Genomic DNA, 72,089 nt, shown 5'->3' with positions numbered 1-72,089 from the left:
AATACTCCCAACAGTCAGTGCTTGCTCTAGTTATCAGTGGTTATAGCTGCTGGCTGTCAGATGAACCGCAGCACTCTGACCAACGGTAATAATCATGCAGATGACAGCAAGAGAAACACCTGGTGCCGAACCCGAAGAGTAACACAAATTTCCTGTAAAATTCCATGTAGGTGTTCGGTATGGACCCCGATCTAAACTGTTCGGGTTCACCCATCTCTACTTAGCAACATCACTTGTTGGCAACTGTGTCTCATCATCATCATCTACCTCTTGAGTCACTAATTGCCACTTCCCACCCGTGTTTTCTTCTGGCCATAGATGCTCAAATATTTGGGCATCACTGCACACGAGATCCTCATGTCCCTCTTGAAACATCCAGGGTGAGAGGCCAGAATAAATGAATGGAAATGTAAAGAGCTCCTCAGAGTGTCCGAGGGTGGGATCATTTGTCTCCTGGGACTCGTCATGGTGGGAGGAAGGAGGATCAGGGTGAGGATTATGTGGTCCAGATTCTTGGCTAGTGAGGATGGACCATGTGGAAGGCAGAATGGTGCTGGGAAACAGACTGTAAGCATTATCTGCCATCTAACCGACCACCTATTTGCACTGTTCGAGCTTCAAGAGTGGTGTCCTGCTCCCCCCTGCAAAGTAAGATAGGAAGCTAGGTCTCGTGGATGAGCTTATGGTGCTCTCGCAGTAGGCACAGTTTCATCTGGCCATTGGCCTCTGCGTGCAGCACGGCCATTTCCCCTCCCCTTACCACACGCCTTGCACATTGTAAGGTAGGTATATAATGTATGCCTGCAATCGGTCTGGTATTAATAGGGAAAAGAAAATATGTAGCCCTGAAAATGACTTTTCCTTTAATGATGCAGCAGTGGTATACAAGTACTGCCATAAAAATATTATACTTTGTGTATATGCCTGCTGTTAATTAAGCTCTCCCACCTATAATAACTGTCCCTTAACTGCTTTCAGGGGATAGTGTGCCATGTATCTTGTCATCGGGCTGTCTATTATTATTGGCTGTCTAACAGGTGTGACGCATGTGGGGAGGGGACTTCAGCATGGAGCACGAGCACCCGCAATACTCGATCGAGTAACGAGCGTACCCGAGCACTCCAATGCTATTAAACAAGCATGTGCCCCACTTCTGATCAATATGCCCCACTGTGTACTACTAACAGAAATATTTAACACCACCTTCATAAAATTGGGAAGCCGGGTTACTTTATTGACATTCTTGCCCCTGTCATTACTTTACATTGTGTCTTATACATATTATACATATGAAGTTGTTGCTCATTTTTAAACTTTTCTTTAATAAATTTTCAAGTTTTTTACCATTTCAGAGAAAGAAAGAAAATGTATGACACAAACAAGACACAAATACAGATGTTTGTTTTTTCGGGATTGACTGAAGATTCAAAACTTGTCCTGTTCCTTTTTGTTTTCTTCATCCTGGTTTACATAATAACTGTGATAGGTAATGCTGGGTTGTTCATCATTGCACGTAAGACGTCCACCCTCCGCAATCCCATGTATTACTTCCTCAGTTACCTCTCAGTGGTGGACCTCTTTTGCTCTTCATCTGTGACTCCTAAGATGATTGCTGACCTTATCTCTACATGGAAGGTCATTACGTTCAAAGGATGCCCATCCAATTCTTTGTCTTTGCAGCTCTTGCTGGAACAGAGGTTCTTCTCCTCTCGGATATGTCTTATGACCGATATGCTGCAATTTGCCACCCTCTTCATTATGTGTCCATAATGACCAAGAAGAAATGCTTCGGAATGGTTCTTGGGGCTTTCTGTTGTGGCTTCTTTCAGTCACTGATACAGACTTGTTGTATATTTAGTCTTCGATATTGTGGGTCAAACATTATCAACCACTTCTACTGTGACGTTCCCCCACTGCTCAGACTTTCCTGCTCCGATACCTTCACCTGTGATATAGTAAATATTTTTCTGATAGGATCTTATGGGTTTTGCTCTTTGTCCATGATTCTATTCTCCTACCTTTTCATCATTACTTCCATCTTAAAGATAAGATCTGGTAAGGGTAGGCAGCAAGCGTTCAGCACTTGCTCCTCACACGTCATCTGTTCTTCCATCTTCTATGTCTCCGTGTTTCTTACTTACTTTCACTCTCCTTCCAATGTCTTTGAGGAACAAGACAAGATGGCTGCCATCTTTTATTCAGTTATTACGCCAATGCTAAATCCACTTATTTACAGCTTGAGAAATCAAGAGGTTAAAAAGGTTATAAAACAAGCCATTCATAGCTTGGTCGTCTCCAATTGTAACCATTGAAGATTTGGTTTCTGTATTTTGACGGCCAAATTCAAAAGAAGCTTTATTAGAAACCAAGATTGGGATTCTAAATATTGTTATAAGTTTAGGCAGGTTTTAGGCTGGAGAAGAACATGGCTTTGATTAAGGAAAATCTTCTAAATGATTTTCTCTTCAGTTAGATATTTTATTTATGCAAATTTATAAAACTGAGGCCTCTGTTGGACCACCTCTCTGTGCTGGACTTAGAATTTTTGGATTTGTGAGAACTACTCCTTCTCTAAGATTACCCTACAGTGAAGACAATGATACCAGGAGAAGGGGCCATGAAATGACAAGTTGTCACTTTTGTATCAAAAAGGATCATCTGTATTATATCAATTTTTTGAACAGAAAAATCCATAAAACTGTAAAACAGCAAGAAACAAAGTGACACTTTGAAAACAGAGAAGACAAAAGAACCATAAAAACACCGTGCATTAAAACAAGAAGAAAAACAAAAAATGAGGGACAACTTTTGTTTTGGAGAAATCCACCCAAGATTGCCAAACCCTGAAGAACAAGTCTTCCTGTAAGGACTCGCCATATAAAATGGACAAGTGCTATCCGATGTTTTAATGATAGGACTCGGCCTAATGTTCTATTATGGGTCAGTGCAGATCATCGATTATTTTCTCATGCCATTCGGTAGCATGCTGTGGGTGAATCCAAGAATTATACAAGTCTATGGGTGTGATTGAAACATCGGACTTGACTTGGTTGTCACTCGAATCCGATTACCGCGGATGCCGTCAATGGAGGAGATTGAGAAATTACGTTCTCCGTCTCCCCCACACGTGTGTTGCTATTCTTTCATGCTAGAGAATCGGAACTCAAAACACTGACTCTCCAACAGAGTTTGAGCCGAGTGTCATTTGGGTAATTGGCCTGATTCTCTTCCTCGAGAGAATCAATGGCATTGTAGCCCCGGCTTTCAAGAGGTTGTCCAAAATTAAAAAAATATGGCTGCTTTCTCCAGAAGCAGAGACACAACTTCCCACATTTGTGTGGTACTACAACTCTGTCATGTCAATGAAACTAGCCTGTAATTTAGACAAATCTTGTGGACAGATGTGACCCTGTCCTGGAAAATAGCAGCCATTTGTTTTCTAAATTCCCTTTGCAACCTCAAATCTCAAAATTTGAAGAAACAAGAATGCAATGATTTGGTAATCTCTTATTGCCATTCAAGAATGGATCAGATGCCTAATGTTGGACATTTTTCAATTTCATTTGAAAAAATTATGTCTTTTTGAAATTGATGACAGTGACACGTCTCAGAGAAGTTGGGACGGGGCTAACATAATGTGGGAAAAGTACGTATTACTATTGAAAAACACCTGGAGGTAGTGATGAGCGAACCCGTGGACTTTAAAAAGTACGATTCTGGACCCGAACTTGACTCCAGACCCCAAACCCTATATAAGTCAATGGGGACCTGAACTTCAGTGCTGTAAAATGGCTGTAAAATGGTCATAGTAAGGGCTAGGGGGGTTGCAAAAGGAAGAAAAATGTGGGTAAGAGCAGGACAATTGCCCTGCAAACACATGTGGATAGGGAAGTGACTTAAAGGGCTTCTGTCACCATAAGAATCATGGTAAAAGAGGAAGTAAATGAATAACATAAAAATGTTACCAGGGACCTCACAGAGACTGAGGCTAGCTACTGACAGTGCAGTTACAAATTTCACCCAAATAGCATAGGATACAGTATCCCCACAGAAGCAACTTACAAATTTCACCCACAGAACATGGGACACAGTACTCCCACAGATGCAAATAGCAAATGTCACCCACAGAGCATGGGGCACAGTACCCCCATAGAGCGTAGGGCACAGTACCCCCACAGGCAGGGTTGTAGAGTACACACAGTGACATAAAGACACAGTACTGCCATAGATATGGGTTAAAGAATACACATAGTGGCTTTTGGCACAGTACTATCACAGACACAGGTGCAGAGCGTAAATAGAGAATGTTTTTGGAAAACTAAAAACATGAAAAACCTAATATTGTCCCTCCCTGCAGCTGCATACTGTCCCTACACTGTTGTGAGTTCATTTTCCCCTCCGTCACTGAGGCCTGGTGAACTCCCTATTCTAGTGAAGGAAGGTAGTGAGCCTGATTATCAGGCACCTGGGACTAATGAAGATGATTGGCTGAGTGGAGTCACTGACTGGATTTAAGGCAGCCTACGCCCTTTCTGCCCTGCGGGTGATTTCTCTGTGGACTCTTGGACACCAGTCTGATTCCTGCTCTCCTAAAGCTAAGTTTTCTGTTTTGCCTTTTTGCATCTAAGATTTGTTTTTGTTTTTCTTGCTTTTTGGATTCTGCCACTCCCTGCTGGAGTGTGCAGTGTTCATTGAGCTCTGTCTTCTGAAAGTACCTGAGTGCTCATTTAGTTTTTGAAGCTTAGTTGCTTCAGGGCCATTTTTTATCAGCTTGTTGGCTTTTGTCTCTGATAGGGTTTTGGCAGATTGCAGACAGCAGCCTTCCTATCCGTTCCTATCTAGGTAGTTTTTGGGCCCCGTCTTTGCTCAGCCTGTCTTTCTGTCTGTGTAAGTGTTTTCATCTTGCTTCACCGTCATTATATGTGGGGGGCTGCCTATTGCTTTGGGTTCTGCTCTGGGGCAGTTAGATTTCCCCTTTCCTTCTTTAGGCCTATGTATCTCTCCGGCTGTGATCGAGGGGTCTAGGTCATCGTAGGAACCCCCCACGGCTACTGCTAGTTGTGTTGATAGGTTCAGGGGTCTGCAATCTGATAGTTGCCAACTTCTCTGGTTTTCAGGACATAGCTAGCATTTCTGTTTTTGCCTCCTACGGTGACTCAATCATAACAGAATCACCCGCCCAAACCGCAGATCCTGGGGTACTCAATAGCAGGAAAGAATTGTGTTTAAAAAAAAAAAAAAAATGGTGTGTGTATATTCTTTCCTCTATATCTCTGAGGCCGTAGGGGGAATTTTTTTTTTCTCTCAATGGAGATAAAGCAAGGGTCTGATCGTGTGGAGCAGCTCGCTGCTGAAGTGCGAGGAATTTCCGCCTATCTTGCTCGTTCACATGCTGTTGAACCAAAGATCCCCACACCTGATGTATTTTTTGGGGATCGATCTAAATTTTTGAGTTTCAAAAATAATTGTAAATTATTTTTTGCTTTGAAGCCTAACTGGTCAGGGAGCCCCGCGCAGCAGGTTAAAATTGTCATCTCTTTGCTGTGCGGCGATCCCCAGGATTGGGCATTTTCTTTGAAACCAGATGACCCTATTCTGACTAATGTGAACGCATTTTTTCAAGCCTTGGGGTTGCTGTATGACGAACCTAATGCTATTGATCAGGCTGAAAAGACCCTGTTAGCATTGAACCAGGGTCGAGAATTTGCAGAGTTGTACTGTCAAAAGTTCCGAAAGTGGGCGGTCCTTACTACCTGGAATGATAGTGCCTTGGCTGCTCTCTTTCGGAAGGGTTTGTCAGAAGCCGTAAAAGATACTATGGTGGGATTTCCTGTTCCCTCTGGTCTGGACGATTCTATGTCTTTAGCCATTCAGGTTGATCGGCGTTTACGTGAACGCAGGATTACACGAGAGGTGTTGCCACTGGTTGAACAGACGTCTGAACCTATGCAATGTGATAGAGTTTTGTCTAAGGCGCAACGTCAGGAATTCAGAAGGCGTAATAAGCTGTGTTTTTTCTGTGGAGATGCCTCACATGTTATTTCTGTTTGTCCTAAACGTGAGAAACGCTTTGCACACACGTTTTCTGTTGGTGGGGTTCAGCCTAAGTTTCTTTTGGCGATTACTCTGATCTGTTCCCTGTCCACATTTTCCGCCAAGGCTTTTGTGGATTCGGGAGCAGCGCTAAACCTAATGGACTTGGATTTTGCTAAACGTTGTGGATTTCCATTGACACCTCTGCAGACGCCTATCCCTTTGAGGGGGATTGATGCTACCCCTCTGGCTAAAAATAAACCTCAGTTTTGGACCCAGTTGGTCATGCGGGTCGCCCCAGACCACCAAGAAAATTGCAAGTTTTTGGTGTTGCATGGTCTGCATGATGCCATTGTTCTGGGGTTTCCCTGGTTGCAGATTCATAATCCAGTTTTGGATTGGAAGTCTGTGTCTGTGGTGAGTTGGGGTTGCCGGTGTACCTTTAGCGAGGCTCCGGTTTTTTTCCACCTCTCCTCAGTCGCATGAGGTTCCTGACTATTTGGCGGACTACTATGATGTATTTAGTGAGAATGAGTCTGCGTCCTTGCCTCCTCATAGGAGTTATGACTGCACAATTGAACTAAACCCGGGGTGTAAATTTCCTAAGGGTCGGCTCTTCAATTTATCTGTACCCGAGCACGAGGCTATGCGGTCCTATATTAAGGAGGCGTTGGAGAAGGGTCATATTAGACCATCCTCTTCACCCTTAGGTGCCGTTTTTTTTTTTGTGGCCAAGAAGGATGGTTCTTTAAGGCCTTGTATAATAATAATAATAATAATAATTTTTATTTATATAGCGCCAACATATTCCGCAGCACTTTACAATTAAGCGGGGACATGTACAGACAATAAATTCAATACAAGTTAAGACAATTCAAACAGTGACATTAGGAGTGAGGTCCCTGCTCGCAAGCTTACAATCTACAAGGAAATGGGGGGACACAGTAGGTGAAAAATGCTTGTTAATTCAGGTCTGGCAATTATAATAGGGATTTTCATATAAAGCTGCATGATCCGGTCATCAGCCCGTGTGTTTAAGTGCAATAGACAAGTATCAAGTGCAGTTATCCTGTGCATGAAGGGTGTGGAGACAGATGAATAGTAGGGTGCAGATTCAGAATAATATTTGGAAGGAGGGAACAGGGCAAAGTTAGCTTGCTGGGTAGATGATGTGGTAGGCTTGTTTGAAGAGATGGGTTTTCAAAGCGCGCTTGAATAGGTCAGGGCTAGGTATCAGTCTGATCGCCTGGGGAAGTGCATTCCAGAGAGCTGGAGCAGCACGAGAGAAGTCTTGGAGGCGGAGGTGCGAGGTTCGGATTACGGGGGATGTTAGTCTTAGGTCATTTGTAGAACGGAGGGCACGTGTAGGGCGATAGACAGAGATGAGAGAGGAGATATAAGGCGGTGCAGAACAGTGGAGAGCTTTGTGGGTGAGAGAGATGAGTTTATACTGGACCCTGTAGCGAATAGGTAGCCAGTGTAATGACTGGCACAAGATGGAGGCATCGGTGAAGCGGCTGGACAGAAATATGACCCTGGCTGCCGCATTCAAGATGGATTGGAGAGGAGAAAGTTTGGTAAGAGGGAGACCGATCAGAAGAGAGTTGCAGTAGTCCAGGCGAGAATGAATAAGAGCGACAGTAAGAGTCTTAGCAGTTTCAAAGGTGAGAAAAGGTCGGATTCTGGAGATGTTTTTAAGATGCAGGTGACAAGAGCGACTGAGTGATCGGATGTACGGAGTAAAGGAAAGTTCAGTGTCGAATATGACCCCAAGACAGCGTGCATGCTGCTTGGGAGTTATGGTTGAACCCTCCAGGGTTATTTCGATGTTAGGTAGAGTGAGGTTAGTAGAGGGGAGAAACACAAGAAGTTCGGTTTTAGAGAGATTTAGTTTCAGATAGAGGGAGGACATGATGCTAGAGACAGCAGACAGACAATCCTTGGTATTTTGAATTAGGGTAGGGGTGATGTCAGGGGAAGAAGTGTATAATTGGGTGTCATCAGCATAGAGATGATACTGGAACCCAAATCTGCTGATTGTTTGTCCAATAGGGGCAGTGTATAAAGAGAAGAGGAGGGGGCCTAGGACTGAGCCCTGCGGGACCCCGATAGTAAGGGGACGAGAAGAGGAAGAGGAGCCGGAAAAAGATACAGTGAAGGAGCGGTCAGAGAGGTAGGAGGAGAACCAGGAGAGGGCCGTGTCCTTGAGGCCTATAGAGCGGAGCATAGTGAGGAGGAGCTGGTGATCCACAGTGTCAAATGCGGCAGAGAGATCCAGGAGAATTAGCAGGGAGCAATGACCTTTCGATTTAGCTGTTATTAAATCATTAGAGACTTTAGTGAGGGCAGTTTCAGTAGAGTGTAAAGAGCGGAAACCAGATTGTAAGGGGTCGAGAAGAGAGTTATCCGAGAGATAGCGGATTAGACGGGAGTGGACCAGGCGTTCCAGGAGTTTAGAGATGAAGGGAAGGTTAGAGACAGGTCTGTAGTTAGCAGTGCAGTTCTGGTCCAGGGATGGCTTTTTAAGTAAAGGGGTTATGATGGCATGTTTAAATGAGGAGGGAAATACAGTATACCTGAAGAAAGAGAGAGGTTAAATATTTTAGTCAGGTGAGTGGTGACCACTGGTGAGAGAGACTGCAGGAGCTGTGAAGGAATAGGGTCACTGTTGCAGGTTGTAGGCCGAGCAGAAGCGAGGAGCTTGGAAACTTCTTCTTCTGAAACAGGCTCAAAGATGTCTAGTGAGCTTGAGGTGCGGCAGGGAAGGGGATCCAGGCACTGAGGAGATAGGGCTGAGATATCCTGATGGATGTGGTTGATTTTTTCTAGGAAATAAGTGGCCAGATCCTCACCGCTGAGGTTGGTGATGGGGGCCTGTACTTTAGGTTTCAGGAGGGAGTTTAAGGTTTCAAAAAGTCATCTTGGGTTGTTGGATAGTGAGGTGATGAGGGTGGTGAAGTAGGATTGTTTGGCCAGATGAAGGGCAGAGTTATAGGTTTTGAGCATGAACTTATAGTGGATGAAGTCTTCTGCTAAGAGAGATTTTCTCCACTGCCGCTCTGCACACCTCGAGCAGCGCTGAAGAAAGCGTGTTTGCGTTGTGTGCCAGGGCTGCCGTTGTCTGTGTCGGGTCTTTCTGCGTATAGAAGGTGCTGCTTCATCTAGGGCATTCTTCAGTGTATTATTGAAGTGTGACAATGCTATGTCTGGACAGGAGAGGGTGGAGATGGGGGCTAAAGATGTGTGGAGATTGTCCCTAAGCTGTTGGGTATTAATGGTACGTGTATTCCGATAAGTGTGGTAAGTGGGGGTGTTCCAGGTGAGGAGACAATTTTTGACAGAGAAGGAAAGAAGGTTGTGGTCCGAGAGCGGGAGGGGTGAATTAGTAAAGTCGTGCAGCGAGCCGGGACGGGAGAAAACCAGGTCCAGAGTATTCCCGTCCTCATGTGTAGGAGAATTAGTAAACTGTGAGAGGCCGAATGAAGAAGTTAGAGAAAGAAGATGAGAGGCAGACTGGGAGAGCGGATCATTGATGGGGATGTTAAAGTCTCCCATGATGAGGGTGGGGATGTCACAGGATAGAAAGTGAGTAAGCCAGGTGGTGAATTGGTCTAGAAACTGGCAGGAGGAGCCTGGAGGGCGATAAACGACCACCAGTTTTGATTATCGTGTATTGATATTGTATTGATTATCGTGCCCTCAATAAAATTACTATTAAATATCAGTATCCGTTACCCCTGATTTCGGATCTATTCTCTAGAGTCAGAGGTGCTTGCTGGTTTACCAAGCTTGACCTCAGGGGGGCGCATAATCTTATCCGCATTAAGCCGGGGGATGAATGGAAGACGGCGTTTAATACTCCGGAGGGACATTTTGAGTACCTGGTGATGCCTTTTGGGCTCACTAATGCCCCTTCTGTCTTCCAGTGCTTCATGAATGATATTTTCCGAGACTTTGTCGATAAATTTTTGATTATCTATCTGGATGATCCAAGGATTGTGATTCTCATGTTGAACATATTCGGACTGTGTTCCGGATCTTGAGAGAGAATTCTCTGTATGTCAAAGGATCAAAATGCCTTTTTGGAGTACAAAGAATTTCTTTTTTGGGATTTATTTTGTCTCCGTCAACTATTGAAATGGACCCGGCCAAGGTACAGGCCATTTATGATTGGGTTCAGCCCACTTCTTTGAAGGCCCTCCAGAAGTTTTTGGGTTTTGCTAATTTTTATCGTAAATTTATAGCAAAATTTTCTAGTATTGCCAAACCATTGACTGACCTGACCAGGAAGGGTGCGGATGTGTTGAATTGGTTTCCGGAGGCGGTTGCTTCCTTTCAGGAGCTGAAGCGTAGATTTACCTCCGCCCCGGTTCTGCGGCAACCTGATGTCTCACTCCCGTTCCAGGTAGAGGTGGATGCTTCTGAGATTGGTGCAGGAGCAGTGTTGTCCCAAAAGGATCCGGTAACATCTAAAATGAATCCCTGTGCTTTCTTTTCCTGTAAGTTCTCTTCATCTGAACGTAACTATGATGTGGGGAATCGGGAACTGTTGGCCATGAAATGGGCATTTGAGGAGTGGAGACATTGGTTGGAGGGAGCCAAACATCAAGTTGTGGTCCTCACTGACCACAAAAATTTGATTTACCTAGAGTCGGCTAAACGCTTGAACCCTAGACAGGCTAGGTGGGCCTTGTTTTTTACACGTTTTGATTTTGTGGTCTCTTTCCTTCCTGGAACTAAGAATGTCAAGGCAGACGCCCTCTCTAGGAGTTTCTTTGCTGATTCTCCTGTGGTGACCAAGCCTGCCACCATCTTAGGCGAAGGGGTAGTTCTTTCTGCCATCTCGCCCGATTTGAGACTTGCTCTGCAAGAGTTCCAGGAGGACAAACCTGAGCATTTCCCCAGTGGAAAGTTGTATGTTCCTGACCAGTGGAAGAAGAGAGTGATGTCTGAAGTTCATTGCTCTGCATTTGCTGGTCATCCAGGTATTTTTGGTACTAGAGATCTGGTGAGTCGCTCTTTTTGGTGGCCCACCTTGTCTCATGATGTCAGGAATTTTGTGCAGTCCTGTGGGACTTGCTCCCGGTCTAAATCTTGTTCTCGCTCTAGTGGGTTGTTGATGCCTTTGCCGGTCCCCAGGAGGCCATGGACCCATATTTCAATGGATTTCATCTCTGATATGCCAGTCTCTCAAAGAATGACAGTTATTTGGGTGATTTGTGATAGGTTCTCTAAGATGGTTCATCTTGTACCACTCCCTAAGTTGCCATCTTCCTCTGAGTTGGTGCCTCTGTTTTTGCAACAGGTGGTTCGCTTGCACGGGATTCCTGAGAACATTGTATCTGACAGAGGAGTTCAATTTGTGTCTAAATTTTGGAGGACGTTCTGTTCCAAGTTGGGAATTCAGTTGTCCTTCTCCTCTGCTTTTCACCCTCAGACCAATGGGCAGACAGAGAGAACAAACCAGACCTTGGAGTCGTATTTGAGATGTTTTATTTCCGCTGATCAGGATGATTGGGTTTCATTTTTGCCCTTGGCCGAATTTGCTTTAAATAATAGAGCTAGTTCTGCCACTTTGATGTCACCTTTTTTTTGTAACTTTGGTTTTCACCCTCGATTTTCTTCAGTGCAGGTGGAGCCTTCTGCCTGCCCAGGTGTTGACACTGTGGTGGAGAGAATGCACCAGATCTGGGACCAAGTGGTGGATAAGTTATCTCTCTCCCAGGAAAAGGCCCAGCGGTTTTCCAATCGACATAGGGCCATTGGTCCCCAGTTTAAGATTGGTGATATGGTGTGGTTATCATCAAAAAATATTGCTATGAAGGTGGCTTCTCCTAAGTTTAAGCCTAGATTTATTGGACCTTACAAGATTTTGGAGATTATTAATCCGGTCTCTTTTCGTTTGGCTCTTCCTGTCACATTTAAGATCCATAATGTGCTCCATAAGTCCTTGTTGAAGAGGTTTGTTGAGCCAGTTGTGCCTGAGGTGGCACCTCCGGACCCTGTATTGGTTGAAGGTAACTTGGAATATGAGGTAGAGAAAATTCTGGATTCCCGTCTGGCTAGACGGAGACTCCAGTATTTGGTTAAGTGGAAGGGTTATGGTCAGGAGGATAATTCCTGGGTCTCTGCCTCTGATATTCATGCCAAAAGATTGGTGCGTGCCTTTCATCGGGCTCACCCTGATCGCCCTGGTAGCGTTGTTGAGGGTTCGGTGACCCCTCCTCAAGGGGGGGTACTGTTGTGAGTTCATTTTCCCCTCCGTCACTGAGGCCTGGTGAACTCCCTATTCTAGTGAAGGAAGGTAGTGCGCCTGATTATCAGGCACCTGGGACTAATGAAGACGATTGGCTGAGTGGAGTCACTGACTGGATTTAAGGCAGCCTACGCCCTTTCTGCCCTGCGGGTGATTTCTCTGTGGACTCTTGGACACCAGTCTGATTCCTGCTCTCCTAAAGCTGTTTTCTGTTTTGCCTTTTTGCATCTAAGATTTGTTTTTGTTTTTCTTGCTTTTTGGATTCTGCCACTCCCTGCTGGAGTGTGCAGGGTTCCTTGAGCTCTGTCTTCTGAAAGTACCTGAGTGCTCATTTAGTTTTTGAAGCTTAGTTGCTTCAGGGCCATTTTTTATCAGCTTGTTGGCTTTTGTCTCTGATAGGGTTTTGGCAGATTGCAGACAGCAGCCTTCCTATCCGTTCCTATCTAGGTAGTTTTTGGGCCCCGTCTTTGCTCAGCCTGTCTTTCTGTCTGTGTAAGTGTTTTCATCTTGCTTCACCGTCATTATATGTGGGGGGCTGCCTATTGCTTTGGGTTCTGCTCTGGGGCAGTTAGATTTCCCCTTTCCTTCTTTAGGCCTATGTATCTCTCCGGCTGTGATCGAGGGGTCTAGGTCATCGTAGGAACCCCCCACGGCTACTGCTAGTTGTGTTGATAGGTTCAGGGGTCTGCAATCTGATAGTTGCCAACTTCTCTGGTTTTCAGGACTTAGCTAGCATTTCTGTTTTTGCCTCCTACGGTGACTCAATCATAACACTACACTAAGGAGAGCAGAAATTAAAAATAATAATATTGAGCCAAGGAGAAACAGGTCCAAGAGGAGGAGAAGGTGGATGTGGAGATATAGGTGGAAGAGGCAGGGCATCACGGTGGCTCAGTGGTTAGTACTGCAGCGCTGGGGTCCTGGGTTCAAATTCAACCAAGTACAACATCTGCAAGGAGTTTGTATGTTCTCCTCGTGTTTGCGTGGGTTTCCTCCGGGTTCTACGGTTTTCTCCCGCATTCTAAAGACATATTGATAGGGAATTTAGATTGTGAGTCCCATCGGGGACAGCGATGATAATGTAAGTAATTCGATGTGGAATTAATGGCGCTATATACTGTGAGTAAAATAAATAAACAGACAAAGTATGTGTAATCCAACACTGTTTATTGTTTTTGCTTTACATTATTTTTTTATTTTTGTCATGAAACTGACTTAAAACAACGTAAAATTTACAAAATTAAAAGTAAGTATCTAGAACCAAGAGGCGTAGATCCAATTGGAGGAAGAGATGAAGGTTTGTCATCTGGGTAAACCGTATCCCCCCAGTAACGCTCCAGTGATGCCTGTGAACTGATCTGAGTGCCAACCTGGTCTTACCACGGTTGTTCCTCCTTCTCAACATCCAACTGTCCCCTGACTGTACAGTTGGGTACCTGGCCACTGTTGGGATGGTAATCCACCCTCTGAGCCATGTGTGGATGACAGACCCAATAAAAGTGCGAACTGGCCTTGAACCTCTTACTATGGTGCATCCGCCTCATCCATCTTTGCATGAATTTGATTTGGATTGATCTATCAGGCACATAAGTGGTATAGTAATGCTGATGATGGTGTCATCAGTGCTGAACACATTGGTGGAACATTCACAATATGGCACACACGTACCGCATGGAGGCCCACTCATTGGTGGTGAAGTGGTGTTGTTCAACAGAGGAACTTAGCGGTGCGTACTGCAGCTGAAACTCCATTATTGCCTGCTGCTACTTACAGTCTCTCCAGCACATGTGTAAATGGGTGGAATAAGACTACTCCCTTGCTCTGTCTCCCTTTGTAGTTCTTAATGTTTTACTGTGTATGTATAGTAATCCGATGGTACTGCTACATGTCACCATGCAATACCACCCAGAATCAATGGTATTGCCACACTTTTATATGTGTTAACATTTCTTGTAAATGTGTTTCATTGTGCAATACTATATTTTAGAAAAGGGAAAGTGTAGGGCACTCTTTGGACACTAGAGTGGGGCACTTTAGTACATAGAGATCTTAGCAAGATAGGGTTACGTGTAGGAGGTGCTGCCGAGAGTTAAGGCTAGGTGAGAAGGAAGTTAGTTCATACGGGGCCAGGGTGCCCGAAGTATCCACATGGGCACCCTGGCCATGCAACGTTGATTAGCAAAAGTCCCAGTTATCCACAGCTATTGGACATTAGTACAGTGAGCCAGAACAACGGATGAGATGTGGCGACTCATTGCCTGGGAGGGCGCTCTTAGGGCCAGAGTCAGACAGAATGAGGAACAGAAGGATGCTGGAGCTTCACAGGGAGCAGTACAGATGGGTCGGATAATTTTCAGGAGGCGACTAAACCAGGTGACTGATGATCTCGAGTCTGGGGCGAAACAGGCAGAAAGAATTGTCATCATGGCAAGGTTAGGCCAGGAAGAAGCTGGGAAGCAGTCTAAGATGGTCTGGTCCAGGTACATGCCATGTGGAGGTGTCAGCAAAGCAGGGAAAGCTGAGGAAGCAAGTAAAGAAGGATGTGTAATAGATGATGTGTCAACTGTGGATATGCTGTGTGAAGTTGTCAGTAAAGAAACCGTTCAAGTTACCGTGGACTGTGTCTCAGTTACTGGGAGTCACCTCAGAGAGGGGCCTTTGTCGCTTGGGAGGTGCCCAGAGGGACCTGCAGATGCAGGTATGCCGAATAGTGGACTTTACTTTTCAGTGAGGGAAGGCCTGGATGCTGATGCTCTAGTGTCCCTGGCCACAACTACAGTCCTGGCCGACCCTTACACATGCAGGGTGGAGTCTCACCTTGTTGGTACATCAAATATCAGTGGGATGGCAGAAGTGATGCTGCAGCTCATACTGGCTACCAGCAGGAGGGTGAGAGCGCCAAAAGTGCACACACACCTCCCGCACTTTCATCAGCAGCAGCTCTGACATGTGTACATACAGGTGCTTCTCACAAAATTAGAATATCATCAAAAAGTGAATTTATAACAGTTCTTCAATACAAAAAGTGACTCTCCTATATTGTATGGAGTCATTACACACAGAGGGATCTATTTCACGTGTTTATTTCTGTTACTCTATGGGGGTTAAGGTCAGGTGAGTTTTCTTCCCAATCAAGCCCAGTGATACTGCTGTGTGTAAACCAGGTATTGGTACTTTGGCAGTGTGGACAGGGGCCAAGTCCTGCTGGAGAATGACATTTCCATCTCCAAAAAGCTTGTCGGCAGAGGGAAGCATGAAGAGCTCTAACATGTCCTGGTAGACGACTGTGCTGACTTTGGCCTTGGTAACACACAGTGGACCTACGCCAGCAGATGACATGGCTTCCCAAACCATCACTGACTGTGGAGACTTCACTAAGCACTTATGCAGCTCTATATATACAGTATATCTGTTATTTGGTCCATTTAAGTATCATCATAATATTCTGTATATATACAGTATATATATATATATATATATATATATATATATATTCTATTCTAACCTGCCAGTGTGAATTTACTGTACACGCATATCAATTACCAGCTTTTCTTCTATCTATCTATGTAATATAAATACATATATACAGTATGTGTGTGTCACTGCCATCTATATATATATATATATATATGTATTCTATGTGTATATATTGTAAAGCAGTGGTGTCCACGCTGTGCAGTGATGAGGCAGTGACCCAAGCAAGTTAAAAAACAAAACGTGCTTAATGTCCAATAAAACTCACACAGTGCACAGCACGCTGTATCCTCCAGATCGCAGCCGGGAAAACAAAAGACAGTCCAGGGTTAGTTGCCGTGAGTGACCGCACTGCCATGTATGCAGGGGGTGCCAGATATTTTGGCTCCGCTTGGCCCTGTGTTGCCTCACACAGGGAGTGCTCTGCAGACCACCTGCTCTGTATGCTTGTGGGATGCCCTCAGACCCAGGGCTGTGGGGTACTCGGTACCGGGCCCGATGAACCTCGATGGGAGATGTCACGGTAGCTGGGACCCGGCCCGTGGCCCTGGGCGCCCATTGTAAATGTTCAGTGTGAATGAATAAGTCGTGACGCCACCTGTGGTGTTCAGCAATGAAGATTTTAAGCCGACACTGCAGACAGATCCTCTAGGACAGATGGTGTGGTGCAGCAATGATGTTATAGCCCTCCACAGGATGGGCTGTACAGTCATGGCCAAAAGTTTAGAGAATGACACAAATATTAATTTTTACAAAGTCTACTGCTTCATTTTTTCTAATGGCAATTTGCATATACTCCAGAATGTTATAAAGAGTGATCAGCTTAACAGCAATTACTTGCAAAGTCAATATTTGCCTAGAAAATTAACTTTATCCCCCAAAACACATTTCAACATCATTGCAGCCCTGCCTTAAAAGGACCAGCTAACATCGTTTCAGTGATTGCTCCATTAACACAGGTGTGGGTGTTGATGAGGACAGGGCTGGAGATCAATCTGTCATGATTAAGTAAGAATGACACCACTGGACACTTTAAAAGGAGGCTGGTGCTTGGCATCATTGTTTCTCTTCTGTTAACCATGGTTATCTCTAAAGAAACACGTGCAGTCATCATTGCACTGCACAAAAATGGCCTAACAGGGAAGAGTATCGCAGCTAGAAAGATTGCACCTCAGTCAACAATCTATCGCATCATCAAGAACTTCAAGGAGATAGGTTCCCTTGTTGCCAAAAAGGCTCCAGGGCGCCCAAGAAAGAACAGCAAGCGCCAGGACCGTCTCTTAAAAGTGTTTCTGCTGCGGGATCGGGCTACTAGCAGTGCAGAACTTGCTCAGGAATGGCAGCAGGCAGGTGTGAGTGCATCTGCATGCACTGTGAGGCGGAGACTCTTGGAGCAAGGCCTGGTCTCAAGGAGGGCAGCAAAGAAGCCACTTCTCTCCAGAGAAAACATCATGGACAGACTGATATTCTGCAAGAGGTATAGGGAGTGGACTGCTGAGGACTGGGGTAAAGTCATTTTCTCTGATGAATCCCCTTTTCGATTGTTTGGGACATCTGGAAAACGGCTTATTCGGAGAAGACCAGGTGAGCGCTACCACCAGTCTTGTCTCATGCCAAATGTCAAGCATCCTGAAACCATTCATGTGTGGGGTGGCTTCTCAGCCAAGGGAATGGGCTCTCTCTCAGTCTTGCCTAAAAACACAGCCATGAATAAAGAATGGTACCAGAATGTCCTCCAAGAGCAACTTCTCCCAACCATCCAAGAGCAGTTTGGCGATCAACAATGCCTTTTTCAACATGATGGAGCACCTTGCCATAAAGCAAAGGTGATAACTAAATGGCTCAGGGAACAAACCATAGAGATTTTGGGACCATGGCCTGGAAACTCCCCAGATCTTAATCCCATTGAGAACTTGTGGTCAATCATCAAGAGACGGGTGGACAAACAAAAACCTTCAAATTCAGACAAAATAAAAGCATTGATTTTGCAAGAATGGACTGCTATCAGTCAGGATTTGATCCAGAGGTTGATTGAGAGCATGCCAGGGAGAATTGCTGAGGTCCTGAAGAAGAAGGGTCAACACTGCAAATATTGACTTGCTGTATTAACTCATTCTAACTGTCAATATAACCTTTTGATACTCATAATATGATTGCAATTATATTTCTGTATGTGATAAAAACATCTGACAAACACACATAAAAACCAGAGGGCAGCAGATCATGTGAAAATATAATATTTGTGACATTCTCTAAACTTTTGACCATGACTGTAGTCCCAGGGCAGAGTAGGTGAAGTGACACTTAGATGGTGTAGTGTCGGGCGCAGGGAATGTAGCTGTGCTGGGCAGGTTGACGCAGGAATCAATGGAGGACACCAGGGCATGTGGTTCCAAAGCTTTACTCCCAGTTTGTTGTGGCACAAGAGCACGCATCCGTGCCGTGTCCTCCGGGTCAGGAGCTCAGCCAACTTCCAGGCAAGATGAAGTACTCCTTTCCAACACTTCGCCAACATATGTGCCTTTTCTGAACGTCTCCCTTTGCGCCTAATGTGAAGTACTCTCAGTACTGAGTTACACTGTAGTTCCTCCTGTCAGATGTTCCTATGAACTCTACTTGTACGGCAGACAGCTGTAGCCTGCTTTGGGGACTCCTTGCTACCTAGTCCCGGCTCACTATCATTGCTGTTGTTCCCCCAAGTCTTGTGTGGGAATAAAGTGGTCTCTACTTCTATTCCTCAGGTGTCTGCTGCAGGGCCATTAGCATCCATACAACCTCGGGGACCAGACCCTGGCCTTGCGCTGTGAACTTCAGAAGGGTTCTCCTCCAACCCTAATCCTTAGTCCTCCTCTCCTTACTTTCCGTGCTAATCCTTCTTTCTGATGTAATCCTTCTTTCTGATGGAGAGAGCTAGGTTTTCCATCAATGTCTCTTTCCTGCGCCAGCGGACCCAGGTCACTGAGGTCGGCTGCAGCACTTCCTTCATCCATCCCACTCAGGGGATCTTCCTTCACAGACTCTCCTCGTCAGAGTCCTGTGTCTAACTGTCTAACTCCTATCCTCTTCCCGCTCTATTGATGCAATCTAAACTCCACCCACCTCCCAGCACTCTTCGTGTTCCAAGCAGGGAGCCACCAAAGGGTGCATTGCTACACTACTCTGTTGTGTGGGATGCAGGTGTTGGAGTGTGGTCAGGTGTCTCCACCTTACCTGGATGGTGTGGTACCACACCTCAGGAGGAGGTGCAGTACCTCTGTGGTGACTGAACCCTCAGGGCACCACACTTGCAAGACCAAAACTGACCCACCCAAACTCTTCCTGCAGGGTTTTTTTTCCTTCACTCCAATCTGTGGCCATAGGCCACTTATAAGATCTGGGCTGGAGGAATCAGACCGGCCCCACTACCTTCATGCAGTCCGTTTCAAAAATAAAAGCCCATGCTGGATTTTCCTGAACAAGCTCCTTAGTCAAAATAACTTGACCAGGTTCAAATTTACTTTTATTCTACTGTAGGAGGAGGAGTCCCCGCTGTGTGTCTGGGACGGAACCAGGGGGGCCGTCACTAAGGTTCCTAGGGGGACTGTTTCCGGGGGATATAATTAGGGGACGGACTGCAGAGACTTCTAGAAAGGTTGGGGGAGGAGCTAGTATAAAAGGGGCTGGGGACGCCAGCAGCAGTCAGTCGACGGAGCAGGAGAGAAGAGGCACGGGAGCTAGAGGGCGCCAGGGAGCCAGAGTAAGAGCTTTCGTCAGAGACCAGAGAGGAGAGCAGTGACAGGAGAGACGGAATGGAGACTCACCATGGGCAGAAGCGGGATGGCACCGAGCCATCCAGCAGAGGAACACCAACCATTCGCCCACATTCCTAGCGGCCTCTCCACTCCTGCCCGCGGTTGGGACCTGCCCACTACCACCCGCGGCGATCGCGGCCTCACTCCAGCCCACGGCTGCGGCCTGTCCGTCGGGCTCGACGTGCAATATATAGGCATCTATATATATAGAAGTTACACAAGTTCAAACAGTCTCGCGTCTCGTCACTGCATCCCGCGTACCTGCGAGTGGCACATTTTGCGTAGTCGGCAGGATGCAGTCTCCAAGTATGGACGGAGGTGCTGCAGACCAAAGCGGGGCTGTGGACTCGACAGGCAATGAAGGCCCCCGGTCTAGTATATCCTTGGGGCTATACTAAGCAACCTGCCCAGGTTCTCCGGCACCAACACCATGCTGTGGAGCTGGATGGAGCGGATGCGAGGGCTCTTTTGAATGCATCCGATGAACCCCAACTTAGAAGCAGGTGGCCCTTACTGCATTGGACTGGGAGGCTCGGGATTCAGTAATGTTGAGACCCCCCGAGCATCGCAATACCTTCATTAGGGTCTCACAGATATTGGAGGAGACCCATGGGGATATGACAAATGTGGGGGAGTTGAGAACCCAGCTGTTCAGTCGTATAGGCATCTGTATATATAGAAGTTACACTTTGAAGTTCAAACCGTCTCGCGTCTCTTCACTACATCCCGCGTACCTGCGAGTACTACACAATGTGGTGGGAGCCCAAATTGGGGGGTTGTCCACTGCTTACCGCGACCAGACGACACAGACACCAGATGGAGGCAGATTTTGGTTGCAACAGGTCCGAGTTTATTTGCCATCCTCCTGACGACCGTAGCAATACACTGCAGCACCTTTACAGCTCTCGGTATTCAGGCCCGGGTACCTTCACCTTCCTTCAGTAGTAGTGACGTTCCTCGCGGATCTTTCGCTGGGGCTGCCCTAGTCCTATCTACCGCCAGCACTTCACCAGTCCGAGGTCGTCGTCCAATCGGTATCCCCGGGGCCTCGTCTGTCCTGCGGTTCTTTGTGTCAGGGCCACCCCCCTGACTGTCTCTTCCTATCAGTCCCCTGGTCGAGCTCTCCACCGTTGTCAGTCCTCCGTACTGAGTCTTCTCCTCCTGAGCTCCTTCTGGGACTAGCCTGCCTGGAACCCTGTCCTGTCCTATTTATCCCCTTCCTCAGGAATTTCCCTCCTGGGTTCCTATCTCCCCGCCCCCATGACTAAGCGGTTTCGTAGCCCTAAGCTGCTGACAAGTCCTGTTCTCACGCTCCCCCTTGCCATCTTGTGGTCAAATCTAGGTACTGCACTCCTATTCCACTTTCCCGCAGCTGTTTCTCTTCTATTATTATAAACGTCCATCTAGAGTGCACAAACCATCCCTTCTCCCTTCAGTCAAGTCTGTCCATTAAGTCACCTTCCCCACAACTACCTTGTGAGTCACAGGCACGCTGCTGTGACCACAAGGCACTCCAGCGGATCTAATACACTTCTGAGTGCATTCTGGGGGACACATAGCGACCCTCACATATGACTCCGGTCACTGGCTCACAACATTTATTCTATTTATTCTTTTCTAATCTGTCAGTGTGATTTTACAGTAGCCGAACATGTGTTGCCGGCTTTTCAAAAGACACCGGTGCGTACATGCATGGTGCGAGTGCTGTGCGATTTTTTTCTTGCATCCATTGACTTGCATGGGCGAGTTTCGTCCGAGATACGCTGCAAATCGCAGCATGCTGTGATTTTTTTCTCAGTCCGATTTCAGCTGAGAATAAAATTTGCAGATGAGATATAACACATTTAATAACATAATGACATTGGGCAGAGTGCGATCCAATTTTTTATCTGATTGCACTCATCTGTTTCTCTCACAAATGAGTATGTACCCATACTGTGAGAAGGCGGCGGAGAAAGCAGAGTAGAAGAAGGAGGCAACCTGGACAGGTAATCCTAGGTGGTGGTAGGACATGAGCTAGGACGCCTTCTGCCTCTGTCCCTGCCACCACAATGGGTAGTTTGGGAGATGTAACATCCCTGGACATGCTTCCTGGTCCACATATCAGTAGTGCACACTTGGCTTGGTCCGCAACATGTTTGTGCTGGGCAGGAATTGCCCACCAGGAAAAGGAGTGGCGGCTGGAAGCAACGTACTGTGGGAAAGCCACCACCATCATTTTTTAAAACTGTTTGACGCGGGTACCGGGCCAGTCGTCACAGTGGATGTGTCACAGTGGCAAGGACCCGGTCAGTGGCACCAGGCAGTCATGTAAAATGGGTGCAATTAGATGAGAATAGAGTTTATATGTAGGAATTCATGACGCCACCTGTGGTTTCTGGTCAGAGTGACCAGCGCTGCAGTGTTGCTCCTCTGGGACAGATGTTGTGATGCAGCAGAGTTGTAAAAGCTCTCCACAGGTAGAGCAGTAGTCCCAGGGCAGTAGAGATGAGTTTGTAGTTGGTGAGGTAGTGTGGAGTGGAGCATGTAGCAGTGCTGGGTGAGAGGCGCAGAAAGAAGGTAGATGACACAATTGCATGTAGTTCCAAGGGCTTTACTCACGGTCTGGTGCACACAGATGCCTGCTTCAATGCTGCGTTCTCCAGGTGAGGGGTCCAGACAACTTCCAGATAAGATGAAGTACACCCTTCCAGTTCTCCCTGTCAGTATGTACCTTTCTTGGCCGTCTCCACACAATATGCTGCTTTTACTCCTTCCTTCCAGCACTTCACAGTTATCGTTCTGGGCCAGCAGCTGCGAATCCTGTCAGACAATGAGTACCCTTCCATTTCTGTGATCCTATATACATGCCTTTCCAGTCGGACTAACCGTGGTAGGGGTGATGGTCCATAAAGTAACCAAAGCTATGGGCTTGCTAGTAGCGCCCTGAGGTATGCTAGCTAGGCAAGGGCCGTGACCCTTTGCGACCAGTTTCTCCCTCCACCTGACCTGTAGTCAGCGTGGAGAAGGGACCCATGGGGATTATGCTCCAGCAGTGTCCCAGAAGAACCTGCTTTCCATTAGGGAGCTTTCTTTATAGTCCAATCCATCCAGCAGCCTCTAGTCTGTAGAGCTGCTGCAGACCCATCCTTCTCCTTCCCTCCCTCAGAGGGATCCTCTTCACTTCCTATAATTCTCCCGCACTCAAACTATGCTCCGCCCACCTCCCAGCACTCTTCATGTTCCAAGCAGGGGCCATAAAGGGTGCTCTGCTACACTACTGGTGTGTGTGGGATGTGGGTGTTGGAGTCTGGTCAGGTGTCTCCACCTTACCTGGCCGTGGGTTACCACACCTCTGGGTGAGGTGCAGTACCTCTGTGGCGACTGGACCCTCAGGGGTACTACATTCCCCCCGTTGAACCCAGCACGTCTGCGGGCTGAAAATAAAACACAAGATGTTACAGTGGAACATACAAAAATTTCATATTTTTTTCAAACAATACTGCCAGCAGTTAACAATATATATTTCACTATAAAACTTCTTCTCCTGAGAGAGGTACCTTTACATTAAACGTTACTAACTATTTTTATTATTTAGCAAGCTAACTGCTTCCTGGTGACAACCACCAACTATAGTTCATCACCTGGTTTCAATTTTTATTCATTAACCTTACATTTTTATTAAATATTACCACTGTAATCTATTCTGTAGAAAAGTGCTTCTGTTGCTATCGCTATATAAGACTCTCAACATTTTTATTAGACATTACTATAATATTATAAAGTGCTTTATTAAACTAACTGCAATTATTCTTGTTAAGTGATAGATACTGTCCCAGCCGGGGCATCTTCAAGTGTCCTTTTGCTGGTGAAGGACCCGCTCCAAACCTCCAACGGTGGTCCTGGGTGGGCTGCAGGACATAACTGATCTCTCCCTTTAGTCCCTGTCTTCGGCCACACCCAACGGGTTTTTGTTCAGGTCTGAGGTAGTCGTGCGATGATGATATGTCCTTATTTTTCAAGGGTTTAAGTAAAACCAAGAGGGAGCACCTTAAGAGGTGCAGAACTTATTTACAACAAGGTCTTTGGATCACACCTAGTTCTTGATCTCTGCAGTTCTTGGTATTTAAGGCACTGGGGAACTTGTGCCAAAACTTGGGCAAACTGTGCACAAACAAGGCAGAAACGATGTCAATACCCTCCCAGGTAACTGTCCATTAACTGGTTAACAAAACTTTACTGGGGTTTACCTCCTGGGGTGATGGAAGCATAATATCCTTTCTGTTTCCAGGACAGGTGCTTTGGATGGCTACTTTCTGATGGCATAACAAATTGGAGGTACTCCTCCTGGTGAGCTCCTCCTGATAGAGCTGGACTGACTGCTGCCTGTGGTGGTATTCCCGCAGCTTGTCGGTGGGGTGCAGCTGATGTCACTGCTGCTGTGGACATGGAGACTGCTGCTACTGTTGGTAGAGCTGCTGTGGTGGCTTTAGGGGCTGCTGATGTTCCGGGTGCCCACTGGTGTTCATATGCTGCCACAAATTCCTCCAGTATGCAGCGCACATTTAAGGCATACCAGCAGCAAATCCTGTCAGACACCGCCTCGCCGTTTCTGTGATCCTATATAGCTGCCTTTCCAGTCAGACTAACTGTGGTAGGGGCAATGGTCCATAAAGTAAACAAAGCTATGGGCTTGCTAGTAGCATCCTGAGGTACGCTAGCTAGGCTAGGGGCCGTAACCCTATGCGACCAGTTTCTCCCTCCACCTGACCTGTAGTCAGCGTGGAGAAGGGACCCATGGGGAGTATGCTCCAGCCCTGTTCCGGAAGAACCTTCTTTCCCTTAGGGAGCTTTCTTTATAGTCCAATCCATCCAGCAGCCTCTAGTCTGTAGAGCTGCTGCAGACCCATCCTTCTCCTTCCTATAGAGACGAGGCTACATAATGAAATTGTTTACAGAAAGATGCAAATAAAAATATTCTGGGGTCACTAATCTATCAGAACCCTCTCTCTTCATCAATTTATAAAACCCTAAAATCTTGTCTCACGATTCCTATATCAATGAGTCTTGTAGGATGGTGGGGAGCTCAGTTCTGGGCTTTCCAAAAAGGATTGGGTTTTGGTTCTGTCTGAAGGGGAGGAAAAAAAGATTAAGAAGAAATCCCAACATTTTCCTTTATGCCTAGATCTGATGTCTGAAAGTTACAGGCCAAAACCTAAAGCGAACTATAAATTCATTAGACATAACCATGGAAGTCACTGTAATATGGGTAAAATGTGGACTGTTCACCTTTTGGACCCACAACCTGAGAAGTTTGAGGGGGTCACTGACTCAGGTACCCACATAACTCCAATACACATCAGAGGAGAAAGCCGCACATCTGTCCTATACGTGGTGGCGAGAAGAGGCAGTGGTCCAAGTTCTGGAGATGGGACACGGATCACCAGTAAGGTGGTTACATGTCATGAGAACCTCTAAGAAGTGAAATCTCAGGCCTGGGAATTGTAAAACCTTGAACGCAGATCACTGGAGCCGTGTACATTTTATGGCAATGGTGGAGGTTGTACGGCATCCTAATGGATAAATCACCTCATCAAACTTAATAACATTGTTCATAGTTTTAATTTTGAAAGAAGGCCTAAGTCCATCTGTAGGCAGAATAGTCATGCTCAAGTCCCACATGTAGTCCCACCTAGAAACTCACAATACGTCTGCCAGGAACACCTGACACTAAGATGGATTGTGTTGACCCCGAACAGCCATAAATGTTTTGAATTCAAAAACTTGAAATGGTCCCGATAAATTGTGGACTATCGATAGCTACTGTATCTTCATTTTTTCCATTACTTTGCCAACTTAGTAATATATTACATGAGACTAAATGGCTAAATATCATTCTCGGAGCTTGTTCTCTCCCTCACGGGGACATTATTACTAATTACTTTGTTTTCTAAATTATAATAATTTCTATTCGGAATTTTGGTCCACAAGAGATTTGTCCTCATGGGTCAGTAGGTTTCACATAAAAGCAAGTACTCAAAGTGCAAAAATAAGACATTACACGGATCCCATATAGCAGACGGCTATGTGTCTGACCAGTAAGTGATCAATGTCAACCTTCTACCAAAATTTTCATCCTTATTGAAGAGAGTGCTAAAAGTGCTTATATCAACAATGTCTGTACAGTCCATGGGGCTTTACCTTTCCTTGATGGCTATAAAACTATGCATTTTGGGATTATGAGCCTCATGGAACCAATGGGCCCCACAGCAGATGAGCATTTCCAAATCCGCAAGGACTACCATGAGCATTGAGTGTGCTCAAGACAAAGTTATATTTTTTCTTACTACTTTGCCCAGTTATCCCCTATATCCAAAGTTACTGACAGTCCTGGTTATGCCTGAACAGGTTCCATGAAACGGACTTCAAAAGTGGTAGTGCTTTGCAAAATCAGGCCCAAAAGTTAGTGCTATAGGGGCAATCCCAGCTTAAATGTCACAAAATTGTCATCCTAAATATAAGTAAATAGGTATTTCTCCCAGCCAATGTTTTGCCCACCAGGTTTTTCCATTTCCTTCTTCTCCTACTCAGATATCTGCATAACATATGTGTTCCATTGTAAAATATCATAAAATGTTGAATATTGGCTGTTAAAAGAAATGTAACGGGAAATAATTGAGGAACTCCAACAGGATGAACGATAAGTTAGACTACAATACGTCAAATGTTAGCACGTGCTCAATGTCAAGTAGCAGCTGCAAAACTCTTTACATCCAGAATTACTGTTGATTGTACAATGTAATAATAAAAATAATAATGGCACCAGGAATTATATTGATGATAGTTTTCTTTTTCTAAAACTTCTGGATATGCTTGAGGACGTTCTGTCGTCTTCAGTTTGCAAAGGGCATGTTCTTTCATACCCTCTGTTCATGTTTTCTCTTCTCCCGGTTTTTCTTGCTTTTTTATATTCTTATCGATTATTTGGAGAACTTTCCCTATAATTTTATGCACTTTTTTGATTTCTAATAGAAACCATAATTTATGGAGAACAAAACCGGGAGACGAGTGACCATACTTGTGTTCTCTGGACTGACGGATAACGAGGAGCTCATCCCTTTCCTGTTCGTCTTCTTCTTATGCATTTACCTTGTAACGATTGTGGGTAACGTCGGCATCATAGCTCTGGTCTATAACACCTCCAGACTCCACTCGCCCATGTACTACTTCTTGAGTTTCCTCTCTCTTGTAGACGTCTTCTACTCTTCCGTCATCACTCCGAAAATGTTCTCTGACTTGATCTCGGAGAGGAAGGTCATCTCATTCAGTGGTTGTGCTCTCCAGTTCTTCTTCTATGCAGCTCTGGGAGGAACTGAGACTTTCCTTCTCTCCACCATGTCCTATGACCGATACATTGCGGTCTGCCACCCTCTCCATTATATGTCTATAATGACCAGGAATAAATGCTCCTATATGGTTATTTTTTCTTTCTCCGTTGGTTTCTTGCAGTCTTCGATGCAGACCATCTGTGCATTCAGTCTTCAGTTCTGTAGATCAAACTTGATTGACCACTTCTACTGTGACATCCCACCACTGCTCACCCTTTCCTGCTCTGATACTTTCCATTGCACCATGGTCACGATCTTCATGGTGGCCATATGTACGATTACTTCTTTGCTGGCAATCCTACTCTCATATCTGTTCATATTTGCATCAGTTTTGAGAATGAGATCCAGCGAGAGCAGGAAAAAAGCCTTCAGCACGTGCTCTTCTCATCTGATGTGCGCCTCCGTCTTTTATGTGACGGTTTTCTTCACCTACTTGCGTCCTCCTTCTAGTGTCTTTACGAGCCAAGACAAGGTGGCCGCAATCTTCTACGCAGTGGTGACCCCAGTGCTCAATCCTCTTGCCTACACTTTGAGAAACCAGGAGGTAAAAAGTACAATTGGCCAAGCAGTGCGTAATATCACAGTCAAAGGTTTTTCTAAACAATTCACATAGGAAAATTAGTGGACAAAATTATGGATAACGTTTGAAAAAACTGCATTTTGTACATTTGATTGCTCATAATACCTGCTTTTTTTTTCTTAGAATAACATAAAATTATATATAAAAAAACAAATATTCAAAACTTTCTTAACATAAGCACACAGATTTGTTTTTTTCCCAGTAGAGTCTGTCCAAAATCGTCCTAAAAATGGCTTTCAAAAATTCTTGGAAAACTTTTCCAATTCACTTATTATAGGAAATCTGGGGAGCTGTTCACATGGGATTTTTTTTAGAGACTTTATATATAACGTTCATTCCTTTGTTTGTATTCTGATTATAAACCATTCACATGTCGTTCTCTTGTGTGTCTGGGTTCCTCACTAGTAGGACACGGAATTCCATGGATCATGACTTCCATTCTAAGTTGTTTATATACTTGTTTGTATGAAGCCTCAGGAAGAATCAGATCGATTATGAAACGCGTTGCATCTTTTAATAAGTTCATTGTTTTTTTTCAATTTCCCAGCCTTGTCTTCATCATCACAGCGCCCACCAATTTTTTTGCCTCACAACTGGGACATTTTTAGGCTCAATCTTCCTGTTCATTTGTGAAATTTGCAAATACATTAGTTACAATGAACAGACTCTGACCTGATCTATTCTACTGACGCTTCTAATAAGTTACATGGTTAAAGGTTGAAAACAGACCCCGGTCCATCGAGTCCAATCTTTTTCCACCAATTGTACATTTCATCACTAATTTAACTGTAACTCACAATAAAAGCTGTCATAGTGTCGGCCATTACTACCTCCTGTGGTCGGCATTCCACAGTCTGAATGCTCTAACCGTAAAGAACCCTTTCCTGTTTAGCTGCCGGAATCGCCTTTCTTCCACCTGTAATGAGTGCCTCCTAGTCCTCAGGACGCTGCTTAGATGGAACAAGTCATGTGCCAGTGTTGTGCTGGCCACACATATATTTATACATGTAAATGAGATCTCCTCTGAGTCATCTTTTCTCTAAGCTAAACAAGCCCAACTTTTCCCACCTCTCCTCATATGAGAGGCCTCCATCTCTTGTGATAATCTAGTTGCTCGTCGTTGACCTGAGTCTAACTTCTGAATATCCTTTTTAAAATGTGGAGCCCAAAACTGAATCCCATATTCTAGATGTGGCCTCACCAGTGAATTATAACGGGGTAATGATACGATGGGATCGCAGGATTTTATCTCTCTTTTTATACACCCTAAAATATTGTTCACTTTTGCGGCTGCTGCTTGACATTGAGCGCTGCTGCTCAGCTGACTTGTAACCAGAATCTCCCGTCCTTCTTCTGTTCTGTGGTCCCGAGTATTCTCCCATCTAATGTACATGCAGCAATAGGATTCCTCCGTCCTCGGTGATTACTCTACATTTATCTGCATTAAGCCTCATTTGCCAAGTGTTTGCGCATCAGACGTCATAAACAGAATGTTTTGCAATATTGTAATGTCAAGGTCAGATTTTAGTATCATACATAGTTTGGTGTCGTCAGCAAAGAATCAGACTGACACTTTACTCTCAATCCATCCACAAGGTCATTAATAAAGAGGTTAAAGAGAACTGGTCCTAGCACAGATCCCTGCAGTCTCCACTGCTCCCAGTACAGATCCCTGTGGTCACCACTTCTCCCAGTACAGATCCATGACGTCCCCTCTGCTCCCAGTACAGATCCCTGTAGTCCCCACTGCTCCCAGTATAGATAACTGCTGTCCTATCTGCTCATCGTACAGATCCATGAGGTCCCCACTGTTCCCCGTACAGATCCCTGCAGTCCCCACTGCTCCCAGTACAGATCCCTGCAGTCCCCACTGCTCCCTGTACAGATCCCTGTGGTCCACACTGTTCTCAGTAAAGATCCCTGCGGTCCCCACTACTTCCCATACAGATCCCTGTGGTACCCACTGCTCCCAGTACAGATCCCTGCGGTCCAAACTTCTTCCAGCACAGATCCCTGTGATACCCACTGCTCGCAGTACAGATTATTGCGGTCCCCACTTTATTATTATTATTTATTATTATAGCGCCATTTATTCCATGGCGCCTTAAATGTGAGGAGGGGTATACATAATAAAAACAAGTACAGAAATCTTAAACATTACAAGTCATGATGGGTAAAGGAGGAGAGAGAAGACCCTGCCTGCGAGGGCTCACAATCTACAAGGGATGGGTGTGGATACAGTAGGTGAGGGTAGAGCTGGTCATGCAGTGGTTTAGTCGATTGGTGGTTACTGCAGCTTGGAGGCTTGTAGGAAGAGGTAGGTCTTCTGGTTCTTTTGAAGGTTTCCATGGTAGGCGAGAGTCTGATGTGTTGTGGTAGAGCGTTCCAGAGTAGGTGTGATGCGCGGGAGAAGTCTTGTATGTGATTGGGGGGAGAGGAGATGAGAGGGGAGTAGAGAAGGAGATCTTGTGAGGATCAGAGGTTGCCTGTGGATAAGTATGGGGAGACGAGGTCACAGGTGTATGGAGGACACAGGTTGTGGATGGCTTTGTATGTCATGGTTAGGGTTTTGAACTGGATTCTTTGGGTAATTTGGAGCCAGTGCAGGGATTGACAGAGAGAAGAGGTCGAGGAATAGCGGGGGGACAGATGGATTAGTTTGGCAGCAGAGTTTAGAATAGATTGGAGGGGTGTGAGAGTTTTAGAGGGGAGGTCACAGAGCAGGAGGTTGCAGTAGTCAAGGCGGGAGATGATTAGGGCATGGACTAGGGTTTTTGCAGATTCTTGGTTGAGGAATGTATAGATCCAGAAAATAGTTTTGAGTTGAAATCGGCAGGAAGTGGAAAGGGCTTGGATATGTGGTTTGAATGAGAGATCAGTGTCAAGGCCAAGGCAGCTAGCTTGTGGGACTGGGGAAAGTGAGCAGCCATTTACTTTAATGGATAGGTCCATTGGGGAGATCGAGTGAGATGGGGGAAAGATGACGAATCCTGCTTTGTCCATATTAAGTTTTAGAAATCTAGCAGAGAAGAAGGATGAAATAGCAGACAGACATTGAGGGATTCTGTTTAGTAGGGAGGTGATATCTGGTCCTGAGATGTAGATCTGTGTGTCATCAGCATAGAGGTGATACTGAAAGCCATGAGATTCTATGAGCTGTCCGAGGCCAAAGGTGAAAATGGAGAAGAGCAGGGACCCTAGGACTGAACCTTGTGGGACTCCGACAGACAGGGGGCAAGGTGAGGAGGTGATGTGCGAGTGGGAGACACTGAATGTCCGGTCTGTTATGATGAGATCCAAGTCAGTGATGCCAAGAGATGAGAGGGTCTGTAATAACAGTGAGTTTCACTGTGTCAAAGGCCAGGTCCAGGAGGAGGACAACAGAGTAGTGTCTCTTGGTTTTGGCGGTTAATAGGTCATTGGTGACTTTAGTTAGGGTAGTTTCAGTGGAGTGATGCAGCCAGAAGCCAGATTATAAGCGGTCGAAGCGGGAGCAAGAAGAGAGATGGGAGGACAGTTCAAGATGGACGTGTTGTTCCAGTAGATTTGAGGCATAGTGGAGAAGTGAAATGGGGTGATAGCTAGATTCAGAGGATGGGTCAAGAGAGGGCTTTTTGAGGATAGGTGTGATTAAGGCATGTTTAAAGCTTGAGGGCAAAACACCAGTTGTTAGTGATAGGTTGAAGAGATGGGTTAGGGTTAGGATGAAGACTGTGGTAAGGTTTGGGATGAAGTGGGATGGGATGGGGTCAAGTGCAAAGGTGGTGAGATGTGATCTTGAGAGTAGAGTGGAGAGTGGATCTGTAATGGTGGAGAAGTTGGTTTTGGAGGAGGAGGGCTGAGCAGTTAGTAGGAAGGGCTTTGGAGGTTGTCGACCAAAACTGTCTCTGATGTTATCAATCTTCTCCTTGAAAAATGAGGCAAGGTCTTTGGCTGAGATGAGAGGAGAGGAGGGGGTGCTGGGGGACAGAGGAGAGAAGTGAAAGTGTTGAATAACTGTTTAGGGTTGTGAGACAGAGAGGATATGAGAGATGATAAGTAGGTTTGTTTTGCAGCAGTGAGTGTGGCCTTGAAAATAGTGAGGGACTGTTTGGATGCAATAAAGTGCTCATTGAAGTGGGATATTTTCCATTTCCACTCAGCAGCACTGGAAGCTTGTCTCAGCTCTTTGGTCAGGCTGGTGTGCCAGGGCTGTCTGTTGCTTTTGTGAGCTTTGGTATGTGTGAGAGGGGCGACCGATTCAAGGGCTGCAGCTATTGTGGTGTTATAAAGAGCGGCAGCGGCATCCGCATTGTGTAGGAAACTTATGTCTGTAAGAAGGAGGAGGGATTCAGACAGTGAGTGTAGATCGAAAAGAAAACGTGTGTCCCGAGAGCTCCACTAGGAGAATTCAATGATAAGGATCTCTTCAGATGCCAATGGAGGCAAGTACAAAGCGTGTCCAATGTCTTCTGCGACAGATGGAAGAAACAATATCTCTCCACTCTACAAACCAGGACAAAGTGGCACAAAGACCACCCAAACATCCAACCAGGTGATGTGGTACTTGTCAAAGACACTCAGTCACATTGTTATGAGTGGCCACCCGGCCTAGTCACCAAGTCTCTTCCCAGCAAGCACGGGAAAGTGCACAAGGTAGAGGTCAAAGTGAGCAAACTTGGGGAGAAAAAACTGTTCCTCAGGCCAGTTACTGAACTTGTATTGTTATTATCCCCAAAAGAGCCAAATAGTGGCATCCATTGATGCCAAGCGAGGAGTGTTTTGCCCATTCTGTACAGCTAGATATCTTTGGGTGCTGATCCAGCTGTAGCCAGTAGGTGTCATAAGTTGCCCTTCTCCTTTTTATTCATGTGTTGGAATTTTCTGTTCTCCGAATGGTTAACTGTTCTGAACCACCCCCTTCTTCTTGCCTTGGTCAACAACATGTAACCATTCTCCAGCCATCTCTGGAGTAGCTGACACTTGCTCAGATCAGCTCTTTGCAAAACCATTGCTATAACAAGCGGATTCTGGTAAGATAATGCAATTATAAGTTACGCATAAGTGTTAGTAGCCATAATGCAGCTCTCCATGATGTTTGCAATGCATGCTCAGCTCCTGTGATGTTACTTCACTGCATGTTTGTTATAAGCATTCTCTAGTTATACATCCTCTGTTCAGTGAGTGTAAGCTGGCAGCCACTAGTTGTGTTAGATATTTCTTTCTCCATTGCTGCTGTCTATGTTATATTGCTCAGCTTTTATATAATGCATGATAACAGCATCCTGTATCATTGCTACTGTTGTGATAATACCCTACATTGCTATTACCTGCCAGTATTCGTGTATTGTATACTGTCTACCAGTACTGACATGCTGTATTATCTGTCTTTTGTAGTTTTTACCTGAATCATCCACACTTTGTACAACAACTCCTGATCTCATCTACTACTGGGTTCTACTATACCATCTGTTATCATCTCCCATCATTGTCCATATCATCCCAATAAATAATAGACCTAAGCACCCACACAGTCTTGTTTCTGGGAGTGGATGAAAGGTTAAGCCGTATGCTGGAATCCACACAGCGTCATACGTGGAAGAAGGCAGAAAACTTGCCCTTCTCCTCCTCCACATCAACAGGGTTATCATGCGACCCTCGCTAAAACTTTTTACAGGGTCATCCGGCTGCCCTCATTGAAATATTTTACAGCACTTGCCCTGAGTGCATAGCTAGTGTTGAGCGAGTTTATTCGTTACTATTCGCACGGATAGTACTGTATTCGGTTACTCGTTACATTGCCAGTATTTGTGTACTCACCTCGCTATATTCGAATGTCCCGCCCTGCAGTTTTGGTGCCTCCTTTGCAGCCACTAAACATGGTGTACTTCTTAACCAATCACAGTAATGCCACAGACATCTTGGTTGTGGCATTACTGTGATTGGCTGGCTTCTCAGAGTCATAGGGTCTATGTAAGCCCTGCCGCCACCATTTTGCGCATGTTGCATCTACAAGAGTAAGGAGAGATCACTCAGCTGCTAGGAAGAGTCTTTAGGCCTTTTAAATACCAGGTCAGTGTAGAGTAGGGACAGAGAGATACTCGAGCAGGGACAGTGTAAAGGAGCCGGTCACTAGCTCCATAATGCCACCAAAAATAGCTCTTTTCAGAGCTGGAGACACACAACAAAGAGTACAGGGAGGGAGAGGTTAAATTGTTCTTCCAGTGTCCATCTTAAAACAGCTCTTTGTTAGAGGCAAAGCAATATTTTTCCAGCACACAGAGTATTAGCATTTAGTGCTGCCTTTTTTTTAAAGCACCGGTCTATGTTCCCCGCTGTTTTTGTGGTCACAGCCTGCCTTCTGCTGCCCACATTAGTCCACTGGAAAAGGCGTTTAGCGCCCAACACAAAGCAGTAGTCCAAACATTATCAGAACTGTGGCAAGCCTTAAACCAACAGACCGATCAGTGGCTCTCCTCGTTGCACCTACAACCTGGTCTGGTTGTCTACGATAATGGGTGTAACCTGGTGGCTGCTTTAAAGCTCGGGAAGCTGGTACACGTGCCATGCATGGCTCACGTGCTGAACCTAGTTGTTCAGGAATTTCTGAATAGTTACCCTGCCTTGCCATACCTACTTGTCAAGGTGCACCGTATTAGTGCCCATTTCTGTCATTCCTCTGCTGCTTTTGCTGGTCTTAAAGCACTGCAAAAGCAATTGAATTTGCCAAGTCACTGACTCATTTGCGACCTGCCAACGTGCTGGAACTCAAACTATCATATGTTGGCAAGGAATAGTGACCAGCAGAGGGCAGTAGCTCAATACCAGCTTCATCATGCCCGTCACACTGAAAGTCAGCCACCACACATAACAACTGTTGGGTGGGTGTGAATCAGTGACATTTGTGAGGTTCTGGAGAACTTTGAGTACTCCTGTGACTGTGTGTCTTAACTCTATGCTTTTGTCCTCCTCTGGAGGTGTACAGCTGGAGCTGCGGTGGTTCTCCTTTGACACTTAGCCCTTAGAGACAGGGGCAGGTCTACCCCGGTCGCAGGGGTTCCAGCTGCGACGGTGCCCGGAGTGTTTAGGGGCCCGATCGTAGAGCTGTGCAGCTCCTTGCTTTGAGTGCCTGCCAGGCTGCGCAATTGGCCTGACATGATGACTGCTCTGTGCACACAGGACCTGTGATGAGGAGGGGAGGAGTCAGGGGTCACATGATCAGGAGCCTCGTGTATGCCGACCTGGTTGTCATGGTGCACTGCTGGATGTGGGTAAGTTTCTGTGTGGGGTCAGGAGGGGTTTACAGGGTGGATGTTGGAGAGCCGTGTGTGTATGAGGTGTACGGAGTGGAGCTGTGTGTGTACAAGGTGTACGGAGCAGAGCTGTGTGTGTACGAGGTGTATGGAGTGGAGCCGTGTGTGTACGAGGTGTACGTAGCAGAGCTGTGTGTGTACGGTGTGTACGGAGCAGAGCTGTGTGTGTATGAGGTGTACTGAGCAGAGCCGTGTGTGTACGAGGTGTACTGAGCGGAGCCGCGTGTGTACGAGGTGTACTGAGCAGAGCCGTGTGTGTACGAGGTGTACTGAGCGGAGCCGTGTATGCACGAGGTGTACGGAGCACAGCCGTGTGTGTACGAGGTGTACGGAGCGGAGCCGTGTGTGCACGAGGTGTACGTAGCAGAGCCGTGTGTGTACGGGGTGTACGGAGCATAGCCATGTGTACACGAGGTGTATGGAGCGGAGCCGTGTGTGTACAAGGTGTATGGAGCGGAGTCGTGTGTGTACGAGGTGTACGTAGCAGAGCCGTGTGTGTATGAGGTGTACGTAGCAGAGCCGTGTGTACGGGGTGTACGGAGCAGAGCTGTGTGTGTACGAGGTGTACGGAGCGGAGCCGCGTGTGTATGAGGTGTACTAAGCAGAGCCGTGTATGTACGAGGTGTACTGAGCGGAGCCGTGTATGCACGAGGTGTACGGAGCACAGCCGTGTGTGTACGAGGTGTACGGAGCGGAGCCGTGTGTGCACGAGGTGTACGTAGCAGAGCCGTGTGTGTACGGGGTGTACTGAGCGGAGCCATGTGTACGAGGTGTACAGAGCAGAGCCGTGTGTGTACAAGGCATACTGAGTGGAGCCATGAGTGTACGAGGTGAGCGGAGCCGTGTGTATACGAGGTGAGCAGAGCCGTGTGTGTACGAGGTGTACTGAGCGGAGCAGTGAGTGTACAAGGTGTACGGAGCGGAGCCGTGAGTGTACGAGGTGAGCGGAGCCGTATGTGTACAAGGTGAGCGGAGCCATGTGTGTACGAGGTGTATGGAGTGGAGCCGTGTGTGTACGGTGTGTTAGAGGTGAGCGGAGCCGTATGTGTACAAGATGTACGGAGCGGAGATGTGCGTGTATTTTGGCATGGGGGGCTCCATTTGAAAGTTCGCACCGGGGCCCATAACTTTGTAGTTATGCCACTGCTTAGAGATCTACCTCCCAGTGCTTCCACAGTGACCGCTTTTTCTCTCCCTCAATCATCACTGATAGGCGCACACGTCTCTCCACGGAAAATGCAGACAGACTTACTCTGATTAAATTCAACAAGGACGGGATATCTCCACAGTTTGCAATCCCTCCACATGACAGCAAGGCAACCTAAATTAACCAAAAATGCTGATTCATGCTAATGCTGTTAACGTCACCTCCTTCCCATAAAACCCCTTTTTCTTCCTGCGTCAATCATGGCTCAGCCCATAGGGCTAATTTTTACGAACCCTATGCACACTGTGCACTGGACAATTCTTGATTGTAGAGTGGTCCTACCAAACTAATATTCATCATTGGAGGTCCTCGTGACAGGTTGTCCCACATTGTGACTGAGATGGGGATACATATTCAATAGAAATCTAGGTTTGGTAGTTGTTCTTGTGTATCTGTAACAGTGGCGTAATACTGCAACAAACTTATTCCTAGAAACCATATGTGAGTCAGAAATGCAGGCAGGCATATTCTCCAGGCTCTTCCCATTCTGCTCCATCACTTTTCCATCCATTTCAGCTTTTTCCGCAGGCCACCAGACCCCTTTGTAGGGTCCAGCAGAAAATGACTCGCATTTCTCATTGACTTGCCTTGTACTCGCTATTCGGAACAAATACGCAATTTTTACAAAGTACTCGATACGAGTATAGCGATTACGAATATTACAGTACTCGCTCATCACTATGCATAGCCTTTATGAATCTAGGAGTCAAACTACCTAAAAATTGTAACAGAATGTGCATGATCCCTCCTATACAGTATGTATAACACAGGATGCATCAGAGTGCCTCTTCCTTCTAATGTTTGGCAGTTCTTGCCTTGTTGTCCCTATAGGTTTTGTGAGTTTCAGAGTCCCTCCTCCATAAATAATACAAGATCATTAACAGAGAGGATGTTTACAGAGGGAATGGAGCACACCTGGCAGAGTCTGCAGGGGCCGGTCATTAACAGAGAAGATGTGTTACAGAGGGAATGGAGCACACCTGGCAGAGTCTGCAGGGGCCGGTCATTAACAGAGAAGATGTATTACAGAGGGAATGGAGCACACCTGGCAGAGTCTGCAGGGGCCGGTCATTAACAGAGAAGATGTATTACAGAGGGAATGGAGCACACCTGGCAGAGTCTGCAGGGGCCGGTCATTAACAGAGAAGATGTATTACAGAGGGAATGGAGCACACCTGGCAGAGTCTGCAGGGGCCGGTCATTAACAGAGAAGATGTATTACAGAGGGAATGGAGCACACCTGGCAGAGTCTGCAGGGGCCGGTCATTAACAGAGAAGATGTATTACAGAGTCAATGGAGCACACCTGGCAGAGTCTGCAGGGGCCGGTCATTAACAGAAAGGGAGTATTACAGATGGAAGGGAGTACACCTGGCACAGTCTGCAGGGGCCAGTCATTCACAGGGATGGTGTATTACAGATGGAAGGGAGCACAGCTGGCAGAATCTGCAGGGGCAGGTCATTAACAGGAAGGGTGTATTACAGAGGAAAGGGAGTACATCTGGCAGAGTCTGCAGGGGCCGGTCATTAAGAGAGATGTATTACAGAGGGAATGGAGCACACCTGGCAGAGTCTGCAGGGGCCGGTAATTAACAGAGAGGATGTATTACAGAGGGAATGGAGCACACCTGGCAGACTCTGCAGGGGCCGGTCATTAACAGAGAGGATGTATTACAGAGGGAATGGAGCACACCTGGCAGAGTCTGCAGGGGCCGGTCATTAACAGAGAGGATGTATTACACAGGGAATGGAGCACACCTGGCAGACTCTGTAGGGGCCGGTCATTGACAGAGAGGATGTATTACAGAGGGAATGGAGCACACCTGGCAGAGTCTGCAGGTGCCGGTCATTAACAGAGAAGATGTATTACAGAGAGAATGGAGTACACCTGGCAGAATCTGCAGGGGCAGGTCATTAACAGGAAGGGTGTATTACAGAGGAAAGGGAGTACATCTGGCAGAGTCTGCAGGGGCCGGTCATTAAGAGAGAAGATGTATTACAGGGGGAATGGAGCACACCTGGCAGAGTCTGCAGAGGCTGGTCATTAACAGAGAAGATGTATTACAGATGGAAGGGAGCACAGCTGGCAGAATCTGCAGGGGCAGGTCATTAACAGAGAGGATATAGTACAGAGGAAAGGGAGTACATCTGGCAGAGTCTGCAGGGGCCGGTCATTAACAGAGAAGATGTATTACAGAGGGAATGGAGCACACCTGGCAGAGTCTGCAGAGGCCGGTCATTAACAGAGAGGATGTAGTACAGATGGAATGGAGAGCACACCTGGCAGAGTCTGCAGGGGCCAGTCATTAACAGAGAGGATATAGTACAGAGGAAAGGGAGTACACCTGGCAGAGTCTGCAGGGGTCAGTCATTAACAGAGAGGATGTAGTACAGATGGAATGGATCACACCTGGCAGAGTCTGTAGGGGCCAGTCATTAACAGAGACGATGTAGTACAGATGGAAGGGAGCACACCTGGCAGAGTCTGCAGGGGCCGGTCATTAACAGAGAGGATGTAGTATGGAGGAAAGGGAGTACACCTGGCAGAATCTGCAGAGACCGGTCATTAACAGAGAGGATGTAGTACAGATGGAATGGAGCACACCTGGCAGAGTCTGCAGGAGCCAGTCATTCACAGCGATGGTGTATTACAGAGGGAATGGAGCACACCTGGCAGAATCTGCAGGGGCAGGTCATTAACAGAGAGGATGTAGTACAGATGGAAGGGAGCACATCTGGCAGAGTCTGCAGGGGCCGGTCATTAACAGAGAAGAGGTGTTACAGAGGGAATGGAGTACACCTGGCACAGTCTGCAGGGGCCAGTCATTCACAAGGATGGTGTATTACACATGGAAGGGAGCACAGCTGGCAGAATCTGCAGGGGCCGGTCATTCACAGGGAGGGTATATTACAGAGGGAAGGGAGCACACCTGGCAGAGTCTGCAGGGGCCGGTCATTCACACGAAGGGTGTATTACAGAGAGAAGGGAGCACACCTGGCAGAATCTGCAGGGGCCGGTCATTCACAGGGAGGGTATATTACAGAGAGAAGGGAGCACACCTGGCAGAATCTGCAGGGGCCAGTCATTCACAGGGAGGGTATATTACAGAGGGAAGGGAGCACACCTGGCAGAGTCTGCAGGGGCCGGTCATTCACAGGGAGGATATATTTTAGAGTGGTGCAAAGTGAATAATTCCTCCGTTACCAAAAATTCCAGTAAAGCTCATTTGCTGCTTATTCACCTGACTAGGCATATCTGAGAATGGGTTACTCATATTGTGGTGTGGCTGCTGTACAGGAATAGTGCTCATGGACGGTCATAGCTGCAATTAAATTTACATACTAAATGCGCAAAGTAATAAAGACATTCCTAATCGCCCCATACACCTAACTACACCCCATCAGACCATCAATCTAATGGAAAACCAATACTGGAGACACATTGATCACAGCCACTGGAAGAATTCTTACAACACCCACAGGGAGCTTCTTCATTAATGCTTGTTAATTTTCATATTTTCTTTAAGACCCTCTGGGGCCTGTAGATTTATCCTCAAAGGCGAATGAGTTTTGTTATAAAACAGATGACAATTTAGATCTGGAAGAGAGCGATCGATCCCAGTGTGTGAAAACTGCAAGTCAGGCAGGTAAGATACACGGGTCTTTCTTATTACATTGGGCGGCTATGAATGTGATATAACCCAGGACATATACAGTGGGAAAAAGTATTTAGTCAGCCACCAATTGTGCAAGTTCACCCACTTAAAAAGATGAGAGAGGCCTGTAACTGACAACATAGGTAGACCACAGCCATGAGAAAACAAATCCAGAAAATCACCTTGTCTGATTTGGGAAGGTTTATTTTACAAATTATGGTGGAAAATAAGTATTTGGTCACCTAAAAACCTGCAAGATTTCTGTCTCTCACAAACCTGTAACTTCTTCTTTAAGAGGCTCCTCTGTCCTCCACTCATTACCTGTAGTAATGGCGCCTGTTTGAACTTGTTATCAGTATAAAAGACACCTGTCCACAACCTCAGTCACACTCCAAACTCCACTATGGTAAAGACCAGAGAGCTGTCGAAGGACACCAGAAACAAAATTGTAGCCCTGCACCGGGCTGGGAAGACTGAATTTGCAATAAGCAAGCAGCTTGGTGCGTGAAATCAACCGTGAGAGCAATAATAAGAAAATGGAAGACATGCAAGACCACTGATAATCTCCCTCGATCTGGGGCTCCATGCAAGATCTCACCCCTTGGGAACAAAATGATCACAAGAAAGGTGAGCAAAAATCCCAGAAACACACAGGAGGACCTAATGAATGACCTGCATAGAGCTGGGACCACAGTAACAAAGGCTACCATCAGTAACACACTACGCTGCCATTGACTCAGATCCTGCAGTGCCAGACGTGTCCCCCTTCTTAAGCCAGTACATGTCTGAAGTTTGCTAGAAAGCATTTGGAGGATTATCCAGAAGAGTATTGGGAGAATGTCATATGGTCTAATGAAACCAAAGTAGAACTGTTTGGTAGAAACAAAACTCGTCGTGTTTGGAGGAGACAGAATGCTGAGTTGCATCCAAATAACACCATACCTACTGTGAAGCATAGAGGGTGGCAGCATCATGCTTTGGGGCTGTTTCTCTGCAAAAGAACCAGGATGACTGATCCGTATACATGAAAAAATGAATGAGGCCATGTATCGTAAGATTTTGAGTGCAAACCTCCTTCCTTCAGCAAGGGCATTGAAGATAAAATGTGGATAGGTTTTTAAGCATGATAATGATCCCAGGCACACTACCAGGGCAATGAAGGAGTGGCTTTGTAAGAAGCATATGAAGGTCCTGGAGTTGCCTAGCCAGTCTCCAGATCTCAACCCCATAGAAAACCTTTGGAGGGATTTGAAAGTCTGTGTTGCCCAGCGACAGGCCCAAAACATCACTGCTCTAGAGGAGATCTGCATGGAGGAATGGGCCAACATACCACCGACAGTGTGTGCCAACCTTGTGACGACTTACTTTATTAGTTTGGCCTCTGTCATTGCCAACAAAGGATATATAACAAAATACTGAGATGAATTTTTGTTAATGACCAAATACTTATTTTCCACCATAATTAGCAAAATAAATGTTACCAAATCAGACAAGGTGATTTTCTGGATTTGTTTTCTCATTTTGACTCTCATAGTTGTGGTCGACCTATGATGTCAGTTACAGGCCGCTCTCATCTTTATAAGTGGGAGAACTTGTACAATTGGTGGCCGACTAAAGACTTTTTTCCCCACTGTAATAGAGAGAGCGCATTTGTCTCACTGACGACTGCCCAAGGATCTTACTATCTCATGTCTTTTTTTTATAAATTAGTGAAATGTTCTAGGTTATTTCAGGAAAGTAGAAAAATCGTTTTGTTGTAAAGAATCTCAGAAATTGTGTGCGCAACTAGTAAGACGCGAGGCCGAAAAATAAGGGAGAAGAGTGTGGGAATTATTTAGTGTGAATTCATGTTTAAGTCCCTAGATGCCTAGAAAGTGGCGAAACGCAGATTGGGATACTGTCCTGACACTCAGCGTACGGATAGCCTAATCATTACGGAAATATGGGAATTACCTGCTGCTGCTGTAAAAGTACAGCAGAAATAATCAGCGTAGCACAGCTTAATCCAGGTGAAACGAAGAAATGCTCAGCGGCAAGCGTCACCATGTCAGGTATCCAGGACATACACTGCTCAGCTAATATGCGTAAGAGACTTGGTAGGCTATGTTCATGTTTTTTATGCTAATTAAAACCTCTTTTTTACAGTATCAGCAAAAACTTTGAGATTTCAGAAATCTAACAAACATGCTTTGTTTTTTACTGAATGATTTTGAAAATTGCTGCGTTTTTGAAAAGCGCAGCATGCCAATTCTTTCAGCATTTTTACAACGTTTTTGCAGCATTTTTTACCCATAGAAAGCAATCATTAGCAAAAAACTATACAGCATGATGCAAAACCCATTTATTTTTTAGTCTTTTCCCAAATTTAAATTTTACTATATTGTCTTGGTTTCCTCACATGAGCAGGGATGTTAGTATTAGTGCAGTTTAATTAAATTAGCAATATGTGTTCAAGTAAACAATGTCCGACCAACTCAATGCCCTACCAATGTGTGAAAGTATATAATGCCCAACCAATTAAATGCCCTTCCAGTTTGTAAATGTAAAGAATGCCCGGCCAAATAAATGCCCTAGCAATGTGTGAAAGTAAATAATGCCCAAACAATGCCCAAACAATTCAGTATCCTACCAGTGAGTTAAAGTAAACAGTGTCCGACCAACCTAATGCCCTACCAATGTGTAAAAGTAAATAATGCCCTACCAATTAAATGCCCTTCCAGTTTGTGAAAATATAGAATGCCCGGCCAATTCAATGTCCTACCAGTGCGATAAAGTAAACAATGTCCGACCAACTCAATGCCCTACCAATCTGTGAAAGTAAATAAGGCCCAACCAATTAAATGCCCTTCCAGCTTGTGAGAATATAGAATGCCCGGCCAATTAAATGCCCTACCAATGTGTGAAAGTACATAATACCCAAACAATGCCCGACCAATTCAATGTCCTACCAGTGCATTAAAGTAAACAATGTCCAACCAACTCAATGCCCTACCAATCTGTGAAAGTAAATAATGCCCGACCAATTAAATGCCCTTCCAGCTTGTGAAAATATAGAATGCCCGGCCAATTAAATACCCTTCCAATGTGTGAAAGTACATAATACCCAAACAATGCCCGACCAATTCAATGTCCTACCAGTGCATTAAAGTAAACAATGTCCGACCAACTCAATGCCCTACCAATGTGTGAAGGTAAATAATGCCCGACCAATTAAATGCTCTTACAGTTTGTAAAAGTAAAGAATGCCCGACCAATTCAATATTCTACATTAAAGTAAATAAAGTCTGAGCAACTAAATGCCCTACCAATATGTGAAAGTAAATAATGCCCTACAAACTCATAGCCATACCAATATGTTAAGCAAACAATTCTCGAATAATTCAACTTCTCCAGCTCACCTCCTCCCCATCCTGTATAATGACTGATAACACCTCTATATACAGTAGATAACAAAAGATCCAACATACACAATAGGTGATAAGATGCCGTTCTATAGATAAGATGTAGTTACAGAAACGAAAAGATTTCATGTCTCCTGTGACAGAATTATCACTGAAAACTAATAAGTCTTTTCTATTTTGCTTATGACTAACTTATTCATTACTGATGTCCATTATTCTTTGGCCAGGAGTCAGATGGGTCCGGAAGCTCCGCAGCCGTGATACAGAGTGGGAAAAATTAGGCTACGATAGTGGCCGGCGGTCAGGGTAAAAAGGGAAAGATTTGTAGGTTTTTCTTAAATGCAGATTTCTATATGAAATAAAATCGTGTATAGAAATTAAACAATTTTAAGTTGTGCTTCTTCTGGCTCCTCTAGTGAAAAACTAACTAAGAAAAAAGACACAAAATAGGCGCACCAAAGAAAAAAAGACACAAAATAGGCGCACCAAACCCTGGCGGCATGAAAACCACTGTGCTGCACAGATCTGGGCCATGTAATAAAAAGTACAATCCTCTGATCCATATTATTATCGCATGACAAATATTCACAAACATATTGTTCTCTGTTTATCATAGGCTCTGAAAACGTCTTACATCCTAATGTAAGACCAAGGGAGCTAATGGCTCTTAGATTCATTTAGTAGGAAACCGGCCAGTTTGAATGAAGCTTTTCAGCATCCAGAATGGTTTTCAAGAAGAAAAAACTCATTCATTATTGTTGTGGGACTTAAGTGGCATGAATATTGGATATTAAATCTGGAGTGACCATTGTGGTAAACGATAGGTAGGAAGTTTTCCTGTAATGACGACTATACTCTTGGTTTTATCACAAGTTATTGGTGAGTGTTTAGGTGGAACACGATTGTTTGTGAGGTCAATAAGTTTCCACAAGAATCAAGCGATCAATCTCACAATTGTGATTCATTTGAAAAATATATTGCACATTGGGTGACATGAGAAAAATATTGCTCCATGGGAACAAGTAAGGAGTGACAGAGAATATTATTGGTAAAAGGAATATTGGATCTAGGAGAATATCTCCAAGGTTAATCTATAAGCACTGAGACATTGAAAATAATGTAGGTTTTAGAATGTAGATGACCACAATGTTCTACACCCATCATGTTTCAGGCATGGCCAAAGAGTTTGAATATGGAGAAATAGTCGAGAGGCATGTGTAGTTACAGTGGATATAAAATCTCAGTAAAAGGCATTAGATATACCATTGACCACTGTGAAGACGGTCATCAAGAAGTGACATTACCTAGAACTGGACATCCCTCCAAAACTGATGAAAAGACAAGAAATAAATTGGTCTAGGAGGCTACTAAAAGGCTGACAGCAACATTAAAAGAACTGCATGAATTTCTGCAATCTTCATATTTCTGGTCTGTAGTTGGGCAACTCTGAAGCCTTTTCTTACAAAGAAAAACATCCAAGCCCGGCTATGTTTTGTCCAAGCCTACATCAAATCTGGTAAAAGTATATGGTAAATGTGTTATGTCTGATGAGATTAAGGGGACACTTTTGGTCACAATTTCATAAGGTATGTTTGGTGCAAAGCCAATACTGAGCATCACCAGAATTACACTATACCCACAGGCAAGCATGGTGGTGGCTGCCTTATACCTTAGGGCTGTTTTTCAGCAGCTGGGACTAGGGCTTAAGCCAAGGTGCAAGCAATTCATCTTGGTAGGGTAATATTACATGATGAAAACCTGGCATTTTAACAAGGATGTGCAGATTTTTGCATACACTGTACCAGAACCATGTGTGGCTTAAGAGAACAAAACGTCCGTCTCCCACTGCATCACACGAAGGTCCAAAGAGCTGAGATATCTTAAAATAGTCAATGTCCAATTCAGTCAATCTGGTGTGACTGAAAATGAATTAATTGTCCTCCTTCCATCATGTCACACAGAAGTGCAAAGATCTGAAATATGGGGAAATAGTCACTGGTCACTTGTGAGGAACTAGAACCTTTAACTCTGCAGAAATTCCGCTGTGACTGAAGATACCACAATGTTCAACTCCATCACATGACATGGTCCTAGAGCCCGAGGGACTTGGTTGTCAGGGTCTTTACTCTGCGTTCTAACTTGATAGGGTCTTTACAGAACATAATCCTTTGTTGTTTCCATATTAACTATTTTAAGGACTCAGATATAGGTCTCCGTTGAAAAGACTTAGATGTTATCATGTGGTAGCTTGGTAAATAATGGAATTTTCTATTTTCAAATCTTTGCGTGTAACCACAAGTTGAAATTTCGAAATATTTTTTTTCTACCAAAGCTTACATTTTATAGCTTTTGTGACTTCTTAATACTTGTACTTTCGCTACAGAGGCTGGAATCCATGGGCTTCCTTAACAGGACACAGGTTACCATGTTTATGTTCTCTGGACTGACCGATAATGAGAGTCTTGCACCATTTCTCTTTGTTTTCTTCTCACTTGTTTATGTCATGACTAGTGTTGAGCATTCCGATACCGCAAGTATCGGGTATCGGCCGATACTTGCTGTATCGGAATTCCGATACCGACTTCCGATATTTTTTCAATATCGGAATTCGGCATCGGAATCGGAAGTTCAAAGTTGATTGACAGACTGACGTCATCATGATGCGCGGTGTGTGCGCATCATGATGCGCCGTCATTTCGGGCCTTCCGGGGGTCTCTGCCGGCCTGCCGGGGGGCTGTGTGGACTGCCCGGGGTCTGTACCGGCCTGCCGGGGGGCTGTGCCGGCCTGCCGGTGGTCTGTGCACCCTGTGGGGGTCTGTACCGGCCTGCCGGGGGGCTGTGCCGGCCTGCTGGTGGTCTGTGCACCCTGTGGGGGTCTGTACCGGCCTGCCGGGGGGCTGTGCCGGCCTGCCGGTGGTCTGTGCACCCTGTGGGGGTCTGTACCGGCCTGCCGGGGGGCTGTGCCGGCCTGCCGGGGGGCTGTGCTGATGTCCGGGGGTCTGTGCAAGCATCGTCCGATGGGACTACAAGTCCCATCGGGCGATGCCTGCTACCATGACAGTGATTGACACATTAGCCAATGATGGGACAGTAGTAGTCCCATCATCCGGCTAATGTGTTAAATGTAAAAAAAAATAAAATAAAAAAAAAAAAATTACATGCTACATACATACAACATGCATACTACATATATGCTACATTCATACTACATACTACATACATGCTACATTCATACTACATAAATACTACATGCAACATACATACTACATATATACTACATGCATGCTACATACATACTGCATGCTACATACATACCACATATATACTACATACATACTACATGCATGCTACATGCATGCTACATGCTACATACATAACACATATATACTACATGCATGCTACATACATACTACATGCTACATACATACTACATACATACTACATATATACTACATGCATGCTACATACATACTACATGCTACATACTACATATATACTACATGCATGCTACATACATACTACATGCTACATACATACTACATATATACTACATGCATGCTACATGCTACATACATACTACATATATACTACATACATACTACATACATACTACATGCATGCTACATACATACCACATACATAACACATATATACTACATGCATGCTACATACATACTACATGCTACATACATACCATATACATACTACATGCATGCTACATACATACTACATGCTACATACATACCATATACATACTACATGCATGCTACATACATACTACATGCATGCTACATACATACTACATGCTACATACATACTACATATATACTACATGCATGCTACATACATACTACATGCTACATACATACTACATATATACTACATGCATGCTACATACTACATGCTACATACATACTACATATATACTACATGCATGCTACATACATACTACATGCATGCTACATACATACTACATGCTACATACATACCACATATATACTACATATATACTACATGCATGCTACATACATACTGCATGCTACATGCATGCTACATACATACTACATACATACTACATGCTACATACATACCACATATATACTACATACATACAATACATTCATACAATACATACATAGACATACAGTACATATAACATAGAGTAACATACTTACCAATACTTGTCACATTGTTCCCCGAAGCCATTGTCTTTTCCGGGAATAAATATTAACATAACAAACCACAAAAATACTCACCCACGATCCGAAGCAGTCCACGAGTGTGTCCCACGACGATCTTGGGTAGAGAACTGCAGCATCAGCTGTTGCTGCCGTTCTCTACGGGCTGCAGGAATCCAATGGGAAATTCCCACACAGCAATGGCATAAAGTGAGACTAGGGACTTTTTTTTTTTTTAAGTGGCGGAGGAATACAGTGCGGAAGGATACCTACCTTCCGTCATTGGATTCCTGCAGCCCGTAGAGAACGGCAGCAACAGCTGATGCTGCAGTTCTCTACCCAAGATCGTCGTGGGACACACTCGTGGACTGCTTCGGATCGTGGGTGAGTATTTTTGTGGTTTGTTATGTTAATATTTATTCCCGGAAAAGACAATGGCTTCGGGGAACAATGTGACAAGTATTGGTAAGTATGTTACTCTATGTTATATGTACTGTATGTCTATGTATGTATTGTATGAATGTATTGTATGTATGTAGTATATATGTGGTATGTATGTAGCATGTAGTATGTATGTAGTATGTATGTAGCATGCATGTAGCATGCAGTATGTATGTAGCATGCATGTAGTATATATGTAGTATGTATGTGGTATGTATGTAGCATGTAGTATGTATGTAGCATGCATGTAGTATGTATGTAGCATGCATGTAGTATATATGTAGTATGTATGTAGCATGTAGTATGTAGCATGCATGTAGTATATATGTAGTATGTATGTAGCATGTAGTATGTATGTAGCATGCATGTAGTATATATGTAGTATGTATGTAGCATGTAGTATGTATGTAGCATGCATGTAGTATGTATGTAGCATGCATGTAGTATGTATATGGTATGTATGTAGCATGTAGTATGTATGTAGCATGCATGTAGTATGTATATGGTATGTATGTAGCATGTAGTATGTATGTAGCATGCATGTAGTATATATGTGTTATGTATGTGGTATAGAATCATAGAATCATAGAATCATAGAATCGTAGAGTTGGAAGGGACCTCCTGGGCCATCTGGTCCAACCCCCTGCTCAAAGCAGGATTCGCTAAATCATCCCAGTCAGATGTCTGTCCAGCCTCTGTTTGAAGACTTCCATTGAAGGAGAACTCACCACTTCTCGTGGCAGCCTGTTCCACTCATTGATCACTCTAACTGTCAAAAAGTTTTTTCTAATATCTAATCTGTGTCTCCTCCCATTCAGTTTCATCCCATTGCTTCTAGTCTTTCCTTGTGCAAATGAGAATAAAGTTGATCCTTCTACAATGTGACAGCCCTTTAGATATTTGTAGACAGCTATTAAGTCTCCTCTCAGTCTTCTCTTTTGCAAACTAAACATTCCCAAATCCTGCAACCTTTCCTCATAAGACAGGGTTTGCAGACCGGTCACCATTCTGGTCGCTCTTTTCTGAACTTGCTCCAGTTTGTTGATGTCTTTTTTAAAATGTGGTGCCCAAAACTGGACACAATATTCCAGATGAGGTCTGACCAAAGAGGAGTAGAGGGAAATAATGACTTCACGTGATCTAGACTGTATGCTTCTGTTAATACATCCTAGAATTGCATTTGCCTTTTTTGCTGCTGCATCACACTGTTGACTCATATTCAGTCTGTGATCTATTAGTATACCCAAGTCTTTTTCACATGTGCTGTCACTTAGCCCTATTCCTCCCATTCTATATATGCTTTTTCCATTTTTATTGCCCAGATGTAGTACTTTGCATTTCTCCCTGTTAAAAACCATTCTGTTAGTTGCTGCCCACTTCTCCAGTTTATTTAAATCTTTTTGAATCCTCTCTCTCTCTTCTCTAGTATTAGCTATCCCTCCTAGCTTTGTGTCATCAGCAAATTTAATCAGTTTACCCTCAATTCCTTCATCTAAATCGTTGATAAAGATGTTGAACAATACAGGGCCCAGGACAGAGCCCTGTGGTACCCCACTTGAGACATTCTTCCAACTGGATGTGCAGCCATTTACGACCACTCTTTGGGTCCGATCACTAAGCCAGTTATGAATCCACCTAACAGTTGCCTTGTCCATTCCATACTTAATCATTTTTTCAATAAGGATTGTATGAGAGACTTTGTCAAATGCTTTGCTGAAGTCAAGATATACTATATCTACAGCATTTCCTTGATCCAACCAATCAGTGATACCGTCATAGAAGGAAATTAAGTTAGTCTGACATGACTTATTAGTTACAAACCCATGCTGACACTGTTTAATCACTTCATTCTTATCCAGGTATTGACATACATGTTGTTTAATAATTTGTTCAAAGATCTTTCCTGGTATAGAAGTCAGACTCACCGGCCTATAGTTACCTGGGTCCACCTTCTTCCCCTTTTTGAAGATAGGAACAACATTTGCTCTTCTCCAGTCTTCTGGCACTTCTCCTGTTCTCCAAGAATTTTCAAAGATTATAGAGAGGGGTTCAAAAATTTCTTCTGCTATCTCCTTCAGTACTCTGGGGTGTAATTCATCTGGACCTGGAGACTTGAATTCATTTAGGCTAGCTAAGTGTTTCCTCACTATCTTTCTGTTTATAGATATCCTGGATTCTTCTATTCCCTTAATAGGACAGTGAATAACAGTTGATGTTACATTTCCTTTCTGAGAGAAAACAGATGCAAAATAGGAATTTAAAAGTTCAGCCTTCTCAACATCCTGTCTTACCATTTCATCATTTTCATCCTGTAAAAATCCTATAGCATCTTTGACTTTTCTTTTACTTTTGACATATCCCCAAAATCCTTTATTATTGCTTTTGACATCTCTTGCAAGCCTCAATTCATTTTCAGCTGTATGTATGTATGTATGTATGTAGCATGCATGTAGTATGTATGTAGTATGTATGTAGTATATATGTAGTATGTATGTAGCATGTAGCATGCATGTAGTATATATGTAGTATGTATGTAGCATGTAGTATGTATGTAGCATGCATGTAGTATATATGTAGTATGTAGCATGTAGTATGTATGTAGCATGCATGTAGTATATATGTAGTATGTAGCATGTAGTATGTATGTAGCATGCATGTAGTATATATGTGTTATGTATGTAGCATGTAGCATGCATGTAGCATGCATGTAGTATGTATGTAGTATATATGTGGTATGTATGTAGCATGCAGTATGTATGTAGCATGCATGTAGTATATATGTAGTATGTATGTTGCATGTAGTATTTATGTAGTATGAATGTAGCATGTATGTAGTATGTAGTATGAATGTAGCATGTATGTAGTATGCATGTTGTATGTATGTAGCATGTAATTTTTTTTTTTTTTTTTTTTATTTTTTTTACATTTAACACATTAGCCGGATGATGGGACTACTACTGTCCCATCATTGGCTAATGTGTCAATCACTGTCATGGTAGCAGGCATCGCCCGATGGGACTTGTAGTCCCATCGGACGATGCCTGCACAGACCCCCGGAGCCTGCACAGACCACCGGCAGGCCGGCACAGCCCCCCGGCAGGCCGGCACAGCCCCCCGGCAGGCCGGCACAGCCCCCCGGAGCCTGCACAGCCCCCCGGCAGGCCGGCACAGCCCCCCGGAGCCTGCACAGACCACCGGCAGGCCGGCACAGACCACCGGAGCCTGCACAGACCCCCTGGCAGGCCGGCACAGCCCCCCGAAAGGCCCGTACGGACCCCAGAGAGGCTGTACAAGGGCAGGAAAGGGTTTATCTTATTCCGATACCGGAAGTCTCATAGACTTGAATGGGACTTCCGGTATCGGAATCGGCGATACCGATACTTTTTTTAAAGATCGGCCGATACCATCCGATACGATACTTTGAAGTATCGGACGGTATCGCTCAACTCTAGTCATGACTGTAGTATGTAACATCGGCATCATAGCTCTGGTCTATAACACCTCCAGACTCCACTCACCCATGTACTACTTCTTGAGCTTCCTCTCTTTGATTGACATCTTCTATTCCTTCATCATTACTCCAAAACTGATTTTCGATCTTCTCTTGGAGAAGAAGGTCATCTCATTTACTGGTTGTGCTCTGCAGTTCTTTTTCTACGCAGCTCTAGGAGGAAGTGAAGATTTCCTTCTCTCCATCATGTCCTACGACCGCTATGTTGCCATCTGCCAGCCACTCCATTATATGTCTATAATGACTAGGAAGAAATGTCTACATCTTTTTTCTGTTGCCTTCTCCATTGGTTTCTTACAGTCATCGGTACAGACCAGTTGTACATTTGCTCTCAATTTTTGTGGATCAAACCTCATCGACCACTTCTACTGTGATACTCCACAACTTCTCAAGCTATCCTGCTCTGACACTTTCTATTGTACCATGGTCACATTGTTGATAGTTGGTATAGGCACTATTATCCCATTTATGACAATCATCTTTTCATATGTGCTCATAATTTCTTCAATCTTAAGAATGACCTCTGCAGAGGGCAGGAAGAAAGCCTTCAGTACGTGCTCCTCACATCTCATGTGCGCCTCAGTATTTTATGTAACACTTTTCTTCAACTACTTACGTCCTCCTTCCAGTGTCTTTACGAGCCAAGACAAGGTGGTTGCAGTCTTCTATGCAGTGGTGACCCCACTGCTTAATCCACTAGTATACACGCTGAGGAACCAGGAGATAATTAAAGCCATAGAGAAAGCAATGCGTAATCCTGCTTCAGTAGATCGGGTTTCTTCGGGTATTGGACATAGGTAGGTTGGCACCATCCTGGACCTCACACTGAGGTATTGGGTACAAATGCACTTCACAAACAGTTTGAAGTTTCCTGATGGTCCTTTTAATGTCTGGGTCCTGTTGTTTAGGGGAGAGATATTATGTTAATCATAAAAAATAGGGAACAAAGGCTACAATGTGGGAAGAAGACAAGATCTGACCCATATCCGGTAGAGAGGTTCTTTGCAAATAAGTGTTCATAGGGTAATTGAAGACATGGAAGGAGGTTGATGGTCTTCTTGTAGGAGGAGGATATTAGAGACATTCCCAAGCAAAAACCAAATCATAGTTCAATAACTCATAAACCGATAAGTAGCAGCGTTCAAGGACTTTCAGGTCTCATTCTTGTCATAAATTAGCCACGAGGAAAATATTGCAAGAAAGAAATCCTCCAGTAACCAGGCAAGGCACGATAAATGCATAAATGCTGAAACAGGCGAACTGTAGGTTGGCCTAGACACGTGGTCTCCGATATGCTTGGTTGTGACCTTGGGCTCAGGTTGTAGCAGTATTGCTGGATATTTCTAACAGCTGGACAGCCACAGCTTGCAGACTATTGGTCTAAGCCATAGATGTAAGGAAAAAAGTAGGAGGAAATACAATAATACCCCATTATTATTGCATTTCCTCCTACTTTTTTCCTAGTTTTGTCTTCACAGCTAATTCTTTTTTGAAGCTGTGTTGATATTTTTAAGTCTATTTTCTACTTTTTTGTCTTCTTTTTCCTTTGTTCACCTTTGTGGGCTGGGTTTTTGTAACCCAGATGTCTACAGACACATTTTTGCTTCATGGAGTGATTTTTTTTTTCCACAATATTTAGACTTGCATACAACATTTTAACGAAATTCATAACGTTTTGCACTAAAAATTCAAAATTAAAGAGCATTTTTGCACAAAATTCATGAACCAGCAGTTCTGACGAATTTGACTCTTAACAAAACAGCCTCTTCTGGGCAGAAAGGAATATCAGAAACTAAACAGTTCCTGCATTAGTAAATATATGGCAGTTCGGCTCACCAGAACAAATAAAAGTTCACTTGGAATCTATGGCAGAGATCAACCATCTCTACAAGGTCCTTCCCTCTTCCCAAACACAGAACAGTGAATGATGCAACTCAGCTGGCTTTTAATCAGGTTGCAAAGCCTGGATAGGAGAATATGGGAATGGCAAGTCCCAATCAGCTCTTTTGGCAGTTCCTAAAACCTGGGCCCAAGATCAGTGCACATTAATAAACCTCTCAGCACAATCTATGCTGGAACATGTTTTTCTTGCTCACATCACCAAGGCTTACCACTCTGGTGATACATATTTCCTATCTAGGATCTATCCAGTTGCCACTTTTCATACCTCTCCCTCTGCCCAAAGTTGGGGGCAGAGCACCTTTGCCAACATGCAATGTACCCATGACAGGGCATCCACATTCCCGTGCTGTTTCTCAGGCCTATGCTCGACCTGAAAACTAAGTTTCTGCAGAGACAGAAACCACTGGGTTACATGGACATTATTCCCCTCTCTCCCACATGCATCTCAATGGGGCATGGTCAGACAGTAGCTTCAACTGTTGGCCCAGCAGGTAATATCCTATGGCCTCTAGTGTGCACTTGAAGGCAAAGCCCTATTTTTTCATCATAGAGTAGTTCCTCTCACTTTAAACAATTTCCTACTCAGATAGATGACGGGGGTGATCTTCCCTGTTTACTACCTGCGACATGACAGTGATGTAAGAAGATGACCCGAGACAGAGTCAGTGGTTTCCGTTGCCCTTTGAGGCTGGAACTATTGGGACGGTCACCACTGTTGCCGGGAGAGGGTTCTTCTGGGAGGGAAGGACCTTCACACTGGACAGCAGGGGGCACCTGGGAATATAATAAGAACTGAGTGCGGGAATGGGTCAAACTTGGCGGGAAAGTGACAGGAGAAGGTTGAGTTCCTCTCCGCTGCTCCGACTGCTAACTCCATGGCACTCATCCCCCAGTGTACTTACTCTAAAACTAACTGTGTCACGACTGAGCTATCTTCTGATCCTGCCTTTCTGGATGGCTCCTTCCCATCTGCTGTTATAGATAAGCTTACTTGCTCCGTTCTTAGAGACTACTCCAGAGGACCGCTCGCTGCCGCGGTCTGTGAGCGTGCCCACGGTTCCTGTTCGGCACCATCCCAGAGGGATCTACACAAAGGACTGTTTCTATGTTCCAGTGCACTCAAGCAAAGCAGGACCGGATACATTAACACCATCGGGAGCCAGTGTTTCTCGTTCCTCCTTAACAGAGCCAGAGACTTTGTCCATGATTTGCGACGCCGTCGGGAGATTTTCCAGCCTTTCCCCTGCAAGAACTGCAAGCAATAAGTTACCTTGTTTTTTTGCATATCTTTCTTTTGGGCATTGTATTTGTGTGCAATTTCCGTCGTTGCCATTACTAGTCTTGCCTCCCTCCGTGGAGTATTCCTTGTTTAATTACATGTCCAGTAAAACCTGTTAACCCCTTCTCAGCCTCTGGTTCATCACTGCATCCAACGAACCTCTCTCCTTTACAGCGAACAGTCCGACATCCGATGCTTCCGTCTGGAATATGACCCCTTTTGTGAAGTCTGGTGCTACCAAAACTGTCTGTCTATGGAGAGCTGGGTATAATTCCCAAAATGCCCGTTGTGACCACTTAACTGAAGCCCACTTTCAAGAGGTTAACCAGAGGGGCTTCTTTCAGGGCAAAATTGGGAACAAATCTACGGTAATAGCTCACGATGTCTAGGAAGGCTCTGACCTGCTCAGTTGAAAGGGGTTGTGTTCAGCTCCATATTGACTCTATCACATTTATCTGAGGTTTTATCATGCCCCTTCCTACCACACATCCCACATATTTGGCTTCTTGCATCCCTATGGCACTTTTCCTTGGGTTGATGGTAAAATAAGCCTTCCTCATGGAGTCAAGTATAGCCTGGAAATTGTTCAATTACTCCCTCAATCCTAGCTGAATATGAAGATGTCATCCAGGTAATCAACTATATACCTTTTGTGATGCGCTAAGATCCAATCCATGGCTCTCTGATAGCTACCCATACAGCATTTTGGCATTTGGATAGCACCCATCTGGTTTTGAGAATGCCATCTTTATCCTGGCCTCTTTGAAAAGGAAGATGTGCCATTTACTCTTTGTGAGGTCAAGGGTGGTGATGTACCTAGCCTATCCCAGCCTTTCAATGTGCTCATACACCTGGGGCATTGGGTAGGCATCACACTTGGAGACTTCATTTAGTTTCCTGTAGTTGTTACAGAACAGCCACTCTCCATCTGGCTTTGGCACCAACACTATGGGACTGGACCAGCCATTCTTAAATGACTCTGAGGTTCAGGATCCATTTTACCTCTTTTGAGTTCACCTCTCAGCGGGCTTCTGGAATCCGATAGGGTCTTAAATTGATGCGGACACGAGGCTCCGTGAGAACCTCTTGCTCTATGACATGGGTAGACCTGACAATTCCAAGAACAGTCCACTATTTTGGTGGAACAATTCCCAACACTGCTGCCTCGGGGAGCCTCAAGGTCTCTGCCACCTTGACATCTTTTACATTGACTTTGGACTTGGAAACCAAGCAAGGACCATCCCAAGGTTCCGTATCCTGCCAAGCTTTGATCATGTTGACATGTTAACCAGATTGTGCTTCTTCTTCCTTGGTAAGTGAACTTTACAATTGATTTCACCAACACTTTCCATTTCATATCGTCCCTACCTCTTGGCCAGGAACATGCTCTCCACCATGGGTAACAGCACAAGTACCCAATCCCCAGGGTTGAACTGTCTAGCTGAGGCTGACCTGTTATACACTCTGCACTGTGCCTCTTTCACTTTGTGTAGGTATTCTTTTACAATGGGCAATTTTAGGATATTTTTCTATTTATCCTTACATATGCTACATTTAGTCATATAATCACCAGTGTTACTTGCTCTTTTATTCACATCATGTTCATCTAACATTTATCCCCTTTTTTCTTTATTTGCTTGATATATACTTTTATAATTTACAAAGATTTCCTCATCCCGTTTATAATGCTATTCACCGCCTATCTACTTCATATATTCGTCCTGCTGTTCCATCATGTGTTTGCCGTCATGTGCCTTATCTTCATCCACATACTTAACCTTCTGCCAAGTGCTCATGCCCACGTCTGCTCTGTTGCTTGGCATCACCAACGGCATCTCCGCTCGGAGTAGGGGAGACCACGTGACCACATGTGGGCGGTCCTGGGATCTGCACGCTCTCCTCTCCCGATGACGCCCTCGGTCAGGCCGACTTCCCGCAGGGGCGGTGGTTCATGCGCTTATTCAGAGCAGCTTTACATGCATAGGGTTTGTCACAACGATACTCATTGGTTCATGATAACTATTTAAAGGGAACCTGTTAGCAACATACACACAGTGTCAGGTTGGTGCCGTTATACTGAATAAAATGATACCTTGGTTGATGAAATCCGTCTTGTGGTTGTTTCTTAATCTTTATTTTTAGCTTTGTGTTAATGATATGCTCGTGCCCTAAGGTGGGGTTCATGTATGTTGTGCTCTGATTATTCATAATGCAGACTGCTGACAGGTCACTGACCGGCCTCCTAGTTTACATAATGAATATCTGGACAATCCTTCTTCAGGCAGGTGACGGCTGTGGCCCCTGCTGTGCAGCAAAATCGCATGTTTTATGTGCAAATAAAACTTTTTATTCACCCTATTCAGCTATAGGAAAGAAGAAAAAAGCGTAATTTGAAAATGGCGCCCGCCGTGCCGGTGCAGTAGCTGCTATCAGTGTCTAGCTGTGATCCAATAGCTGCTACTGTGCATGCGCAGGCAACACCATCTCACTGGAGAAGAAAAAAATCCTCCTCCAGGATGGTGCCGCTGGTGCATGTGCAGGCGCGGTGGCGCCATCTCGTAGAAGGAATTTTTTTTTAGCTGTGATGCCTCCTATTCTATGACCATTCTCTGCTTTCACCTTGCATTATATTTTATGTCCCACCTTTTAAACTTATTTCCAATAAATGTTATGTTTTACACTTACGGTATATTGGGTTCTGAGAGCATCTTTTTCTCTATCTGTTCGTCCTTGCTAGTTTGCACTTTAACCCTCGTACACGATCCTTATTCTTATACAGGGTCACTTGACTGTTTACAATTTATCGATTTTTTATTGCCCCTTTTTCGGTTCTATTACCCAAAAATTACACCCAGTGGTGGATTAAGGGTAGCCAGGGCCCCGGGCTGTTCAGACTCTGTGGGACCCCCGCTCATGTGATGGGGTCATGCGACGGGGTCATCATATATCTGAAACAGATTATTCCAGAAAAATAGTTGCTGAGTGAAACTATAACCTGTCAAACATCCAATGATCTAGTCAATTTACCCTTCAGTTAGGAAGAAAAAAAAACACTTTAAGCCATAGTATTGAACAGTTCAATTTTAATCTGTAAACAAGACTGTTGCCAATTTTCGTAAGTTTCTCATCAAAAGTGCAATGCAAAACAGTTCAAAAACATTTAAAGTATCACATTTCCATTACAATACAGTCAAATCAATGACAAAAGTGTCAAATGCATAACTTATATAAATATTAAATATTAGAAAAAGGCCCGATGATATCGCATCAGGAGTGCAGAGAAATTAACATCTGTGTATGCTTAGTGGTGCTGACAGGAGCAGCACGGTTGTGACTGTTACTGCGTATGCGTGGGAATTGCAGCCACAAACTGCGCCTGCGCAAGTGACATACACGTCACCGCTATTCCCACGCATGCGTAGTAACGACACGGCTGTTACTGCGCCTGCATGGGAATAGCAGAGACGTGTACCGTATACACTCGAGTATAAGCCGACACGAGTATGCGTGGCTCCCCGCGTCCCTGTTCTGCTATGTGTGGCTCCCCTGTCTCTGTCCTGGTATGTGTGGCTCTCCCCGGCCTGTCCTGGTATGCAAGGCTCCCCCCCGTCCCTGTCCTGCTTTGCGTGGCTCACCTCATCCCTGTCCTGCTATGCATGGCTCCCCCCGTCCCTGTCCTGCTATGTGTGGCTCCCCCCATCCCTGTCCTGGTATGTGTGTCTTTCCCCATCACTGTCCTGGTATGTGTGGCTCTCCCCATCCCTGTCTTGGTATGTGTGACTTTCCCCGTACTGTCCTGGTATGTGTGGCTCTCCCTATCCCTGTCCTGGTATGTGTGGCTTTCCCCATCCCTGTCCTGGTATGTGTGGCTGTCCCCGTCCCTGTCCTGGTATGTGTGGCTCCCCCTCTTGAATGTATGGCTCCCTGGTCCCACCCTGTATGTATGGCTCCCTGGTCCCATCCTGTATGCATGGCTTTCCCCGTACTGTTCTGGTATGTGTGGCTCTCCCTATCCCTGTCCTGTTATGTGTGGCTTTCCCCATCCCTGTCCTGGTATGTGTGGCTGTCCCCGACCTGTCCTGGTATGTGTGGCTCCCCTTCTTGAATGTATGGCTCCCTGGTCCCATCCTGTATGTATGGCTCCCTGGTCCCATCCTGTATGCATGGCTCCCTGGTCTCATCCTGTATGCATGACTCCCTGGTCCCATCCTGTATGCATGGCTCCCTGGTCCCATCCTGTATGCAGGGCTCCCTGGTCCCATCCTGTATGCATGGCTCCCTGGTCCCATCCTGTATGCATGGCTCCCTGGTCCCATCCTGTATGCATGGCTCCCTGGTCCCATCCTGTATGTGTGACTCCCTGGTCCCATCCTGTATGCGTGGCTCCCTGGTCCTATCCTGTATGTATGGCTCCCTGGTTCCATCCTGTATGCGTGGCTCCCTGGTCCCATCCTGTATGTATGGATCCCTGGTTCCATCCTGTATGCATGGCTCCCTGGTTTCATCCTGTATGCAAGGCTCCCTGGTCCCATCCTGTATGCATGGCTCCCTGGTCCCATCCTGTATGCATAGCTCCCTGGTCTCATCCTGTATGCATGACTCCCTGGTCCCATCCTATATGTATGGCTCCCTGGTTCCATCCTGTATGTGTGGCTCCCTGGTCCCATCCTGTATGCGTGGCTCCCTGCTCCCATCCTGTATGCGTGGTTCCCTGGTCCCATCCTGTATGCGTGGCTCTCTGGTCCCATCCTGTATGCGTGGCTCCCTGGTCCCATCCTGTATGCGTGGCTCCCTGGTCCCATCCTGTATGCGTGGCTCCCTGGTCCCATCCTGTATGCGTGGCTCCCTGGTCCCATCCTGTATGTATGGCTCCCTAGTCCCATCCTGTATGTATGGCTTCCTGGTCCCATCTTGTATGCATGGCTTGCCTTGGCTCGGCTCCCCCGGTCCTCACTGATCCTCCCCAGTCCTCCTCCGTCCCCCCCGGTCCTCCTCGTGCAGTGGCTGCAATGTCCCTGCATCTCTCTCTGATTTCCCGGCTTCCAGCAGACAAACAGTTAAATCAATGACAAAAGTGTCAAATGCATAGCTTATGTATATAAATATTAAATATTACTTATACATGCACATTTCAAAAGCTGCCAGAACCAGAAACTATAGATCAAAGTATCTTCTCAAAATATCTAAACTCAAGCACAGCACCAATAGTTTCAGGTATATCAGTACTAAATGCTATATGTTAATATAACCTTCAACCAAGGGGTGTTAATAGAGACTGGTCAACATCAAACACGGGGAAAAGGCGACACTCCAAGAGACCAATCCTAACCTGGAGCCAACATGCAAGAGAAATAGAAAACACCTCCAGATTAGGCAAAACTCGCCTTTTCCATGTAATAGAATCCATGTTGCTGCACAATGTAAAACTCGTGATCATGATGTATCGCATTGAAGCCACAGAGTGGTAGGCGTGGTAGGGCGTCTCTCAGTCAGCAGTTGGGTGGGTAGCAGGAGGGAAGCTTTCTGGTGTTTTTGATACAATTTATTTTTACATATAATTGTTATGAATATTATTTCTTTATCACCATGGTGATAATTGTTTATGCAAAAAGATCTTTTACCGATTTACTTGCCGTGGTACCTGGACATCCAAGACAGGGCTCAAAATGCGCAACTAGTCATCGGCATCAGGCATATGTAAACCCGGTTGTACACAGACATCCTTGGGCATTGGGACCTCTCCGATCCATTACTTAGGACTTCCATCCTCGACAGTTCAGTGTAGGTCTCAGTGCCTCAAAAGCACAAGACTGTTCCCAAACTTGTGACTATCGCAGATCAGACAACAGATGGGCATCGGCATGATTTTAGAAAGAGCCACAAGGGCTGATGCCTTTTCCTGAATGTCAGCGGGCGTCACTGTCACCACACCGCCATCGGTCAGACACCGAGAGCAGGGCAAATCAATCACTCCTTCCCCCTGATGCCGGGGAGGGGGTACCTCTTCACACTCCTATAGATGACCCCTTATACTGCACAAATATTGGCATTTTTATATATTTTTTTAGGTTCTGGGCTTCATGAAAGCAGAAAGAGGAGAAAAACTAAGCCAGCAGCAGCTGCCCATCACTGAATGGCATAGTAACAGCATGCCATGTACCCACTGCTCCAGCTGTATCTGCTCCCTATGCAGCCTGGAAGACGGGGACACACACCAACTGGAAGCAGGGCAGCCCATAGAAGCGCACGGCATTACTGCACCCCCATGTTACCTTATTGTTATACTCCTCCACCAAACTCCCCAGAGCCAAGCGGAACCTCTTGTCCGGTCTCAGGGTGTGTGCACACGGTGCGGATTTTGCTGCAGATCCGCAAGCAGAGAACAGCACAATGATATCCAATGGCTTTTGAAAACCGCAGTGCACACACTGTGGATTTTTCCATGCGGATTTGCTGCGGTTTCAAATCTGCAGCATGTCAATTCTTTCTGCAGATTCCGCTGCAGTTTGACACCTGCTCCATTGTCCAGGTGTCAAAACGCAGGGGAAAACCGCTGGCAAATCCGCAGGTAAACCGCAGGTCACTTTACCTGCCGATTTACCTGCAAATCCGCACAGAAATATCCGCAGCTGAATCTGCACTGTGTGCACTCACCCTCACACTCCAGTTCATGGATACACCGTCCATGGCGTCTCGTACTTTTAGATCTCTTTCCGTTTCCCATGCAGGGACATGGTGGCAGACACTTCATACCGTTACCGAGAACACAATCACCGAGACCTCCGTAGAACACAGCAAATGCATGCGCAAAACCGCAGACTCGCTTACGCAAACAGCCAATCAGAAAGAGGGGGCGGGACATTGGCATAAACATTCCTAGAGATAGTGACAATGCTGATTGGATGCCGGGCTGAACGTTTTGTAGCCCTGAGTCGATGTGCCATTCAGTGGGCGGGATTTGTAGCGTCAGTTGCTGATTGGCTTCACCTGCGTGTCAAGCCTCTCTTGGATTAAGATTTGCGATTGGCGCGCTGATTATGTGGCTACCACAGGCGGCAGCGGTGGCCGGATTAGTCTGTCACACTTTATAATGGGGCAATTTACTCTGGGCTGGTGGGCCCCCCCACACCACTGGGCCCTGGGCTAACGCCCAGATTGACCTCATTATAATCCGCCACTGATTACACCTAACCATTTTTTAAGTGTTAATCTGATCTGATTTGTCTCTGAAACACCGTTTTATCACAAACTATTTGCAGTAGATAACGCGGCCTCCTGAGACTACAACACAGTATTAGCACAATCTAGTTAGATGTGGGAAGATCGATTTCACACAGGACTGGATCCTATTTATTTCACCGACAATTTCACTTTCAGCACTATCAGGAGTGGCCTCTCTGCTCTGTTACACTGAGAAAATCTCGCCGCCAAAACAAGATGTCCTCTTTTTATATGGCCAGGGACATGTGACTTCGGCAGCCAATCACAGAAGACCTTGGGTCATGACATTGCAGATTGTTTCTGAGCCCTGATTGGCTGCCAGAATCAACACACATAAAGTTAAAGGGGAAAAAAAAAGTGTGCCGCTCCTCTAACATCTCCACACCTTCTCCCCTCATCAAAGACGTCCCCCCCATTCCCAGCCGCTCATCATACAGCACCACTATCGTAGCCAATGTAATAACAAAAGCATTAGTGGAAAAGTGATGATTTACCAAATTGTAACTAAATTTTGGCAACTTTGAATAAAAATGCTTATGAAAGCGAAGACGAATCTGAATGTGCTACGTTCGTGCCGAATTTGAGATTGGCGAACGTTTTCTGAACAAGTTCCCTCAGCTCTACTCAAGAACGGTCATCTGTGCCACCAAATCTACATACAAAATGCACAAAGCAATAAAGCCAAACCTAACCCCCGTAAACCTAATGCGCCCACCAAACCATCAGTCTAATGGAAAACCAAGGCTCCGAGATCCTGGGGACAGATTGGTCACAGTATGGAGCTTCTTAGACCATCATCTATAATGTATGATTATATAGATTGCAGGATATTGCTTGTTAACTTTCATGTTTTCTTTGTGGCCCTCTGGGGCCGGTGGATTTATCCTCAATGGTGAATGAGTTTTATTATAAAAACAGGTGACAATTTACAGCTGGAGGAGAACGAGGAGAACGATCGTTTCCAATGTGTCAAGAAAGCAAGTCAGGCAGGTAAGAGACTCAGGTCTGTCCTATTACAGTGGTTGCTATCTAGCTGGACCAGGCTCTCCTACAAATATCTGTTTGGAGACCGCACTGCTTCCTGGTTACAGTTATGAAACCATATAGTATATTATCCATTCGAGTGCTTTTATCTATAGTTATACATAGTCTCTCCCTAAATCACTGGATGTCACATATCATTATTATTATTATGCATTTATATAGCGCCATTTATTCCATGGCGCTTTACATGTGAAAAGGGGGAAAATAGACAAGTATAATAAACATGTGTAAGACAAGGGACACACAAGTACATAAGGAGAGGGGACCCTGCCCGCGAGGGCTCACAATCTACAGGGATGGGTGAGGATACAGTAGGAGAGGGTAGAGCAGGTCGTGCGGTGGTTCAGTAGACTGAGGATCATTGCAGGCTGTAGGCTTGTCGGACAGGTGGGTCTTCAGGTTCTTCTTGAAGGTTTCCGTTGTTGGTGAGAGTCTGATGTGTTGGGGTAGAGAGTTCCAGAGTCAGGGGGAAGCAGAGGAGAAGTCTTGTATGCGGTTGTGAGAAGAAGAGATAAGGGGAGAGTAGAGAAGGAGATCTTGAGAGGATTGAAGGTTGCGTGTGGGTAGGTACCAGGAGACCATGTCACAGATGTATGGAGGAGACAAGTTGTAGATGGCTTTGTATGTCATGGTTAGGGTTTTGAACTGGAGCCTCTGCGCAATAGGAAGCCAGTGGAGGGCCTGGCATAGGAGGGAGGCTGGGGAATAGCGGGGAGGCAGGTGGATATCATACTCCTCTTCTTTCCATGCCATCCATATTATTCCTCTCTGGTCTCTGGAGGGATTGTGTTTCACATACTGATCAGCAGATCTGCACTTCCAGTGATTAACAGAACAGCCGAGCGGCATCTCACCAGCAGATCTGTGTTGTATGTGAAAACTGTGAGGAACAATGGTGACACTTTACACCTTGTATTAAAGCTGTAAAAGGAAACCATATCTATCAGGAGGGATAGGGACAACGGGAAGTGTAGCTATAAAAATCGGTAATCAAACTCACGTCATGTTCTGGTACCATGAAAACAACTGTGCTGCACACGTGGGAAAGACAATGAGCCATAGTATTAACATCTGAAAAAATACTTAGAAACATTTCTTTATGGATTTTTGATAGGCTTCTAGAAAGGACCAAGTGATCCAATAAATCCTATTTTCAATTAGTAGGAAATAGTCAAGTTCTGAAGAAGTCTTTCAACAACTTCTATCATGAAAAAAATAATTTATTGATGTTGTGGAACCCGAAGGGGATGGATGTAGGATGCTACATCTTTATTACACTGACTATAAGTTATACTGATACAATATACATGATTGTCCAATATACAATATATAGGAATAATCAGCAGAAATAAAAAAAAAATATTACATATTGGTGACATGAAAAATATTACATATTGAAAATTTCAGGCATTATTGGTCTGGTGGATCGGTAAGAAGAGGCAGAGAATATTATTACTAAGGGAGGCGTAAAGAGAATGTTAACAGCACTGCATCTCCATACATTAATGCTCCATGAAGGCCATGCAGATTCGCAGACAGTGGTGGGAATGGTGGTCTCTATCCCAAAGGTTAATCGAAGAGCAATGAAACTTAAATATTCTTCACTGATTGTGAGTGTAGATAACATCCTACTCCCATTATATCACATACAGGTCTAAAGAGCTTGAATAGGGGGAGATAGTTTGCTGGTGATAGCTACGATAGCGTTATGTGACCGGCGATAACCACAAAGTCCTCCTCCCATCACAACACACAAAGGTCCAAAGAGCTTGGATATGAAGACATAGACATTCTCTTTGGCCGTTTTCACTCTGTGTTGGTTCTTCTGGCTCCAAGTAGACATCTGATATCATGGCTGACATCTTGATGTGTCGTGATGTCACGATGTGCACGTCATCCGAGGCCTAGTCAGCATCTCAGGCAGCACATGTTGTGATCTCACAGCTTGCATAACAACATGACAGCATGCACTGTGTCGTCAGAGGCCACTCGAGACTGGGAGCGTTGGTGGAGAGTAAAGAAAGCCAAAGAGTATGTTGCACAACTGGGGAAAGCGGAAAGAAAAGTCAAGATGGGGCAGAGGCTGCTGCTGTGAGCTGCAGCTGTGGTGAAACAGATGAGTGATGCGAGATGTAATGTCGTGATACATTTTTTGATTTGTGGCAGCTCTGGTTTCTCTCACATTAAGACTTTTTTTGCTTTCAGGCCATTGGGGGTTAATGTCAGCTTTTCCCCACTGGCAACCTGGTGTTACTGCTGTGTTGCTGGGTCAGCTGATGTGGGTGGTGACCACTCCCTACATCCTTTAAAAGGTTACCTGATGCATCAGCTGACTGTTGGTTATACAGTTCCTTTCTGGAGACCAGTCTAGCAGAAGCAGATCCCTGGTGCCTCCACGTTTGGTGTTAAGAGTCCTGTTGCTGTTGATATCTGCGTTGTGCAGCGGTGCATATAAGCTAAGTGTGGTGTTTTTTCTCCTAGTCCCTTTTGGTGTTTGTCACTTTCCTCTGTGTGTATTATCTGCAGTTTAAAAAGGCTAGTGCTCCTTGCCGGCCAGTGCGTTAGTCAGGGCAGACAGGTGACACTAGGGATTAGGTTCCTGACTTTGGCAGGGGGAAGGACCTGCATAGGGTGTTAGGTGAGAACTGGGACAGGCTCAAGTTGGAGCTCAGGAGGTGACCGTCCCTGATTCCCAATTGTCAGGGCCTTCCTCTCCCCTATTCCATCGGCGTTGTGTTGCTGTGCCGTTTGGTGACCGACCAACCGTTGAGTGGTGTCACACTGGTCAGTCACTCTGTGACATGTAAATTGTGTTCAGAGAATCTTTAAAACCACGCAAGGTGCTTATGATGAACAGACCAAAGTGATTTCTTGTCACCAGTCCCTTTAATCTTGTGGAAAGGAAATCTGTAAGCTCTCCATATAAAGGACCCAATGAAACAATGTGGGAGCCTGGTCAAATCATGGACTATTCTTTTTCTATATCTTCGGATACAGCCATAATTTTCTACATGTTTCACACCAATTATGGAATTTTATAGCTCTTGTGACTTCCTAATATTTTTACTTATCTTTCACTACAGAGGCTGGAATCCATGGAGATCATTAACAGGACACAGGTTACCATGTTTGTGTTCTCTGGACTGACCGATAATGAGAATCTTTCACCATTTCTCTTTGTTTTCTTCTCACTTGTATATGTCATGGCTATAGTAGGTAACATCAGCATCATAGCTCTGGTCTATAACACCTCCAGACTCCACTCACCCATGTACTACTTCTTGAGCTTCCTCTCTCTGATTGACATCTTCTATTCCTCCATCATTACTCCAAAACTGATTTTCGATCTTCTCTTGGAGAAGAAGGTCATCTCATTTACTGGCTGTGCGCTGCAGTTCTTTTTCTACGCAGCTCTAGGAGGAAGTGAAAATTTCCTTCTCTCCACCATGTCCTACGACCGCTATGTTGCCATCTGTCAGCCGCTTTATTATATGTCTATAATGACTAGGAGGAAATGTCTACATCTTGTTTCTGTTGCCTTCTCCATTGGTTTCTTACAGTCATCGGTACAGACCAGTTGTACGTTTAATCTTGATTTTTGTAGATCAAACTTTATTGACCACTTCTACTGTGACATCCCGCCACTTCTCAAGCTATCCTGCTCCGACACTTTCTATTGTAACATGGTCACAGTATACATCGTAGGCATAGGTACTATTATCCCATTTATGACAATCATCTTTTCATATGTGCTCATAATTTCATCAATTTTAAGAATGACCTCTGCAGAGGGCAGGAAGAAAGCCTTCAGCACGTGCTCCTCACATCTCATGTGCGCCTCAGTATTTTATGTAACACTTTTCTTCAACTACTTACGTCCTCCTTCCAGTGTCTTTACGAGCCAAGACAAGGTGGTTGCAGTCTTCTATGCAGTGGTGACCCCACTGCTTAATCCACTAGTATACACGCTGAGGAACCAGGAGATAATAAGAGCCATAGAGAAAGCAATGCGTAATCCTGCTTCAGCAGATCGGGTTTCTTTGGGTATTGGACATAGGTAGGTTGGGGACTATATTAACTGACTGAAAATATCATGGTAATACTTGGAGGGGGTATTTGCAGATTGGCACCATCCCGGACCTCACACTGAGGTATTGGGTGCAAATGCACTTCACAACGACTTTGGTGACTGATTTAGAATTCTTTGGGAAACTAAGTTTCCTGACTGTCCTTTTAATGTCTAGGTCCTGTTGTTTAGGGGAGAGATATTATATTAATCATGAAAAACGGGGAACAAAGGCTATAATGTGGGCAGATGACAAGATCTAATCTACATCCGGTAGAAACGTTCTTTGAAAAATTACTGTTCTCAGGGTAATTGAAGACATGGAAGGAGGTTGATGGTTTCAAATTGTAGATCTTCTTATTAGGAGGAGGATATTTGAGACATTCCTGAGCATAAACCAAATCATGCTCCAATAACTCATAAACCGATAAGAAGCAGCAATCAAGTATCATCAATGTCATAAATTAGTTAGTAGTGGAGATGAGCGGATTTCTTGAAATTCAAATTTGTCAACTTTGCCGAATTTTACCCCAAAATATGATACACGGCAAATACATTCCTGCAAATCCCCAAACTGTAAAGCTTTTAATTGTTCATGGGGGAGTGAGAATCAGAGATAGTGGACCCTGCTGACTATCTGCGCTTACACCCTAAAGGATTGAGGATCCCACCTATTATAAGAACTTACACTCCACTCCAGGACTGAGGACCCTGCTGATCATAAGAGCTTACACTCTACAGGAGAGAGAGGACCACACTGACCATAAGAGCTTACACTCTACAGGAAAGAGAGAACCCCACTGACCAGAAGAGCTTACACTCTACAGGAGAGAGAGAGGACCCCACTGACCATAAGAACTTACACTCTACAGGAGAGAGACAGGAACCCCACTGACCATAAGACCTTACACTCTACAGGAAAGAGAGGAACCAACTGACCATAAGAGCTTACACTCTACAGTAGAGAGATAGGACCCCACTGACCAGAAGAGCTTACACTCTACAGGAGAGAGAGAGGACCCCACTGACCATAAGAGCTTACACTCTACAGTAGAGAGAGAGGACCCCACTGACCATAAGAGCTTACACTCTACAGGAGAGAGAGGACCCCACTGACCATAAGAGCTTACACTCTACAGGAGAGAGGACCCCACTGACCATAAGAACTTACACTCTACAGAAGAGAGAGGACCCCGCTGACCATAAGAGCTTACACTCTACAAGAGAGTGAGGACCCCACTGACCTAAGAGCTTACACTCTACAGGAGAGAGAAAGGACCCCAATGACCATAAGAGCTTACACTCTACAGGAGAGAGGACCTCACTGACCATAAGAGCTTACACTCTACAGGAGAAAGAAAGGACCCCACTGGCCATAAGAGCTTACACTCTACAGGAGAGAGAGGACCCCACTCACCATAAGAGCTTACACTGTACAGGGGAGAGAAAGGACCCCACTGGCCATAAGAGCTTACACTCTACAGGAGAGAGCGAGGACTCCACTGACCATAAGAGCTTACACTCTACAGGAGAGAGAGGACCTCACTGACCATAAGACCTTACACTCTACAGGAGAGAAAGGACCCCCAATGACTATTGTTGAGCACTCCGATACCGCAAGTATCGGGTATCGGCCAATATTAGCTGTATCGGAATTCCGATACTTAGTTCCGATACTTTTTTCATATCGAATACCGGAATCGGAAGTTCCCATAATGCTAGGAGCCCGCTCGATTTGATTCAGCCAATGGGGATCCTCAGAAGTGTGGGCACATCCTGTTAGGCATGTAGGCATGTTAACTACTGGCATGGCTGTGATTGGCTGCTGAAATGATGTCATGATGCACTATAAAAGCCACAGCAGCCGCCATTTCTGGTCACTCTGCTGTGAATTCAGTTAGGGACAGGCTGCTGTTGAAGACTGTGAGGGACAGTTAGAAATAGCGATCATCAAACATATCTATTGCTCTACCCAGGCTACATAATCCACCACTGTAGCATTTTTGTAGCCCAGCAGCGCTGTTTTAATAGCTGACTGCAAGGGCTGTGTGAGTGCAGACCCACGCTGTGTAGTGTGTCCTGCAGGCACGTCTGCTTGTAGGCCGCCCAGCGTGTGTCTCTGCCTCATACACATTTTTCTTTTATTGCTGCTTTTTTTTTCTCCTGTATAGTGTGCTTCCATACGTATCCATATACGTTGGTTGCAAACACTAAAGGAGTGGACAGCGGAGCCTTTCAGCAGCCTTTCAGTGCTATAGCCCATTTCTCTGCACTGTTTTTGGCTGTCTGATAGGTCTCTCTATGTGTGAGTGCAGCTCACGTTGCAGTGTGTTCTACAGCCACCGCTCGTTGTAGTCCGCTCAGCGTGCGTCACTGCCTCATACATAGTCCTTTTTTGCAGCAAATTTAGCCAGATTTTTGCTCCTATATTAGTGTGCTTCCATCCGCATCTATTGTCATTGGTTGGTTGCAAATACTATATAGGATTAGATAGAGGAGCCTTTTTGCTGGCTTGTGCCCTTCAGGGCCAGCCAGACTAGTATCACCCTATTTTTTGGAGCCTCATCAATTGCATTGTAGGTTAGCTTCCTGCATTGTAATCGCTCCAAAAAGTTTGTGATACTATATCTTTCAAACTTTGGTCACATCCTTTTCTTCCCCCCCCCAAAAAAAAAGGAAATAAAGTTCACCAAACACTCCACTTTAGAGTTGTGTAGGCCACATTAGATCATATTAAAGTGTAGTACACACACTCTTAGCCAAACTAGTGTTTCTTATACTGGTTAGCAGGTGTTCAGGAATAAGAACACTAAGCCACCCCTTTTTTACTTTTCTGCCTATCTTTATCAGTCTACCAAGATGAAGAAGGCAGGGAGTAAGGCACGTGGTCGTGGCCGTGGAGTTTCAGCAGGGAGAGGAAGGGGGGATTCAGCAGGGAGAGGACGTGGGGATTCGGTGTCTTCTGCGGCCACCAGTGACCCGGCATCCCCCACTTTTACCAGGCAACAGTCCTTCATGCGCAGCTTTGTAGGACCTCGCCGTACCCCACTGCTGCGTGACAAACAAATTGAAGCCGTTGTCGGATGGATGGCAGCTAACGCATCCACTTCAATGACTTTCGCATACTCCCAGGGCCAGAGCACTGAAGAGCAACCATCTGTCTCTTCACCACCTGCCAAATTGCCCAGGCAGTCTGAGAGCTCTGGACAGGAGCCATCTCAATCTTTACTTCTGTTCTCAGAATCTGTTGGCTTGGAAAGAGGTGGCCAGCCAAGCAGCATTCTAGAGCGTGAAGAAGAGGGAGTATGCAGTGATGCGCAACTGCTTTGTCCCTCTGAATCTGAAGAGGCAGGTGGGCCAGTGCCTATTGTTAGCACACCTCAGTGCTCATCTGATGATGATGAGACTCAGTTGCCAATTTCTGGTGCGTACGGTGCTGGCGAGACAACCCAGGACCAGCCGGGGCTTGAAGAGGGGAGTGGAGATGATGAGGTCCTTGACCCATCGTGGCGTCAGCCACAGGAAGGTGGTGGGAGCAGCTCTGAGGAAGAGATTCCCCGAACTTCCAAAAGAGGAGGGAGAGGGCGGGGGCAGACTTGGTTGCCTGTAGCCTCCACTTTGGCACCCGTGAGGAGCAATCCTCTTCCCAAACAGAAAACGGGCGCTCCCAGGACTTGCAGTGCGTGGTCTTTTTTTGACACAGTTGCAGATGACATTTGCTTTGTCAAATGCAAGCTGTGTCATCAGAAAGTTAAACGAGGGAAAAATGTGAGCAACCTCAAAACCACAAATATGTGGAAACATGTGCGTACCAAGCACGAGGTGGAGTTACACAGACACACTGAAGATGTAGGCCAACCTTCAGCAGCACCTACCACCTCTTCAGCTCGTGTTGGGGCCTCTTCTCCAGCTCACACACAGCTGGCTCGGCTTCCTCATTGGAAAGCCATGGAAGAACCTCTGCCACTGTTGTCCAGAGACCCAGTGAAATTCCACCCACTGAACCACGTTCTCAGTCATCAGCACACTCCCAGGCCACTCACCAGCAATCGGTAGCACAGGCATGGGAGAAAAAGCGGCCATACTCGGCAAACCATCCCCGAGCACTGGCTCTGAATGCCGGCATTGCCAAACTACTGGCCCTTGAGATGCTGTCATTCAGGCTGGTGGAGACTGACACCTTCCGGAACTTGATGTCATTGGCAGTTCCACAATACAATGTGCCCAGCCGCTTTTATTTCAGCAGGCAAGCCGTCCCTGCCCTGCAAAAGCATGTGGAGGGAAAAATTAAAAATGCGCTACTAAACGCCATCAGTAGCAAGGTCCACCTGACCACCGATGCGTGGACCAGTAGCCATGGACAGGGACGATACCTTTCCCTCACTGCCCATTGGGTCAATGTTGTGGAGCCGGGTACAGATCTAGAGAGTGGCTCTGTACGTATTCTGCCAACTCCAAGGATTGCAGGAATGCAGTCTGTACATATTGAGTTCTCCTCCTACTCTAGTTCCTCGGAATCAGCACTGCATGAGCCTGTTAGGCCAGATATGAGCACAGGTGTGGCCAAACGTCAACAGGCCGTCCTTAAATTAATTTCTTTGGGGAATCGGAACCACACAGCACAGGAGCTCTGGAATGCCATCAAGCAGGAGAGCGATGTGTGGTTTGTGCCAGCGAATCTCCAGCCAGGTTTGGTAGTGAGTGACAACGGCCGAAATCTAGTGGCAGCTCTGGGCCTAGGCAACCTCACTCACATACCATGTCTGGCACACGTGCTCAATTTGGTCATGCAGAGCTTTCTGAGGGGCTATCCGGATCTTGATGCACTGCTGCACAAGGTTCGCCTAGAGTGTGCTCACTTGCGGCGTTCCAGCATGGCAAGATCGCGCATTGCATCTCTGCAACGCCGATTCTGCCTGCCAGAACATTGCATCATATGTGACCTCCCCACCAGGTGGAATTCAACGTTACATATGTTGGAGCGGTTGTGTGAGCAGCAGGCAGCAGTAATGGAGTACCAGCTGCATCAGGCGCAAACAAGTCGCACTGTGCGCCGGACACACTTCACCAACACTGAGTGGGCCACTATGAGGGACATCTGCCAAGTTTTGCGTGCCTTCGATGACTCCACGCGGATGGCCAGTGCAGATGATGCACTAGTCAGCATGACTGTCCCCCTTATCTGTCTGCTTCAAAAAACCTTACAAGCACTAAGTGAGGAGGTTTTTGAAGAAGTCGAGGATGAGGAGTCAGAAATGCCATCTGCTTCTGGCAAGTCTGCGCAACGTGCCTCCACACAAAGGCCCAGGCAGGGGACACTTAGTGAGGAGGATGACGAGGAGTCAATGGAGGAGGAGGAACACATCTCTCCAGAGGAGGGAGGTACACAAG

At 45.4% G+C, this 72,089-nt stretch overlaps 3 protein-coding genes and 1 pseudogene across 3 annotated transcripts; all 4 read left to right on the top strand.

The window, feature by feature from the left end:
* The first annotated feature begins 1,365 nt into the window (after positions 1-1,365).
* LOC141050173 (olfactory receptor 5AR1-like) lies at positions 1,366-2,312 on the top strand (annotated as a pseudogene).
* A 22,469-nt stretch (positions 2,313-24,781) lies between these two features.
* LOC141050172 (olfactory receptor 5B12-like) lies at positions 24,782-44,589 on the top strand. Its single transcript, XM_073547005.1, has 5 exons — positions 24,782-24,793; positions 26,584-27,511; positions 39,527-39,646; positions 43,881-43,935; positions 44,493-44,589. Exons 1-5 carry the CDS (start codon positions 24,782-24,784, stop codon positions 44,587-44,589), a joined length of 1,212 nt encoding a protein of 403 aa, XP_073403106.1.
* Positions 44,590-45,451: 862 nt separating this feature from the next.
* LOC141050028 (olfactory receptor 5AP2-like) lies at positions 45,452-51,987 on the top strand. Its single transcript, XM_073546862.1, has 2 exons — positions 45,452-45,566; positions 51,128-51,987. The coding sequence occupies exons 1-2, from the start codon at positions 45,452-45,454 to the stop codon at positions 51,985-51,987; spliced, it is 975 nt and encodes a 324-aa protein (XP_073402963.1).
* A 13,740-nt stretch (positions 51,988-65,727) lies between these two features.
* On the top strand, positions 65,728-66,693 carry LOC141050027 (olfactory receptor 5AP2-like). Its single transcript, XM_073546861.1, has one exon. It carries the CDS (start codon positions 65,728-65,730, stop codon positions 66,691-66,693), a length of 966 nt encoding a protein of 321 aa, XP_073402962.1.
* The last annotated feature ends 5,396 nt before the right edge of the window (positions 66,694-72,089 follow it).

This window comes from Dendrobates tinctorius, unplaced genomic scaffold (genome assembly GCF_039654945.1).
Source record: "Dendrobates tinctorius isolate UK_male_01 unplaced genomic scaffold, ASM3965494v1 ptg000151l, whole genome shotgun sequence".
Classification (NCBI taxonomy): domain Eukaryota; kingdom Metazoa; phylum Chordata; class Amphibia; order Anura; family Dendrobatidae; genus Dendrobates; species Dendrobates tinctorius.
Note: the sequence above shows the minus strand (reverse complement) of the source record. Positions and strands in the feature narration are given on the sequence as shown.

Coding starts and splice junctions, on each gene's coding strand:
- LOC141050172 (XM_073547005.1), top strand. Junction 27,512..39,526: donor GCGTAATATCACAGTCAAAG/GTTTTTCTAAAC, acceptor ATTTTCTTTAAG/ACCCTCTGGGGCCTGTAGAT. Junction 39,647..43,880: donor GAAAACTGCAAGTCAGGCAG/GTAAGATACACG, acceptor GGTAAACGATAG/GTAGGAAGTTTTCCTGTAAT.
- LOC141050028 (XM_073546862.1), top strand. CDS start 45,452: ATGGGCTTCCTTAACAGGACACAGGTTACCATGTTTATGTTCTCTGGA. Junction 45,567..51,127: donor ACTTGTTTATGTCATGACTA/GTGTTGAGCATT, acceptor GCTCAACTCTAG/TCATGACTGTAGTATGTAAC.
- LOC141050027 (XM_073546861.1), top strand. CDS start 65,728: ATGGAGATCATTAACAGGACACAGGTTACCATGTTTGTGTTCTCTGGA.